The 51598-nt window shown below is 45.9% G+C and overlaps 1 protein-coding gene across 1 annotated transcript; it reads left to right on the forward strand.

Moving 5' to 3' along the window:
• The first annotated feature begins 15946 nt into the window (after positions 1 to 15946).
• On the forward strand, positions 15947 to 34398 carry LOC143941146 (protein huluwa-like). The gene is made up of 3 exons (XM_077463158.1): positions 15947 to 16164; positions 28809 to 29010; positions 30969 to 34398. Exons 1-3 carry the CDS (start codon positions 16003 to 16005, stop codon positions 31139 to 31141), a joined length of 537 nt encoding a protein of 178 aa, XP_077319284.1. The 5' UTR covers positions 15947 to 16002; the 3' UTR covers positions 31142 to 34398.
• Positions 34399 to 51598: the final 17200 nt, after the last annotated feature.

Below are 51598 nucleotides of genomic sequence, written 5' to 3' on the forward strand. Positions count from 1 at the left end.
ATGAGATGCGTAATTTTTGCTCGTAGAACGTCTGAAGGTGCTACATCAATGTTGGTGCTCTGTATGTGGCCGGGCTGTGTAAAAGTCTCACACATGTGGTATCGCCGTACTCGGGAAGAGTAGCAGAATGTATTTTGGGGTGTAATTTGTTGTATGCATATGCTGTATGTGAGAAATAACCTGATAATATGACAATTTTGTAAAAAATAATAATAATAAAAAAAATCTTCATTTTGAAAAGAATTGTGGGAAAAAAATGACAACTTAAAAAAACTCACCATGCTACTTACTTAATACCTTGGAATGTCTACTTTGTAAAAAGGGGTCATTTGGGGGGTATTTGTACTTTTCTGACTTGTTAGTGTCTCAAGAAATGAGATACACCTGATGTACTGAAGGCCTGATCAGATGTGATCAATTTTCAGTGATTGGCACCATAGTTTGTAGACTCTATAACTTTCACAAAGACCAAATAATATATATTAATGTGGGTTATTTTTACCAAATATATGGAACAGTATAAATTTTGGCCAAAATTTATGAAGAAAAATTACAAATTAGCAAAAATTTATGACAGAAACAAAGAAAAAGGCATTTTTTTCACAAAATTTACGTTTTATTTTATTTTATTTATAGCACAAAAAATAAAAAACCCACTAGTGATTAAATACCACTAAAAGAAAGCTCTATTTGTGTGGAAAAAAGGACGCAAGTTTCATATGGATACAGTGTTGGATGACTGAGTAATTGTCATTCAAACTGTGAGAGCGCTGAAAGCTGAAAATTGGTCTGGTCCGGAAGGGGGTGTAACTGCACTGCATTGAGGTGGTTAAATGATAATTGCACAGTCATGCAACGCTGTACCCAAACAGAATTTTTATCAATTTGTTCCCACAAATAGAGATTTCTTTTGGTGGTATTTGATCACCTCTGCTTTTTTTTTTTGCTAAACAATTTTGCCCTAAAATTTTGAGAAAAAAAAAAAAGTTTTTCTTTTGTTTCTGTTATAAAATTTAGTAAATAAGTAAGTTTTCTGCTTCGCTGATGGGCACTGATAAGGCGGCACCAATGAGGTGGCACTGATGGGCATTGATAGGCAGCACTCATGGGTGGCACTGGTAGGCTGCACTGATGGGTACTTATGGGTGGCACTGCTGGCCACTGATAGATGGCATTGATAGGCATCATTGATGGCACTGGCAGGCATTGGGGATGGGTACTGATTGGCAGCTGCCTGGTGGTCTAGGGTGGCAGACCTGGTGGTCCTCAGTGGGCAGCCGCGCGGGGGGGCTGCACTGATAAACAATCAACACAGACCCCCATCAGGAGAGCCGCCAATCGGCTCTGCTCCACTCACGAGTGAGGAAACGCCGATCAATGGCTCTTCCCGTTTACATTGTGATCAGCTGCGATTGGACACGACTGATCACATGGTAAAGAGCCTCCGTCACAGGCTCTTTACCGAGATATTTGTAGCAGTGTGTCAGACTGACACACCACCGATCGCCACAATGCACGCCCCCACGGGCACATGAGAGCGATCATTCTGGAGGGCCGTCATATGACATCCACCCAGGACGAGAGCCGCGCTGCCCAGCTGTCATTTGATGGCCGTCAGGAAGTGGTTAACCACTTGCCGACCGCGCTCTAGCCAAATGACGGATACTTCTGGGAGGCTGTCATATGACGTCCTCCAGTGATTGTGCCCGGGACACAGCTGATCACAGATTGAGGCAACAAGCCAATCGGGGCCTCTTTACCTCGTGCCCAATCACAGCTGAGCATGGATATAAACAGAAGCCAGTTATCGGCCCTCCTTTCCTCGCGCTGACAACATGAGAGGAGAAGAGAGCCGGTAACTGGCTTGTACACGATTATCAGTGCAGTCCCAACAGTGCCCACCAGTGATGCCAATCAGTGCCCACCAGTACAACCTCATCAATGCCGCCTCATCAGTGCATATCAGTGAAGGAGAAAAATGGCCCCTTTGCAAAATTTTATAACAAGCTATGAAAATGGTTTTTTTTTTGTTTTTTAAATATTTGTTTATTTAGTAAAAAAAAAAAAAATCCAGTGTGAATAAATACCATCAAAAGAATTCTCTAGATGTGTCAATAAAAAATTATAAAAATGTTATACGAGTACAGTGTAGCATGACCGCGCAATTGTCATTCACATTACTGAAAGCTGAAAGCTGAAAATTGGCCTGGGCAGGAAGGGGGTGACAGTGCCCGGTAGGCAAGCTGCTAGCAGGCTTTCAACAAGAAGCTTCAGGCTCGGTTCACACCAGTGCGTTGTACGAGACCGCACTGCAGTGCAAATCACATGCGATGTCCGTGTGATGCGATTTCAGCCACACAGATAGTATGTCTGAATCCACATCGCATTCGGACCAAACTCACATGGGACCCTTTTTTTTGGTCCGCAACACAATCCGATCGCATGGATGTTCACACTCCTGTGATCCGATTCATGTCCAGACTGTCAGTTTGCAGTACGATATGCGAGCTGAAATGGGGGTGTCATTAACCACTTGCCCCCCGCCCTATAGGCAATTGATGGCGGCAAAGTGGTTTCATAATCCTGATCGGACGTCATATGACGTGATCAGGATTATGAGCCGCTGCGCGCCCCCGTGGGCGCGCATCGCGGCGATCGTTGTTGCGGGGTGTCAGTCTGACACCCGGCAACTACGATCTCGGTAAAGAGTCTCCGACGGAGACTCTTTACCACGTGATCAGCCGTGTCCAATCACGGCTGATCACAATGTAAATAGGAAGAGCCGGTGATCGGCTTTTCCTCACTCTCGTCTGTCAGACGTGAGTAGAGGAGAGCCGATCGGCTGCTCCTCTGACAGGGGGGGTCTGTGCTGATCGATTATCAGCACAGCCCCCCCGAGGATGCCCACACTGGACCACCAGGGACGCCACCAGACCACCAGGGAAAAGGTAATCCTCCCTAGACCACCAGGGATGCCAGTCAGCACAATGGATGCCAATCAGTGCCCATAATGGATGCCAATCAGTGCCCACAATGGGCATCACTGATTGGCATGCATTATTGTTTGGCACTGATTGGCATCCATTAGTACAGTATAACACCAATGCCGCCTATGAGTGCCCACCTGTGCCGCCTATGAGTGCCCACCTGTGCCGCCTATGAGTGCCCACCCATGCCCATCTGTGCCGCCTATCCATGCCCATCTGTGCCGCCTATCCATGCCCATCTGTGCCGCCTATCCATGCCCATCTGTGCCGCCCATACATGCCAATCCGTGCCAGCTATCAGTGCCAATTTGTGCCACCTATCAGTGTCCATCCGTGTCGCCCATCCGTGCCGCCTATCAGTGCCACATATCAGTGTCCATCAATGCCACCTCATCGGTGCCACTTCATTGGTGCCACATCATTGGTGCCCATCAGTGCCGCCTTATCAGTGCCCATCAGTGTAGCCCCATCAGTGAAGGAGAAAACGTACTTATTTGCAAAGTTTTGAAACTCAAACAAAAAAAAACATTTTTTTTTTCAAAATTTTCGGTATTTTTTTATTTGTAGCGCAAAAAATAAAAACCATAGAGGTGATCAAATACCACCAAAAGAAAGCTCTAGTTGTGGGAAAAAAATGATAAAAATTTCATTTGGGTACAGTGTAGCATGACCGCGCAATTGTCATTCAAAGTGCGACAGCGCTGAAAGCTCAAAATTGGTCTGGGCAGGAAGGTGTTTCAGTGCCCGGTATTGAAGTGGTTAACATTGTATTGACACTCCCAGCAGTTCGCATACAGCAGCGTGAACTGCCTTGTGAGTTAGGTGCGATGCGGGAACCCGCAGTGGATTTGCAGGGTTCTCGCATCGCACGAGCGTGAACCCAGGCCTTCAAAAGTTCTGAAGCCTGCAAGCTGCTTGTTTAACCACTTGCTTACTGGGCACTTAAACCCCCCTCCTGCCCAGACCAATTTTCAGCTTTCGGTGCTCTCACACTTTGAATGACAATTACTCAGTCATGCAACACTGTACCCAAATTAATTTTTTGTCCTTTTTTTCCCACAAATAGAGCTTTCTTTTGGTGGTATTTGATCACCTCTGGGGTTTTTATTTTTTGCGCTATAAATGAAAAAAGACCGAAAATTTTGGAAAAAAAACGCATATTTTTTTGTTCCTGTGACAGAATTATGCAAATTATAAATTTTTCTTCATAAATTTTGGCCACAATTTATACTGCTACATATCTTTGGTAAAAATAACCCAAATTAGTGGATATTATTTGGTCTTTGTGAAAGTTAGAGAGTCTACAAGCTGTGGTGCGAATCGCACAAAATTGATCACATCTGATGTACTGGTGGCCGATCTCGCTTCTTGTGACCCGAACAAGCCAGGAAAGTACAAATACCTCCCAAATGACCCCTTTTTGGAAAGTAGACATTCCAAGGTATTTAGTAAGAGGCATGGTGAGCTTTTTGATGTTGTCATTTTTTTCCCACAATTCTTTGCAAAATTAAGATTCTTCATTTTTTTCCACAAAATTGTCATTGTAATAGGTTATTTCTCTCACGTGGCATGTGTATACCACAAATGACACCCCCAAAAAAATTCTGCTACTCCTCCTGAGTATTACAATACCACGTGTGGGACTTTTTCACAGCCTGGCCACATAGAGAGGCCCAACATGCAGGGAGCGCCATCACGTGTTCTAGGAACATAAATTACACATCTAACTTGTTGACTACCTATTACACTTTTGAAGGCCCTGGAGCACCAGGACAATGACATGTGACACTGATGACAGATGGCACTGATACGTGGCAATGATGACACTTATACGTGGCACTGATGACAGATGGCACTAATATGTGGCACTGATGACAGATGGCACTTATATGTGGCACTGATGACACGGGGCACTAATACGTGGCACTGATGACACGTGGCACTCAGGGGCGTAACTAGAAATCACAGGGCCCCATAGCAAAACGTTGTATGGGCCCCCCCCCCCAAAAAAAATTAACTAATGCCATTGAACAACAGATTACCACACCCATGTGGCACAGTACCCAGGCAACAGCTTATATTCATTTCGAACAACAAAGTATGCAGTATACTGTATGCAGCCCCTGAAGGACACAGATTGCTGACCTCCATCAGTACAGTGCAGACCCCCCAGCAGTACAGACACCCCCTACCTCAGTGCAGAACCCCAGCAGTACAGACACCCCCCCAGTGCAGACCCTCCCAGTGCAGACACCCCCCTCAGTGCAGGACCCCCCAGCAGTATAGACCCCCCTCAGTAGTACAGACCCCCCAGCAGTGCAGACACCCCCCTAGTGCAGACACCCCACTTAGTACAGACACTCCCCCATTACAGACCCCCCCTCAGAGCAGGACCACCCCAGCAGTACAAATACCTCCCAGTGCAGACACCCCCCAGGCCAGACCACCCCCTCAGTACAGACCGACCCCAGTGCAGACACCCCGCTCAGTGCAGGACCCCCCTCAGTGCAGACACCCACCCTCAGTAGTGCAGACTCCCCCTCAGTGAAGACCCCCCTCAGTAGTGCAGACACCCCTCCATTACAGACCCCCACTCAGTGCAGGACCCCCCAGAAGTACAGACACCCCCCAGTGCAGACACCCCCTTATTACAGACACCCCCAGCATTGGAGACACCCCCCAGCATTGCAGACACCCCCCCTGAGTAGTGCAGACCCCCCTCAGTGCAGACACCCCTCAGTAGTGCAGACAACCCCCCCATTACAGACCCCCCTCTGTGCAGGACCCCCCAGCCGTGCAGACACTCCCCTCAGTGCAGACACCCCCCCAGCAGTGCAGGCTCCCCCCTCAGTAGTGCAGACTCCCCACCTCAGTGCAGACCCCTTCAGTAGTGCAGACCCCCCTCAGTAGTGCAGACCCCCCTCAGTAGTGCAGACCCCCCTCAGTAGTGCAGACCCCCCTCAGTAGTGCAGACCCCCAAAGTAGTGCAGGACCCCCCTCAGTAGTGCAGGACCCCCCTCAGTAGTGCAGGACCCCCCTCAGTAGTGCAGACTTACCCCTCAGTAGGGCAGGCGCCCCCCACAGTAGTGCAGACCCCCCCTCAGCGCAGACCCTCCCCCTCAGTAGTGCAGACCCCCCCACAGTAATGTAGACCCCCCTCAGTGCAGATCCCCCTCAGTAGTGCAGACCCCCCTCAGTAGTGCAGACCCCCCTCAGTGCAGGACCCCTCTCAGTAGTGCAGACCCCCCTAGTAGTGCAGGACCCCCCCTCAGTAGTGCAGGCTCCCCCCACAGTAGTGCAGACCCCCCCTCAGCACAGACCCTCCCCCTCAGTAGTGCAGACCCCCCCACAATAATGTAGACCCCCCTCAGTGCAGATCCCCCTCAGTAGTGCAGACCCCCCTAGTAGTGCAGGACCCCCCCTCAGTAGTGCAAGCTCCCCCCACATTAGTGCAGACCCTCCCCCTCAGTAGTGCAGACCCTCACCCTCAGTAGTGCAGACCCCCCTCCACAGAAATGTAGACTCCCCCTCAGTGCAGACCCCCCTATGTAGTGTAGACCCCCCTAGTAGTGCAGACCCCCCTCAGTAGTGCAGGACCCCCCTCAGTAGTGCAGGACCCCCCTCAGTAGTGCAGGACCCCCCTCAGTAGTGCAGGACCCCCCTCAGTGCAGCAGACCCCCCCTCAGTAGTGCAGACCCCCCCTCAGTAGTGCAGACCCCCCCAGTGCAGCAGACCCCCCTCAGTAGTGCAGACCCCCCTCAGTAGTGCAGACCCCCCTCAGTGCAGCAGACCCCCCCTCAGTAGTGCAGACCCCCCTCAGTAGTGCAGACCCCCTCAGTGCAGCAGACCCCCCCTCAATAGTGCAGACCCTCCTCAGTGCAGCAGACCCCCCTCAGTAGTGCAGACCCCCCTCAATGCAGGTCCCCCCCTCAGTAGTGCAGACCCCCCTCAGTGCAGCAGACCCCCCTCAGTAGTGCAGAACCCCTAGTAGTGCAGACCCCCCTCAGTGCAGGACCCCCCCTCAGTGCTGCAGATCCCCCCAGTGCAGACCCCCCTCAGTGCAGCAGACCCCCCCAGTAGTGCAGAAGACCCCCTCAGTGCAGCAGACCCCCCCTCAATAGTGCAGACCCCCCCAGTAGTGTAGACCCCCCTCAGTGCAGCAGACCCCCACTCAATGCAGACCCCCTCAGTAGTGCAGACCCCCCCCTACATACCTCAGAACAGCGCTGAATCTGATACACAGTGCAGTGTGTGTCCCTCGAGCATAGGCTCCTCCTCCTCTGTGGATGTAAACAGAGAGGAGGGGGAGGCGGCTGAGGTCCGTGCTGCTGTGTCCCTGTCCCGGCACGAGGTACAGCGGAGAGCAGTGTTAGTGATGCGGGCGGCTGCCGCTACCCCAGTGTGTCACCCCTCTGGCGGGTGTCACCCGGAGCGGCCAGCACCCGCCCGCTAACACCACTCCCCAGGCCCCAACTCGGCTGCGGGCCCCATAGCGCCCGCGTGGGTCGCTATGGCGGTAGTTCCGCCACTGGTGGCACTAATACGTGCCACCGATGACAGATGGCACTAATACATGCCACCGATGACAGATGGCACTAATACGTGCCACCGATGACGCGTGACACTGATGACAGATGGCACAAGTGGCATTGATGACATGTGACACTGACAACAGATGGCACGTGACACTGACAGGTGGCACTATGTGGCACTGATGACACGTGGCACTGACAGATGGCACTGATACGTGGCACTGATGACAGATGGCACTGGGGACAAATGGCACTGGGGACAGATAACACTAACAGGTGGCACTGGGGTGGATGGCACTGGGGGAGTATGGCACTTTTTTTAACTTTTTTTTTATTTTTTTTTACACTTACGGCCGCTGCAGCCGTTCAGTTCATCTCTCCCCTCTCACACGCTGTCTGTGTGAGGAGGGAGAGCAGCGCTGAGAGATGATCTCATATGTTTACATATGAGATCATCTCACATTGGACACGCCGATCGCGCTGTAAACGGCCGCTGTGATTGCCCATTTACAGCGATCTATGTTTGCCTGTCTCCGGGGGACACGGCAAACACAGAACTTCCCCGATGCGTGCACGCGGCGGCGCACATTGCGGAAGTAAACAACAGGATGTCCAGGGACGGCCTCCCGGACGAAAACGCTCGCTCTACGGCCGTCATTCGGCTATAGGGCGGGCGGGAAGAGGTTAAAGTGGCAATCAGTCCCATTAGGATCTGTGTTCAACATTTACAAACTGGAGCTGAATGGTACTTTCAAGCCCACGTTCACATTGGGCCGATTTGGCATGTGGTTTTCGACACATCAAATCGCATGCCAAATCGGCGACTATTGCCAGCAATGGCACTGCACCGATTCCCAAAAGTAGTTCCTGCACTACTTTTGGCAACTTAGGCGGGCGATTTGAATAGATATCTGTGCATAAACCCGTACAGATGTCTGTCAAAGCGACCCTCACGCGCCCCCCCCCCATGAAGTCGGACGGCATTGGCGGTTTGAAGTTGCGTGAGTTCTGCTGAAAGCTTCACCAAAGCTTGCGGCTCACACTGCTCTTATACAAGGTGAAGGAGGCTGCCTATTTGAACATTATTGGGCACCAGGAGTCTAAATGGGTATAAGGAAATAAAATTGGAAATTAATAAAATTGGGACCACTGATGGCCTCTCCGCCTATCAGACTGGAAAGTTACGTAAACTTTACTCAATGCGACATTTTTTTCCCTTTACGGTGGAGCTGAAGAACCCGAGAGGTTCCGTGGTTTGGCTTGGATTTCATGGCAGCTATTTGGGTCTTCAAGCGCTCCCCACCAACGATGCCCAAATTAAACGTCCTGACAGGCACGGAAACGAAGTCTGTATTTAGTCGGTGTGGGCAGAGAAGCTACAAGTCATAAATTAGTCATTGTATGATCCCTCTATACATAGCGCCCACCTGGGCCATCTCCTCTGCTGGAGTCCTCCTCCTCCCCCGCACATCACAGAGAGTACCACCAGATACTCATTAAAGGTGTTTTTCCTGTGCTGGAGATTAGAAATGAACGAGCTGTTTACTCCGAGACTTCCAAGGAAAAGACAGTAATGCGCGTTTTCATCTTCCAACGAACAGGACTGGACTCTCGGAATATGGCTGCCAAAGATCATCTGCCAATACATGAAGTGTTTGTGCACAGAGCTTACACTTTAATGTCCCCCCCACAGTCACACACACTATTATTATACATTTATATAGCTCTGACATATACCGCAGTGCTGTACAGAGAACACTGAGCCATTCAAATCAGTCTCTGTACCAGAGAAGCTTACACTCTAATGTCCCACCACAGTCACACACTATTATTATTATTATTATTAATAAATCCACTTGGGCCTGTCCCTGCAGTTGCCTTGCCTCGGGCCAGCCGGCCCCGAGACTCGGAATGCATGGTTCCACGCCCCAGGCCATGGGCTGGGTCAGGAATACCACCAGAAAACCGAACAGACAGAAAAATCAAACATGGAACCCCCGAACCACGTGGTGTCGGTACCTTACATACCACCCCCCAGAATGCACAGCAGGAGAACACTCCCACTGGGCTGGTTCCGAGAGAACAGTGACATTCAATACACCCAGCTAAACTGCGTTTCTACTCTTGCCGGGGGTGACAGCGACACCTGCGGTCAAGGAGAACCCAGTGCAACCCAGCTGGACTGGTACTGAAACCAGAAATTTAGAGAATAGTCCTGAAACCCAACTGTGGTTTCAGGCAAATTAACTTTAGAAAAAAAAAAAAAACATAGCGCTTCCTCTTCAGAAGCCAGCGTTACATATTATTATAATATTATTACAAAATTATATAGCACTGACATATACAACAGCGTTTGGCAAATAACATGGACATACAAGTCTCTGTACCAGAGGAGCTTACACTCTAATGTTTCACCAGTCACACAGACTATTATTATATATTTATATAGCTCTGACATACCACAGTGCTGTACAGAGAACACTGAGCCAGTCACAAAAGTCTCTGTACCAGAGGAGCTTACACTCTAATGTCCCATCACAGTCACACATTGTTGTCATTATACATGTAGCGCCGGCTCCTGAAGAGCACGTGCTATGTGTTTTTGAAATTTAATGTTACACCTAAACTGCAGTTTGGTTTGGGTATAATTATTCCAAATGTTGACCTCAGCATCAGTCTGACTGGACTATAGGATGTTCGGCCTGGCCATAGGGGGGCACTGTCACTTCTGGCAGGCATGGAAACACAGTCTGGTTGGGTGCTTTAAGGTTACTTTCTCTCAGAGTCAGCCCAGTGGGAGTGTCACTCTTGCTGTGCTTTCTGGGAGAGGGTACTTAAGATGCGGATGTCACGTGTTTCTGGGTTTTCCGGTCCAGAAGTATGTTCTTACTCAAGGGTCCTGGTCCTGTGGCCTGGGATGCGGATCCACCCGACGTTACGTCTCAGGGCTGGCTAGCCTGGAGGCAAGGAAACTAAGGCAAGGATTCAGAGGTGGTCCGATGCCGTCTCAGGTTGTGGTGAGGCCCACCAACTTTGTAGTTATCCAGGGGAGGACTCTTCAGAAGAAGGCCACGCAAGGGTTGGCTTCTTAGCAAGAGCCTGGTAAAGCTGAAGGACCAAGGTGAATCCAATCTCGTGCGGTATCGCCGGACCGGCTGCAAGATACTGGTACCACAGGAGTGTTCTGTATGTTTTCTAGTTTCCTGTTCATGTTCTACAACAAAGTCTGTGGCAGAGACTTGTTCCTGATTTGGGCACCCTGCTGGCTGCTGGGCGGGCCTGGTGAGAGAGGGACTGTCCAACTAGGGTGAGGATCCAGCTGTGAATGGCTATTCTCTGGATTTTATTCAAAGTAAGAAAAGATCTTATATACTGACTTTGACATTAAGAGTACCTGGACTTTTCACCTAAACTAAGGTGACCAGATTTTTAAAATGAAATCTGAGGACATATTTTTATACTTTTTTTTTTACTAGTATTGGCAGCAATTGGCGACTCATAGTGGGACTGCGATATTGCGATGGACAAATCGGACACTAATGCCGCGTAGACACGACCGGTTTTCCCATCGGAAATAAACTCTGAAGGTTTTTTCCGATGGAGTTCCACTGAAACTGTCTTGCATACACACGATCACACCAAAGTCCGATCGTCTAGAACGCGATGACGTACAGCATGTACGACGGGACTAGAAAGAGGAAGTTCAATAGCCAATAGCTGCCGCCTCGTACTTGCTTCAGAGCATGCGTCGTTTTTGGTGTCGGAACAGCATACAGACAGCTATAATCTCAAAAGGATGTCGGTAAGGGACATTTCAGAGGCAGATGTAAAAAAATAAAATAAAAAAATAAAAAACACAAATTTTTACATACTGTCCCTGGTTTTACTGAGGCTGGCAACCCTGATGGGGCCCCCTAGTGGCCCTCGGGCAGTGCCCAAGTGGCTGAATGGTCAGTCCGCCTCTGCAGACAAGTGGTTTTCCCAATAGGAATTGGTTCCGTCGGAAATATTTAAAACATGTTCTATTTCTAGGTCCGTCAGAATTTAAAAAAAAAAAAAAAAAAAAGAAAGTCAGATGAGGCCCACACACGATCGGAATATCCGATGAAAAGATTCCGTCTGATTTTTTTCTGTCTGACATTCCGCTCGTGTGTATGCGCCATTAGTGACACTTTTGACACTTTGTGGGAACCAGTGACACGAATACAGTGATCAGTGCTAAAAATATGTACTGTCACTGTACTAATGACACTGGCTGGGAAGGGGATAACATCTAGGGCAATCATTGGGTTAAATGTGTGCCCAACAAGTGTTTTCTCACTGTGGGGGAGGTGTTTTTACTAAGGGAAGACATGGATCCCTGTACTTGCTTTGCAGGAACACAGGATCAATGTCTTCCCCACTGACAGAATGGTGAACTGCCTTATTTACTTAGGCAGACCACTAGGCGAGTCTGCCGGATCCGCTGATTGGCTCCGATTCCCAGAAATGCAGGATCACGTTTATAAGTCATCCTACGCAGCCAAGGCCGTCTTTAATATTGATTGGGCCCCAGGCAAAAAATTATTTGGGGGGCCCCCCCATGCAATTTCACTCTCCACCTGCTCTGAGACATATAATAAATAGAAGCAAGACTTAAAATCAGTTTACTGTACCAGGTCAGGCAGCAATTGTGATTGGTTGTTAGCGATTACAGGATATCATTATTGCTTACTGACTGGTTTCTAGAGGTTACAGCACATGTTACGGCTCACTGATTAGTTGCTAGAGGTTACAGCAAATGATTTCTGCTTGTTAGTTGCTAGAGTTTACTGTACAGTAATACTGCTCACTGATTGGTTGCTAGAGATTACAGCACACCTTCTTCTTCTCACTGCAGGGAAGCATGATATACATATGAATGCCGCCTTTATTTACATATCAATGCCGCTGGCCATATCTATTTGCTTAGTAATGCCGCCTCTATTTACATATGAATGCCAGTTATTTACATGTAAACACAGGGTCTGCAGGCGAGTCATCTGTACACAACAGGGCAGAGCTGTACAGCATTAGTAGCAGCACTTCACACTGAGATAGCAGGACAAAGAACAGGACTAAAACTTCAAGGGAGAAGGGAATTTAAACTGGGATAGTTGGCAAGTATGAGGCAGCTGCTTTGGGCCCCACAACAATGACAGGACCCAGGGCAGCTGCCCCTTTTGCCCTGCCTTAAAGACGGCCCTGTGCACAGCACGACTGCCCTGTAGCAGTAAATCTGCTATCAGGTGATCAGAAACTGGTTAAGATCATCAGCATTATGATAACTCACAGGCAGGGGGCGCTCTATCATGGCTCTGGCTGGTTCTGTCACAGTGTGTCACATAACATGGCTGCTGGGTGCTGATTGTGTTAACTTCTGACCAATAAGTGCCCCCCGCTGCCTGTGAGTTCTGATATCATCCATTATGCCAGAGAGACAGACACAGTGCAATGTGGTCTATTCACAGACACCCCCAAAGCACACCTGTGTTGAAGCCTTGAAGGCACTGGCAGCCCCCCGATTGGATCCCCTCCCCCTCTATTCCTGCTGCTGAACATCATCAGCTGAGCTCAGCTGCCTCTCTCTACCCGGTGCCGCCGCCGGCCTCACAGCCTCTCAGGTCTCACTCTCCGGCCCCGGCTACTACTGGGTGGGGAGCGGAAGAAAATCACTCTGCCAGGGAAGGAGATAATCAGGCAGGTGGCTGAGCAAGGCAGAAAAAGATGTGAGCGGAGCTGAATGGGCATGTGTCCCGGAAACTAAAGAAATAGTCCATCCGCTCTGACCAGCACATCATCATCAGAAAGGGACACAGATAATGGAAAAAATACACCCCCTAAGCTAGTAGGAGCGGGGGAGGGGGTGTAATTCAGAATTCGTTTTTTTTTATTCTGCACTGACTGTCTTTGAAAATTGCCCCGGCTCCTGTTGAAGTCAAATCCGGGGACAAAACCGGGGATAGACTCGGTCAGTGTCCTCAATCCGGGGACTGTCCCCTGAAACCGGGGATATCTGGTCACCCTAACCTAAACCCTCTGATCCTATACTGAGAGACCATTGTTAATTATGCTTTTGCAAATAAAAATCCCTTTAAAGCGGATCTGTCAGTCTCTATAGTTTATGGGCCATCTACCACAGGAAACCCCTAGACGCAAACGGAGGTGAAGAAGGTAACGGTAAGCCCATTAAAACCAGCCGCTCCTTCGGGGGCCATACATTTATACAGTTCTGACATATACACTGCAGTGCTGTACAAAGAACACTGAGCCAGGCACATTAGTCTCTGCACCACAGGAGCTTACACTCTAACTGTTCCATACTATTATTATACATTTATATAGTGCTGACATATACCACAGTGTTGTACAGAGAACACTGAGCCAGTCGCATCAGTCTCTGTGCCAGAGAAGTTTATACTCTAATGTTCCCCAACAGTCACACATTATTATTATAATAATAATAATAATTATTAGGGATGAGCTCAGGCATGTTCGCATGGAACACGTGCAGAGCCCGCTAGGAAGTCGGCGCAGCGCTAATCACAGGCAGTGAGACATTGCCCAATCTCTGCAGCTGCACATCGAGGCAATGTCTCACTGCCTGTGATTAGCGCAGCGCCGACCTCGATTTGCACTGTGCCGACTTCCTGGCGGGCTCTGCACGTGTTCCATGCAAACATACCTGAGCTCATCCCTAATAATAATAAAATTATATAGCACTGACATATACAGCAGTGTTTGACAAAGAACACAGGCATACAAGTCTCTGTACCAGAGGAGCTTACACTCTAATGTTCCACCAGTCATTAGGGATGAGCGCAGGCGTGTTCGCATGGTCCACGTGCAGAGCCTGCCAGGAAGTCGGCGCAGCACTGCGCTAATTACAGGCAGTGAGACATTTCCCGATCTCTGCTGCCTGTGATTAGCGCAGTGCTGCGCCAGATTCCTGGCGGGCTCTGCACGTGGACCATGCCAACACGCCTGAGCTCATCCTTATCAATCACACACACACTATTACTATACATTTATATAGCTCTGACATATACCACAGTGTTGTACAGAGAACACCGAGCCATTTACATCAGTCATGGCACCAAAGGAGCTTACACTCTAACATCCCACCACAGTCACAAACTATTATTATACATTTATATAGCTCTGACAAATACTGCAGTGCTGTACAGAGAACACTGAGCCATTCACATCAGTCTGTGTACCAGAGGAGCTTACACTCTAATGTTCCCCTAGAGTCATTCTGAGGTATGATAAGCCTTCTATCAGGAATTGTGGGAGATGAATCCAAGCTCTCCTCACCACCACTGACATTGGCAGGAATTGTATTCTGGCCTCTCCACCACCTGAAGGCCGGGGATGGGATTTCCTCCTCACCAGGGTCATGCAGCCATCCATCATCCTCACTAATTGTGCATCAAAATCTGTGCCCTGCTGACAAAAGAGAAAGAGAAAGACATGGGAAAAAAAACTGCAGATGCTCCTCTATAACCCAACACAAACAAAATCCAAAATGGAGCCACAGTTTAGAAAGGAACCTGTACTGGAAAATATGGTGGCATCAATTGCAGGCCTTCTGAAAATGCTAGCTGTCTGGTCGTCAAGTCCATCCTCTGGCTTCAACGCATTTTGAGTTGCCCTCCCAGAACATGCGTGTCAGAGCGAACGTGTACTTTATACCTTTCAGTCCCGGACTCTAAAAGTCCCAGGACCAGCGTGACAGCCAGCCATCTGGCATTTTCAGAATGAGATGTCTGTAAGATGGAGTGTAAAACCACTATGCTCTTGCGCTTCATTGAGCATGGACAGGTCCATGCCAGCTAATCCAAGTCCAGAGGGCATGAAATGTTTTCCAGCTTCATCGTCTGCCTGCTGGCTGACCCAGATCCTGAAGGTGTTTTCCAAGTTTTTGGATTGACTTTGGTTTTCCACTCTCCCCTCCCCCCTTTATCCAATTCCAAATAGCCAAGTATCCTCCAAATGCAATGATGTCTGTTCATACTTCTGTGTTTCCTTCAGCTGGAGGGGTTCCTGCCTCACAGGTGGCTCCATCTGTAGAAGAAAAGTGGGTTCTACAGCCATCTCTGACGCTCCTTGTTTTTATCCTCATCCCCTGTGTGGTGCTGCTGTTTTTTCTCAATTGCTTCCTCCTATTTCACCGTCTTCCTCCCCTATCCCTGAGAAAGAGGAGCAAACGGAGAGGTGGGCCAAGGGGCAACGATCCTTGTGTTAGAGCTGCCCACTGCAGGGTACTGCCCAGCTGCTTGAACGCCTCCAATAAGTCCTTGTGCGATGGGCGATGTGCTATCATCAGCCATGGCTTGGAGCCCACCCTGGCCCTTGGCGAGAGTGCCCATGTGTCACTGGGCACCCAGTCCAGAGAATGGTGTCATAAGTTGGAAGAGACACCAGGATTATCCTATTCGCCCCGCCCATCTAGGGTGGCCATCATGCCTTTCTCCTCATCGAGGTCCTGTGGCATGCCCCAGGAGGGGGATAGAAGCTGGAATGAAGTGGAAGATGACAGAGGAGGTACAAGGTCATCGAGTGAGCAGGAGACCACGTATAACGCAGCTCCCCCAAACACGCCGGCGGCAGCCATGGCTCCAGGGGTAAGTGCACGCTCTGTCCTACCAAACTAGGCCACTAACGTGGCGACAAAGTTGCAAGTGCTTGAAACGCTTTAACTAAGGCACCAAAATGTATATTTATTCACCTTAACGAGATTTTCACCTGCAGTTAAAGCCCCAGCCGCAGGCTTGACTTTTATTATTTTGGATCCGATAGAGAGAGCTAAAGTTTTTTTTTTTTTTTTATTTTTTTATTTTTTTTTTTCTAGGAGGGGAGGCCGCTTTGGAAACAAGAGCAAACTAGTAGGGTACCAGGCTAGAAACCTGCAGGCCACAGTGCACTTCGTTCACTGTTCTATGTATAGAGTGCAATAGAATAGTATTACGATCATGGCCAGTGGTCGGTCATGTTGGAGGAAGAATGTAGTAGAATTGTAGTATGATCGTGGCCACTGGTTGGTCAGGTTGGAGGAAGAGTGTGCGGTAGAATTGTAGTACGGTCGCGGCCACTGGTCGGTCAGGTTGGAGCAAGAGTGTGCGGTAGAATTGTAGCACGGTCGCGGCCACTGGTCGGTCAGGTTGGAGGAAGAGTGTGCGGTAGAATTGTAGCATGGTCGCGGCTACTGGTCGGTCAGGTTGGAGGAAGAGTGTGCGGTAGAATTGTAGTACGGTCGTGGCCACTGGTCGGTCAGGTTGGAGGAAGAGTGTGAGGTAGAATTGTAGTACGGTCGCGGCCACTGGTCGGTCAGGTTGGAGGAAGAGTGTGCGGTAGAATTGTAGTACGATCGTGGTCGGTCATGTTGGAGGAAGAGTGTGCGGTAGAATTGTAGTACGGTCACGGCCACTGGTCGGTCATGTTGGAGGAAGAGTGTGCGGTAGAATTGTAGTACGGTCGCGGCCACTGGCCGGTCATGTTGGAGGAAGAGTGTGCGGTAGAATTGTAGTACGGTCGCGGCCACTGGCCGGTCATGTTGGAGGAAGAGTGTGCGGTAGAATTGTAGTACGGTCGCGGCCACTGGTCGGTCATGTTGGAGGAAGCGTGTGCGGTAGAATTGTAGTACGGTCGCGGCCACTGGCCGGTCATGTTGGAGGAAGAGTGTGCGGTAGAATTGTAGTACGGTCGCGGCCACTGGCCGGTCATGTTGGAGGAAGAGTGTGCGGTAAAATTGTAGTACGGTCGCGGCCACTGGTCGGTCATGTTGGAGGAAGAGTGTGCGGTAGAATTGTAGTACGGTCGCGGCCACTGGTCGGTCAGGTTGGAGGAAGAGTGTGAGGTAGAATTGTAGTACGGTCGCGGCCACTGGTCGGTCAGGTTGGAGGAAGAGTGTGCGGTAGAATTGTAGTACGGTCGCGGCCACTGGTCGGTCAGGTTGGAGGAAGAGTGTGCGGTAGAATTGTAGTACGATCGTGGTCGGTCATGTTGGAGGAAGAGTGTGCGGTAGAATTGTAGTACGGTCGCGGCCACTGGTCGGTCATGTTGGAGGAAGAGTGTGCGGTAGAATTGTAGTACGGTCGCGGCCACTGGCCGGTCATGTTGGAGGAAGAGTGTGCGGTAGAATTGTAGTACGGTCGCGGCCACTGGCCGGTCATGTTGGAGGAAGAGTGTGCGGTAGAATTGTAGTACGGTCGCGGCCACTGGCCGGTCATGTTGGAGGAAGAGTGTGCGGTAGAATTGTAGTACGGTTGCGGCCACTGGTCGGTCATGTTGGAGGAAGAGTGTGCGGTAGAATTGTAGTACGGTCGCGGCCACTGGCCGGTCATGTTGGAGGAAGAGTGTGCGGTAGAATTGTAGTACGGTCGCGGCCACTGGCCGGTCATGTTGGAGGAAGAGTGTGCGGTAAAATTTGTAGTACGGTCGTGGCCACTGGTCGGTCATGTTGGAGGAAGAGTGTGCGGTAGAATTGTAGTACGGTCGCGGTCACTGGTCGGTCATGTTGGAGGAAGAATGTAGTAGAATTGCAGTATGATCGTGGCCACTGGTCGGTCATGTTGGAGGAAGAGTGTGCGGTAGAATTGTAGTACGATCGTGGTCAGTCATGTTGGAGGAAGAGGAGAATTGTAGTACGGTCGCGGCCACTGGTCGGTCATGTTGGAGGAAGAGAGTGCGGTAGAATTGTAGTACGATCGTGGCCACTGGTCGGTCATGTTGGAGGAAGAGTGTGCGGTAGAATTGTAGTACGATCGTGGCCACTGGTCGGTCATGTTGGAGGAAGAATGTAGTAGAATTGCAGTATGATCGTAGCCACTGGTCGGTCATGTTGGAGGAAGAATGTAGTAGAATTGTAGTACGATCGTAGCCACTGGTCGGTCATGTTGGAGGAAGAATGTAATATGATCGTAGCCACTGGTCGGTCATGTTGGAGGAAGAATGTAATATGATCGTGGCCACTGGTCGGTCATGTTGGAGGAAGAGTGTGCGGTAGAATTGTAGTACGATCGTGGTCGGTCATGTTGGAGGAAGAGTGTGCGGTAGAATTGTAGTACGGTCGCGGCCACTGGTCGGTCATGTTGGAGGAAGAGTGTGCGGTAGAATTGTAGTACGGTCGCGGCCACTGGCCGGTCATGTTGGAGGAAGAGTGTGCGGTAGAATTGTAGTACGGTCGCGGCCACTGGCCGGTCATGTTGGAGGAAGAGTGTGCGGTAGAATTGTAGTACGGTCGCGGCCACTGGTCGGTCAGGTTGGAGGAAGAGTGTGAGGTAGAATTGTAGTACGGTCGCGGCCACTGGTCGGTCAGGTTGGAGGAAGAGTGTGAGGTAGAATTGTAGTACGGTCGCGGCCACTGGTCGGTCAGGTTGGAGGAAGAGTGTGCGGTAGAATTGTAGTACGGTCGCGGCCACTGGTCGGTCAGGTTGGAGGAAGAGTGTGCGGTAGAATTGTAGTACGATCGTGGTCGGTCATGTTGGAGGAAGAGTGTGCGGTAGAATTGTAGTACGGTCGCGGCCACTGGTCGGTCATGTTGGAGGAAGAGTGTGCGGTAGAATTGTAGTACGGTCGCGGCCACTGGCCGGTCATGTTGGAGGAAGAGTGTGCGGTAGAATTGTAGTACGGTCGCGGCCACTGGCCGGTCATGTTGGAGGAAGAGTGTGCGGTAGAATTGTAGTACGGTCGCGGCCACTGGCCGGTCATGTTGGAGGAAGAGTGTGCGGTAGAATTGTAGTACGGTTGCGGCCACTGGTCGGTCATGTTGGAGGAAGAGTGTGCGGTAGAATTGTAGTACGGTCGCGGCCACTGGCCGGTCATGTTGGAGGAAGAGTGTGCGGTAGAATTGTAGTACGGTCGCGGCCACTGGCCGGTCATGTTGGAGGAAGAGTGTGCGGTAAAATTTGTAGTACGGTCGTGGCCACTGGTCGGTCATGTTGGAGGAAGAGTGTGCGGTAGAATTGTAGTACGGTCGCGGTCACTGGTCGATCATGTTGGAGGAAGAATGTAGTAGAATTGCAGTATGATCGTGGCCACTGGTCGGTCATGTTGGAGGAAGAGTGTGCGGTAGAATTGTAGTACGATCGTGGTCAGTCATGTTGGAGGAAGAGGAGAATTGTAGTACGGTCGCGGCCACTGGTCGGTCATGTTGGAGGAAGAGAGTGCGGTAGAATTGTAGTACGATCGTGGCCACTGGTCGGTCATGTTGGAGGAAGAGTGTGCGGTAGAATTGTAGTACGATCGTGGCCACTGGTCGGTCATGTTGGAGGAAGAATGTAGTAGAATTGCAGTACGATCGTAGCCACTGGTCGGTCATGTTGGAGGAAGAATGTAATATGATCGTAGCCACTGGTCGGTCATGTTGGAGGAAGAATGTAATATGATCGTGGCCACTGGTCGGTCATGTTGGAGGAAGAGTGTGCGGTAGAATTGTAGTACGATCGTGGTCGGTCATGTTGGAGGAAGAGTGTGCGGTAGAATTGTAGTACGGTCGCGGCCACTGGTCGGTCATGTTGGAGGAAGAGTGTGCGGTAGAATTGTAGTACGGTCGCGGCCACTGGCCGGTCATGTTGGAGGAAGAGTGTGCGGTAGAATTGTAGTACGGTCGCGGCCACTGGCCGGTCATGTTGGAGGAAGAGTGTGCGGTAGAATTGTAGTACGGTCGCGGCCACTGGCCGGTCATGTTGGAGGAAGAGTGTGCGGTAGAATTGTAGTACGGTCGCGGCCACTGGTCGGTCATGTTGGAGGAAGAGTGTGCGGTAGAATTGTAGTACGGTCGCGGTCACTGGTCGGTCATGTTGGAGGAAGAATGTAGTAGAATTGCAGTATGATCGTGGCCACTGGTCGGTCATGTTGGAGGAAGAGTGTGCGGTAGAATTGTAGTACGATCGTGGCCACTGGTCGGTCATGTTGGAGGAAGAGGAGAATTGTAGTACGGTCGCGGCCACTGGTCGGTCATGTTGGAGGAAGAGAGTGTGGTAGAATTGTAGTACGATCGTGGCCACTGGTCGGTCATGTTGGAGGAAGAATGTAGTAGAATTGTAGTACGATCGTGGCCACTGGTCGGTCATGTTGGAGGAAGAATGTAATATGATCGTAGCCACTGGTCGGTCATGTTGGAGGAAGAATGTAATATGATCGTGGCCACTGGTCGGTCATGTTGGAGGAAGAGTGTGCGGTAGAATTGTAGTACGATCGTGGTCGGTCATGTTGGAGGAAGAGTGTGCGGTAGAATTGTAGTACGATCGTGGTCGGTCATGTTGGAGGAAGAGTGTGCGGTAGAATTGTAGTACGATCGTGGTCGGTCATGTTGGAGGAAGAGTGTGCGGTAGAATTGTAGTACGATCGTGGTCGGTCATGTTGGAGGAAGAGTGTGCGGTAGAATTGTAGTACGATCGTGGTCGGTCATGTTGGAGGAAGAGTGTGCGGTAGAATTGTAGTACGATCGTGGTCGGTCATGTTGGAGGAAGAGTGTGCGGTAGAATTGTAGTACGATCGTGGTCGGTCATGTTGGAGGAAGAGTGTGCGGTAGAATTGTAGTACGATCGTGGTCGGTCATGTTGGAGGAAGAGTGTGCGGTAGAATTGTAGTACGATCGTGGTCGGTCATGTTGGAGGAAGAGTGTGCGGTAGAATTGTAGTACGATCGTGGCCACTGGTCGGTCATGTTGGAGGAAGAATGTAGTAGAATTGTAGTACGATCGTGGCCACTGGTCGGTCATGTTGGAGGAAGAATGTAATATGATCGTAGCCACTGGTCGGTCATGTTGGAGGAAGAATGTAGTAGAATTGTAGTACGATCGTAGCCACTGGTCGGTCATGTTGGAGGAAGAATGTAATATGATCGTAGCCACTGGTCGGTCATGTTGGAGGAAGAATGTAATATGATCGTGGCCACTGGTCGGTCATGTTGGAGGAAGAGTGTGCGGTAGAATTGTAGTACGATCGTGGTCGGTCATGTTGGAGGAAGAGTGTGCGGTAGAATTGTAGTACGATCGTGGTCGGTCATGTTGGAGGAAGAGTGTGCGGTAGAATTGTAGTACGATCGTGGTCGGTCATGTTGGAGGAAGAGTGTGCGGTAGAATTGTAGTACGATCGTGGTCGGTCATGTTGGAGGAAGAGTGTGCGGTAGAATTGTAGTACGATCGTGGTCGGTCATGTTGGAGGAAGAGTGTGCGGTAGAATTGTAGTACGATCGTGGTCGGTCATGTTGGAGGAAGAGTGTGCGGTAGAATTGTAGTACGATCGTGGTCGGTCATGTTGGAGGAAGAGTGTGCGGTAGAATTGTAGTACGATCGTGGCCACTGGTCGGTCATGTTGGAGGAAGAATGTAGTAGAATTGTAGTACGATCGTGGCCACTGGTCGGTCATGTTGGAGGAAGAATGTAATATGATCGTAGCCACTGGTCGGTCATGTTGGAGGAAGAATGTAATATGATCGTGGCCACTGGTCGGTCATGTTGGAGGAAGAGTGTGCGGTAGAATTGTAGTACGATCGTGGTCGGTCATGTTGGAGGAAGAGTGTGCGGTAGAATTGTAGTACGATCGTGGTCGGTCATGTTGGAGGAAGAGTGTGCGGTAGAATTGTAGTACGATCGTGGTCGGTCATGTTGGAGGAAGAGTGTGCGGTAGAATTGTAGTACGATCGTGGTCGGTCATGTTGGAGGAAGAGTGTGCGGTAGAATTGTAGTACGATCGTGGCCACTGGTCGGTCATGTTGGAGGAAGAGTGTGCGGTAGAATTGTAGTACGGTCGCGGTCACTGGTCGGTCATGTTGGAGGAAGAATGTAGTAGAATTGCAGTATGATCGTGGCCACTGGTCGGTCATGTTGGAGGAAGAGTGTGCGGTAGAATTGTAGTACGATCGTGGTCAGTCATGTTGGAGGAAGAGGAGAATTGTAGTACGGTCGCGGCCACTGGTCGGTCATGTTGGAGGAAGAGTGTGCGGTAGAATTGTAGTACGATCGTGGCCACTGGTCGGTCATGTTGGAGGAAGAATGTAGTAGAATTGCAGTATGATCGTAGCCACTGGTCGGTCATGTTGGAGGAAGAATGTAATATGATCGTGGCCACTGGTCGGTCATGTTGGAGGAAGAGTGTGCGGTAGAATTGTAGTACGATCGTGGTCGGTCAGGTTGGAGGAAGAGTGTGCGGTAGAATTGTAGTACGATCGTGGCCACTGGTCGGTCATGTTGGAGGAAGAGAACGGTGTCTTAGGAAATTCCTACAAACAAAACAGTGCAAGCAAATTGCCTAATTATACATAAAGGTAAATAGTGAAACAATCCTCTACCAAAAATTTACATTTAACAATCCAAACACGATTGTGTATTTATAATGGATGTAAAATATATTTCCCAAGTGTTCTTCCAGGACAGCCCTTGAGAGATGGAGCTCCTCCCATCGACACAGGAAACACATTGCCACAGTTCAAAAGGCGGTCCCTCAGGTCCCTGGTCAGTCATTTGTGTTTCCTCCGTCGGAGGAACATGTTGCCAGGAACCTGGAGGCCCCTCTCAGGGGCTGCCTGAGAACCTGCAAGCCTAAGGGACCGGGTCCTGGTTTATGGCTGCAGTTTGGGTCCATACCTTTTTTTTTTTTTCTTTGGCTCGGGTACCGTCCAGCTGAACCGGAGCAGACCCGTTACCCTCCTCCTTCCAGTGCCGAGGTGGCCAGGGGCAGAATGACGCCGGTTTCCCCCAGGAGTGGTGAGTGGAACCTTCCATCTTCCCTCCTCGTTGCAGGGGGTCGGAGACGCCGAGCGTTCACTTCCGGCGGAACCGCGTCATCACTGCGTGCCGAGACTTCCGGTTCCGGGTCTCTAAGGGTACAAGGAGGAGAGGGAGAGCCAGCGCTGTGCCTGTAAAGCCCGACCAGCGTCCAGCTATACCGGATTAGCGGCGGGATTCGGAGCGTCAGAGGGGGACCATGGAGGCTATTCCCCAGGATACTCCGGCGGAGACAGGCACCAGCCAAACCCAGGTAGGCTGCTGGGCATGCTATTACTCTGGTGGAGTGGTGGTGTTTGTAGGCTGGGCCCTGTAGTACCCCACGGTGGCGGTTTACTCACAGTGAGGTTGTTTGTTAGTGGTGATTCTAAGAGGGACATGGTTCTGACGCTAAGAAATCCTTTGTCTTCTTATTTTCAGGCTAAAGAGAGGCCAAGGGAAGACAAGACAGGCCGCAAAAAGTGTCCTAATTGTGGGAATAGGTTGTCCTCTGGCTCTAACAAAGCCCTATGCAAGCAATGCATTGCAAGCTTGCTTAAATCTGAGGCAGATTCCCCTTTAGCAAAGTTTTTGGGCTCCTTTAAAGAGGAAATGGCGTCGACCTTTAAGTCCCTCCGGGAGTTAATCACTGACGTGGGATCAGCTGCAGCTGCCTCCACGAGTAAAACAACTATAATCTCATCCTCACCATGCCTTACAACACCCAGCTCAGGGGAGCCCCGTATGGTCAGGGAGCCTAGCCCCACGTTGATTAGCCCCGAATCCTCTGACACTGACTCGGGTCAGGAAGAGGATCAAGCAGCATCTAAAGCCTCAAAATATAGATTATCTCTCGAGGAAGTAGATGAGCTAATGGGGGCTATCTATGATACGCTGGAAATTGAGGAGGAAGAAACTCAGTTATCCAGACATGATCAAATGTATGAGGCTCTGGGGAAAAAGAAAGCAAGGGTTTTTCCTATACATAAGGTGCTTTCTGACCTTGTCCTTAAGGAGTGGTCTGAACCAGACAAGAAGGTTTTCTTTCCTAAATCCCTTAAGAGAAGGTTCCCTTTTGATGAGAGCCCAGAGGCGGTCTGGAATAAAAATCCAAAACTAGACGCCCCTCTGTCCAAAATCTCAAAGCAGGCTGATCTGGCCTTTGAGGATATGGGCCACCTGAAAGATCCCATGGACAGGAGAACAGACATCGTCTTAAAGAGGGCCTGGGATGCCTCTATGGCAGGCTTAAAACCAGCTCTAGCCACTTCCTGTGTAGCTAGAAACCTGGAGTTCTGGTTATCGCAACTACAAGAACACTTAAAAGCAGGCACTCCTAGGGGGGAGCTTTTGAAATCTTTCCCTATGCTTTTTAAGGCCACCAGTTTCATCTCTGACGCCTCCACGGACTCCGTTAAATTTACGGCTAAATCTGCAGCACTTTCAGTGGCAGCAAGGAGGTCAGTATGGATGAAAACCTGGGGGGGAGACACGGCGTCTAAAACCCGCCTGTGCAGCGTCCCTTTTACAGGAGACTTAGTCTTCGGGCCTGAATTAGACTCCGCCTTAGAAAGGACGGCGGACAAAAAGAAAACCTTTCCTGCAAAAAAGAAAAATTTTCAAAGAAAAATTTTTCGTCCCTTTAAGAAACCCTCTAAATCAGAGAAGAGTTCAACCCCCAAAAAACATTGGTCGGGACATAAAGGGAAAGGAAAAGGGGGCATACTGTTTAGCCGCCCCAATCAGGATCCCAAACCCCAGTGACGTCAGGGTTCCTGTGGGAGGAAGATTAAGCAAATTTCTTCCTCAATGGGAAGAGACAACCTCGAACGAGTTTGTCTTAAACATAATAAAAAGGGGTCATGCGCTGGAATTTCACAGCAACCCTCCTTCCAAGTTTCTGGTGACAAAGCTTCCAAGTCACTCAGAAAAGGCCAGGGCCTTACCTTTACTAATAGGGGAAATGGTAGATCAAGAAGTATTGACACCAGTCCCTATTCAGGAACAAGGGGACGGTTTTTACTCGCACATCTTTGTGGTAAGAAAGCCGTCAGGGAGATTCAGACTAATTATGAACCTCCGTCCACTGAATCGCTCCATCCGTTACAAGAGATTTCGGATGGAGTCCATTTATTCCATAAAGAATCTCCTGCAGAAAGAGACATTTATGGCAACCCTGGACCTAAGGGATGCTTATCTGCACATTCCAATAAGGGAGGAATGCCAGAAATTCCTTCGGATGGCAGTGCAGATAGACACAAAGGTTTACCACTTTCAGTGCAGAGCACTTCCCTTCGGTCTATCATCCTCTCCGAGAATCTTTACCAAGGTTCTCGGAGAGGCTTTAGTTCCTCTGAGGCTTCAATCAGTCTCAATTATCCCCTACCTAGACGATCTGCTCCTAACAGCCCACTCAGAGAGTCGTCTTTCTCAGGACCTAGAATTGACTCAACTCAGTCTGAGTCGATTAGGGTGGATTGTCAGTCAGGAGAAATCCAAGACAACCCCAACACAGGAGATCCTGTATCTGGGGTACTGGATCAAGTCTGTAGATCAGAAAATTATACTGCCGGAAGAAAAGATTTTGAATCTGTGGCAGAGAATATCTTTTCTTCAATGCAGCCCCAAGTGTACGGTGAGGGAAGTAATGTCGGTCTTAGGTCTTATGACGGCAGCCATTCCAGCCGTACAATGGGCCAGGTTCCATCAAAGAGAACTTCAGGGTTTTCTGTTAGAACAATTAAAAGGCAGAGATCTGGAGGAGGAGGTATCGATCCCCTCAAGGGTAAAACGCTCCCTCTGGTGGTGGAAGGACAGGGAGAACCTAAACAAAGGGGTTCATTGGGTCCTTCCTATCACTTCAACACTAACAACGGATGCGAGCAGTTGGGGCTGGGGAGCCCACCTAGGCTCAAGCTGGGTCCAGGACAAGTGGACCCCGGAGGAGAAATGTTTCTCTTCCAATTGGAAAGAACTAACAGCAATCCTGAGAGCTGTTCTAGCTTTCCACCCCGCAATACAGGGTCACCATCTACAAGTCCGTTCAGACAATACGACGGCTGTAGCATACATAAACAAACAAGGAGGAACCAGAAGTCCTCGTTTGATGTTGGTAGCCAGACGCATTCTCCAGTGGGCAGAAGCCAATCTGGAATCCATTTCTGCAGTTCACCTGAAAGGGGAGCTGAACAACAAGGCGGACTTCTTGAGTCGACAGAGGATTTCGAACCAAGAATGGTCCTTACACCCAGAGGCATTCAATCTCATAACAGCTCACTGGGGAGAACCAGAGGTAGACCTTTTTGCGAGCAAGAAAAATGCAAAGGTTCCCAATTTTTTCTCGCTAAACCCAGGAGATCAACCCCTGGCGGTAGATGCCTTGCAAACTCCATGGACTTTCAGTCTGGCGTATGCATTTCCCCCTCTTCATCTCATTCCGAGGGTCCTAGCAAGATTCCTCAAGGAAAAAACCTGTTTGATTCTAGTAGCACCTTTTTGGCCCAGGAGACCGTGGTTCACAACGTTGCTACAATTGACAGACTGTCCGCCTCTAAGACTTCCCTACAGACAGGACCTCCTGTCGCAGGGACCTCTTTACCATCCGCAGGTCGCCACACTGAAGCTGTCAGCGTGGTTACTGAGGAGGAAATCTTAAGGAGTAAGGGCCTGTCAGACGAGGTAATTGCGACCTTACTACAGAGTCGCAAACCAGTCACGAGAGCTATTTACAAAAAAGTCTGGAAAAAATTCAATAGCTGGCTGAATGGCCGGGACATAAATACGGCTAATATTCTACAGTTTTTACAGGAAGGTGTAAACAAGGGTTTAACCCTAAGTACTATTAAAGTACAGATAGCTGCCTTAAGTGTATACCTAGATGAACGCTTACAGGAAAATCCTTTTGTCGCTAGATTCTGTAAGGCAGTCGCTAGACGCAAGCCAGTCAGAATCACAAAAGTCCCATCCTGGGATTTAGCAGTTGTGCTAAAAGCTTTCTTGGGGTCACCCTTTGAGCCTATCTCAGAGGCCTCCCTAAGGCTTATTACCTTTAAGACAGTTCTCCTGGTGGCAATCACTTCAGCCCGTAGGGTCAGTGAAATCCAAGCACTTTCCATCAGGGAACCATTCCTACAGATCCTAGAAGACAGAGTCATTCTAAAGACAGACCCTGGGTTCTTACCAAAGGTAGCATCTAGCTTCCATAGGTCCCAAGATATTGTCCTCCCTTCATTTTGTCAAAATGCAGCAAATGAGAAAGAGGAACATTTTCATTTATTGGATGTGAGGAGGTGTATTCTAGAATATCTTAAAATAACAAATCCATTCAGAATCTCAGACTCCCTTTTTGTCCTTTTTTCCGGACAGCGTAGGGGACAGAAAGCTTCAAAAGTAACCATAGCTAGATGGATTAGGCTAGCTATAGCAGAGGGGTATAAGGCCTTGAATAGAGATCCTCCTGAGGGTGTTAAAGCTCACTCAACAAGAGCGTTGTCTGCATCCTGGGCAGAAAGAGCTGGTGCCACCCCGGAGCAGGTATGTAAAGCAGCCACATGGTCAAGCTTTTCCACCTTTACAAGGCATTACCGACTGGACTTAATGTCTAGTCAGGATCAGGCCTTTGGGAGGAAAGTCCTCCAGGCCGTGGTCCCCCCCCTAATCTGGTAAGTACTTGGGGATCCTCTCAAGGGCTGTCCTGGAAGAACACTTGGGAAAACTGGAGTTAGTACTTACCGGTAACTCCTTTTCCGGTGGTCTTCCAGGACAGCACGATCCCACCCTTTATTTGATTGTAGTGATGTACTAATGTTATTACCTGTTATGGTTTTATATGTTTTTCAGTTCCATCCTTCGGTTCTTGGTGAATGACTGACCAGGGACCTGAGGGACCGCCTTTTGAACTGTGGCAATGTGTTTCCTGTGTCGATGGGAGGAGCTCCATCTCTCAAGGGCTGTCCTGGAAGACCACCGGAAAAGGAGTTACCGGTAAGTACTAACTCCAGTTATCCAGTGAAAAAAAGCCTAGCAAAAAGGGGAAGTAAACATCCTTGCTCAAATATGAACGTGCTGTATATCCCACAGTGAAAGGTACAACAAAGGTAGGTACTCCCAGCCGATCCATAAACATGTGAAATTCCTACTCGCCAAATGGAGTTGACCCTCGTTACCACTATAAATTATTTTTTTTTTTTTTTATTACAGCAAAAAGAAAAATTGTGCTTTGGATTTGTTTGTTTTTTTTTTCCTTGTAGAGGATTGTTTCACTATTTACCTTTTTTATATGCTATTAGGCACCTTGCCAGCGCTGTGTTTTTTTTTTTATTTATTTTTTTTTTTTTGGTAGGATTTTCCTAAGATCCCATTTTCCCCTTTTTATCACTAGATTAAAACAGCTGCTGCATAGAGTTTTATGTTAGCTCAATGTTTATCCTAGACACGCTCCTCCCTATTTTTATTTTTTCTTCCATGTTGGAGGAAGAGCGTGCGGTAGAATTGTAGTATGATCCTGGCCACTGGTCGGTCACGTTGGAGGTATAATTTTATTTTGTTTTTTTTTCCTAGACGGTGACTCCAAAGGTAAAATTTTGCCGCAAGACGAGTACACAGAGGAAACGTCTCAAAGGCGTTGCATCCTTCACCCCGCTGGGCTCGGCGTTGTTTGACAATGCTAGTAGCATTCCTCCAGAAGACGCGCCCTCCTACCTCTACCGTAACAGCAGCTCCACTGGCCCAGGACTGGACAGTGACTTTGGGGTCAGTGCCGGTCAGTATACTGAGGCGACACCTATCTTTGTTGCTCTTCAGATGGTAATGCCTGGCTTCAACACTCCAGCTAAATTATTTTGTGCGTGGGGAAGAGTTGGAACCTTTGTTAGGCCGGTTCTGTTGTCTATGTCCCCATTGAGGAAAATTCCACTTATTCCCTATGTTGGTGACACCTCTGTTTGACAGGGTATCACTGAGACGAAAAGTGAGGGAAAATCTCCTTGACGCTGTCACCGATGGGGAAAGAATATAACAAAAGTTCTAACCTTTCCTCTAGCGAAATTTAAATAGCTTTTAGCTGAAGTTGGGCTCAAATATCATCCCAAAAGCAACAAGGGTTCAGAATGTGATGTACAGAACCAAATCTCATTAACTGCAAATAGATCATTGTCTTTTACATGGTAACAGTATATACCAGAGTCCTGGCACTGGACTGGGGCAGGGTCATCTAGAGATGGCGCTGGACTGGGGCAGGGTCATCTAGAGATGGCGCTGGACTGGGGCAGGGTCATCTAGAGATGGCGCTGGACTGGGGCAGGGTCATCTAGAGATGGCGCTGGGCTGGGGCAGGGTCATCTAGAGATGGCGCTGGGCTGGGGCAGGGTCATCTAGAGATGGCGCTGGGCTGGGGCAGGGTCATCTAGAGATGGCGCTGGGCTGGGGCAGGGTCACCCGGAGATGGCGCTGGGCTGGGGCAGGGTCACCCGGAGATGGCGCTGGGCTGGGGCAGGGTCACTCGGAGATGGCGCTGGGGTCACCCGGAGATGGCGCTGGGGTCAACCAGAGACTGGTGGTGGATTGGGGTTGGCGTCACAAAGAAACTGGTGCTAGACTGGTTATGGGGTTATCCACAGGCTGGTGCTGGACTGGGGGCCAGGGACACCCACAGGCTGGTGCTGGACTGGGGGTCAGAGACACCCAGAGGCAGGGTCAACCACAGACTGGCACCCTACTGAAGTGGCATCAATGGACTGGGGGGGGAGAGTAGCATCCAAAAACAGAATAGCATTAGACTGCAGGTGGGTTTAACAAAAGGCTGACACTGGAATGGGGGGGATGAGGTTATCCAGGGACTGGTGCTGCACTGGAAGGGTCATCTAGAGACTATGCCGGACTGCAAAGTATATGATGTTCATACTGATGATGGTGTTGAACAAATAATAACAGGGTGCTTGATGTTGTGATGCAGATGATGTACTAATTGCAACATGTTATTGGGTGATGCTGATCATGGCCACTGATAAGGCAGTACAGCTGGCCCTTCTGTATCGGACCCAGGTTCTATCAGTTCTAAAGGGGGGACCCGGGTACCTGCAAAACAGGAGAGACGACTGTACTGCCTTATTGCTCCTCTTGCGGTTCCCCCTGCAGTGCCGCCAGATTCTCCCCCCTTTTTCCCTCTGGCTGTACTGCAGGAGGATTGGTATCTGTGCCACAACCCCCCGGCTGCCTGGGAACCCCTGTGAGCCCCCTTACACCGCAGCGCTGCTGGCTTCCCTCCTCTCCCACCAGCAGCTGCTGCAGGCACATGGGGATCGATTTCAGGATGGAGAGCAGGGGCCGGTAAATATGTCCTATATACTGTCCCCTCTTTTCTGAATCAACACAGTGAGCGATTGTTGCCAATTACTTCTGTGTTCATTCATAATTGAGGCATAGTAAACTGTTTAATCTTCTTCAGTTTGTGAATGAACCAGAAGCTGCTCAGCACAGAGCACTTCCCATTCATTCATTCACTGTCCAGTGCAGCTGAGGCTGCAGAGAAAAGGACTGGGGAATTTCTGTCCTTAGTCCCTTTCTCTGTCTCAAAAGTGGGACATCAGGGGTCTGTTTTGGAGCCCTGATATTTCACCAAAGCCCCCCAGTGGGGCTGTTTAAAAAATGTAACAAAATGTAAAAAATTACTTTTTTAAATTTTTAATCCCTATTTTTATTTATTTTTTTCTTTCCAATCAGGTGTCTCTTTGCACATTCTGTCATCAGACAGTGACTCCGGCTCACACTCCTGGGCTTCAGGAATGGAGTGGGATTACTACGACACCTGCTTCATGCGGAAGAACCGGCTTCGGAACGAAAACAGACAAATCCACAACCTCCCAGTCATATGCAGCAAGCAGTACTGGGTCTAACTGCTGGCACTGGGTCTAACTGCAGGAACTCTTGACATGCGGAGCCTTGCGGAACTCAACCTCCCCCGCAGATTGACTTCTCCCACCTTTCCTGAATTTCACATCCCTCTTCACCTTTCCGCAATGATTTCATTTTACCTATTATTTTTTTTTTTCCAAGATAGCTATACAGAAAACTCCTTGTAACACAACATTCTTCACCAGACATAAGGACAATAAATCTAACTGTTCTCCACCACAATCCCAACACTCCGTCCTCTCTATTCATCCTTTACACTCTTTATCCTGGCCCACCCTCTGTTAGCGTAATTGTTCTCACTTGTGCTTCCTAACTATGTCCCAACTCTTCCCCCTTGCCAAAAGATGGCCATTGAACTTTTCCCCTTGACAAAAGATGGCCATTGAACTTTTCCCCTTGACAAAAGATGGCCATTGAACTTTTCCCCTTGACAAAAGATGGCCATTGAACTTTTCCCCTTGACAAAAGATGGCCATTGAACTTTTCCCCTTGACAAAAGATGGCCATTGAACTTTTCCCCTTGACAAAAGATGGCCATTGAACTTTTCCCCTTGACAAAAGATGGCCATTGAACTTTTCCCCTTGACAAAAGATGGCCATTGAACTTTTCCCCTTGACAAAAGATGGCCATTGAACTTTTCCCCTTGACAAAAGATGGCCATTGAACTTTTCCCCTTGACAAAAGATGGCCATTGAACTTTTCCCCTTGACAAAAGATGGCCATTGAACTTTTCCCCTTGACAAAAGATGGCCATTGAACTTTTCCCCTTGCCAAAAGATGGCCATTGAACTTTTCCCCCTTAGCAAAAGATGGCCATTGAACTGGTATATACTGTTAGCAAAAGATGGCCATTGAACTCTTCCCCCTTAGCAAAAGATGGCCATTGAACTCTTTCCCCCTTAGCAAAAGATGGCCATTGAACTCTTTCCCCCTTAGCAAAAGATGGCCATTGAACTCTTTCCCCCTTAGCAAAAGATGGCCATTGAACTCTTTCCCCCTTAGCAAAAGATGGCCATTGAACTCTTTCCCCCTTAGCAAAAGATGGCCATTGAACTCTTTCCCCCTTAGCAAAAGATGGCCATTGAACTCTTTCCCCCTTAGCAAAAGATGGCCATTGAACTCTTTCCCCCTTAGCAAAAGATGGCCATTGAACTCTTTCCCCCTTAGCAAAAGATGGCCATTGACGTCTTCTCCAGTCTCACCAAATGTGGTCCTTGAATTCTCCCCAGTCCCACCAAAGAAGGTGAACACTGAATTTTGTTTTTCCTTTGAATTGCCCTCATTCACGTTTGCATAGTTTAATTTTCCTGGTCCCGTTGTCCTCACCAAATGGACACTTTATAAGAAGGTGGCGAAATCCTGACTTGTATCCCTATAGCCTACTGTAATTGAGCACTTATCGCACGTCTTTACCCCCTAAGTTCACTAACCAGCTCCCTCTACTAATGATCACACCTAGAACCCTCACTTGCCCCATCCAGGCACAGCCCACATGGTTTATGTTTATTACTTGTTCCCACCAAGAAAGCTGTATAGGTGACACTCACTCTATTTATTTTATTTATTTATTTTGCCTTTACTCACTATACCATGCCTTTATTATTACTATATTATTATACCCACATCTTGGCCAAAATTATAATCTGCCCCCCCCCCCCACCCCACCCCCACATGTTTAATATAAAGTCCCTTTACCTTGTTAGAAGCACATGGCCCATCCACTCGTTCTCATAATGGCCCCATTACCCCAAAGTATGTCCTGCACCCTTTTACTCTACACTATACCCTTCCAACCTCCACCCCACTCTGCACTGAGGCCTCCTCTGTCATTACAGTCCACATCAGTTACCATTTTTTTAATCAACAAATTGTCATATTTTAATTTATGAAATCATTTTTTGTAGTGTTTGTTAAGATACTGGGAGAAGAATAATGGCTTTTGAGGATATTGACAGATCATCTGTGTATAGCAAGCAACAAGGTGGCCTTTTGGATTGTGTGATGGTTTTCGACAGAAAGAACGAGCCATAAAAAAAAAAAAAAAAACACTCTCTATAGGCAATCTGTCTGCCGACTGTAGGCTGCCATTGTTGGGTTCCTGCTAGAAAAAAAAAAAAATTATCCAGTAGCTGAATCCTGAATTGGCTGGTGGCATCTGATCTAAGGTTGGTTAGTAGCCATAACTCATGATAACCAGCCAACAATTTATTTTTTATTTTTTTCATTGCATGGGGAAGGATTAGAACCCCTGTCTGGTTTTATATGGGACTCCATTAGAAAGATTTCCCCTCGCTTCATGTCCCAGGGTCCCTGTCTCCACCAATGGTATAGACCAGAGGGCCGTAGTTTGGAGATCCCTGGTATAGACAGCAATACAGACAAGTAAAACTGTTTTTTGTTGTGTGGTGTGTGTATTTATTTTTATTTAATTTTTTTAATACAAGTTAAGGGGAAAGCTAGAAACCCTGTTAGCTTTTAATTGTCTGTTTTCCTGCTGTAGATTTTCACTCACTTCCTGTCTTTTAAAGCATTGTCCTCCAAAACAGGAAGTGAGGATAAAACTCGGTGAAGGAGCCCCACATAGAAGTAAAATCTGATATGGGTTCTGAACCCCCCCCCCCCCCCCCCCCATACCCAAAACAAAGGTCTCTCTGCCATCTGTAAAACTCGTCTCTTGAAACAGTGCAAGTTGTCCCTTGCACATTTTTATGGCTCAACTGACATGGCGCCTACCTACTTTTTTAGGTTTTCGGTTTGCCATAGGCTTTAATATTCTCTCCAGTTTGGGCAGTTCATGAATAAAACTGGAGTCAGTTGGCCCATAAAAATGATGAAAGGACAACTTCTACTGTTTTCGAGAGAGAAGTGTAATTCAGAAGAGAACTCTGCATGGTAGAGACACTCAAATTACAAAGTATCACTTGATACGTTGTGCTGGACATTTGCCAATTTTTTTTTTTATTTTTTTTTTTCCCAACATGCCCGTCATTTCTTCCCCTGACCCGTCTCTGTTTATATGTTGCATTGTTCTTTTGTATGTTTTTATTTATGTCTATGTGTGTGTGTGTGTGTGTGTGTGTGTGTGTGTGTGTGTGTGTTTTTGGCCATTTTTATATGTTTTTCAGGAGTATAAATGTCATTGTACTTGTGTGACCTCATTCATACTGTCAAAAGGAAATTATTTTAATTTGTGTTTATAGGACGTCTAATTTATTTAAAAAGTTTTATTTATTAAAGTTTCCAGAGATTTTTTTATTTTTTTTCTTATTTGGATTGTAGTTTTAATAATGAAATGCATTGGTGGGAACATGTCCTGGAAAGGATGGCAGTGCTGAATCGTGCCAAGTAGCTAATGGAGATGAGGGGAGGTGTTTTGGAACTTTATATGAACAGATACGTTATATTGTCAAAAATATTAGGACACCTGCCTTTACACGCACATGAGCTTTACTGGCACCCCAGTCTTAGTCCGTAGGGTTCAATACTGAGTTGGCCCACCCTTTGCAGCTACAACAGCTTCAACTCTTCTGGGAAGGCCATCCACAAGGTTTAGGAGTGTCTATGGGACAGGTCCCAGAAGACTGCCTGTCCACTGGGAGAGCGCAGTGCGTGCCCGGCTGTGAAGCCGCAAGCTGTCACGGCCGGGTACCCACAGTTTCAATGGAGGTGCAGAGGAGAGGAGCGGGGCTCCGTGCAGCCGCATCGCTGGACCGCGGAACCGGTAAGTGTCTGTTTATTAAAAGTCAGCAGCTACACTTCTTGTAGCTGCTGACTGACTTTTAATAAACAAAAAAAGCCTGGGACTCTGCTTTAAGACTATTTTTCTCTTCTGGTTGAATGTTCTTAGGCTATAGTCAAAAGGTATGTTTCTTCTCTTCTGGGTGAATATATTTAGGTTATGGCTGAATGTTATCATGCTATTGTGTTAACTGATTTATTTATTTTAATTTTTTTTTCTCTTTTGGTTGAATGTTTTCAGGCCATTTGCTTATGGCTATTTTCTCTTCTGGTCAAATGTTAATGGGGGTAATGCTAAGTTAAGGCTATTTTAGTTTTAGGCTATTTTCTCTTCTGGTTGAACAGGCTATGGTTAAAAGGTATTTTCTCTTCTAGGTGAATATGCATAGGGTTTGGCTGAATGTTCTCATGCTATTGTTTTAGCCAACTTTTTTTCTTCTGGTTAAATGTTATTAGGCTATTTCTTTTTGGCTATTTTATCTTTTGGTTGAATATTATTAGTTTTCACACATTAGAACAACAACAATAAGCCTATTTGTTTTGGGCTCCTTCTTCTTTTGGTTTGCATGTTTTTTAGGATAATTTTTTTTTTCTTCTTTTGCTAGAACTCTTAACCACTTGCAGACCGGAAGATTTTTCCCCCTTAATGACCAGGCTATTTTTATAAATTTTTTTGCTATACGGCACTGCGTCGCTTTAACTGACAATTGAGCAGTCGTGCAACGTTCTACCCAAACAAAATTGACTTCCCTTTTTCCTTTTTCTCCACCTGCAGTTTTTATTTTTTGCGCTATAAACAAAAAAAACACCAACAATTTTGATTAAAAAAAATCTTTTTGCTGTAAGGCTCCCGCCGTCCCTGTGCTGTGCTCATTAGGAGGGGCTCCCGCCGTCCCGGTGCTGTGCTCATTAGGAGGGGCTCCCGCCGTCCCTGTGCTGTGCTCATTAGGAGGGGCTCCCGCCGTCCCTGTGCTGTGATGACTTCCTGGGTTTTTAACTTCATCATAACGAACAATCGTAATTAACGAACATTCTTATTCTGTCCGATTCTGAATCTCCCATCGACTACCAGTACCAGTCTCTCACTCCCATATTAAAAAAGGTAATTTTCCCAGCCCTCACTCAGATGTAAAAGGGGAACTCTGCGGATTCAGATGTAAAAGGGGAACTCTAATGTAAAGGGGGACTCTTGTGATTAACTTTATATGATTAGAAATGTTATTTAATTGCAAAATATATGTATAGATTATACTGTAAAAAAAAATGTAACAATTGCCGTGTTTTACTAAAGTGTTTCGGGTTTGACTTGAAGAAAAGGTGGTAACCCTAGTTCGAGGTCCTCTGTGCAGATGACTTTTCCTATGTCGGGGCCGTTGTCGTCTTTTGGTACGAGGCGTCTGATAAGAAGCTGATTGGAGGACACGTTGCTGAATGTTATTTGGCTTCAATAGTGACGGGTAGAAGAACACATGTGCACATCCCTAAGAATAGTTTCTGCTATTGGACGACCTTGTGTCACGGGTGACATTATTGGGTGGAGGTCAGTGCAGAAGTCAATGGGTGTAATGTTTAGGGGAAAAAAAATCGTAGCGATCGGCAGAATATTTTGATAGCATGGCTTATGTGAAAACGTGCTAAAGAATTGCCAGTTATTTTCGGATGGATTTAAAGGCTCTCTAAACCCAAGGAATAAAAATGTTCTCTATTGGTCCCTTTTTTTTTTTTTTCTTGATGTGGTGGCTGCATTTGTTTTCTTTTTTCCGTTTGAACCTGTTGATCTTGGGCAGAAATCCAGTGTCTTTGTAACTTCCTGTGCACTGAAACTAACTTTCAAACAAGGTTTTCAGTCCTGGTTCTCTGTGGACTACAGGACACCTCCCCCCCCCCCCCTCCTTCCCCCGCAGCCTTCTGGGATACTTCACAAGTCCCAGAAGACTGCGGTCCATTCACAAAGCACAGCGCACTTTGCTCATGCACAGTAGGAAGCCAGCCGCAAGGCGTTGCTGCCGGTTTCCCATAGTCAGGATGGCGGCACCAGCACCCGATAACTGAAGAATCGTCTCGGGTGAGGACACCGTTGGATGCTTGGACAGGAAAGTGCCCTAATAATAGTCAGCAGCTACAGCATTTTAACTGCTTGCCGACTGCCTCACGCCGATATACGTCGGCAGAAGGGCTTGTGCAGGCAAACTAACGTACCTGTACATTGCATATTAAGAAGTGGCCAGCACGCCTGTGGCAAGCTCCATGGGTCGGGTACCATGGACTCAATCGCCATGGGGATAACCCACAATCGCCTAACAGGGAGGAAGAACGGGGAGATGCTAAAGTAAACAAGCATCTCCCTGTTCTGCCTAGTGATACTGTCACTGATCACCGCTCCCTGTGATCGGGAGCAGAGATCAGTGACGTGTCATACACAGCCACGCCCACCCACAGTTAGAAACACTCCCCAGTTCACACTTAACCCCTTCGCTGCTCCCCTAATGGTTAACCTCTTCACTGCCAGTGCCATTTACACAGGAATCGGTGCATTTGTATAGCACTGATTTGCTGTATAAATGACAATGGTCCCAAAAATGTCCGATGTGTCTGCCGTAATGTCGCAGTCACGATAAAAATCACTGATTGCCACCATTACTAGTAAAAAAAAAAAGACAATAAAAATGCCATAAAACTATCCCCTATTTTGTAGACGCTATAATTTTTTTGCGCAAACCAATCAAACGTGATTTTTACCATAAATACGTAGAAGAAAAAGTATTTGCCTAAATTGAGGGAAAATAATTTTTTTTTATATATATATATATTTTTGGGGAATATATATTATAATAAAATGTAAAAAAAAAAATATATATATATATATATAATTATTTATTTTTTTTTCAAAATTGTCGCACCTTTTTTGTTTATAGCGCAAAAAAAATAACTGCAGAGATGATCAAATACCACCAAAAGAAAGCTCTATTTGTGGGGAAAAAAGGACGTCCATTTTGTTTGGGAGCCACGTTGCACGACCGCGCAATTGTCAGTTAAAACGACGCAGTGCCAAATCGCAAAAAGTGCTCTGGTCAGGAAGGGGGTAAAATCTTCTGGGGCTGGAGCTCCTCTTTAAGTCCAATAAAGTATGCTAAAAGCAAGCATTTGGAATTTTGTACTGTAAATAACAAAAATACAAATAGCAAAAACATGTATTTTATGGAAAATTACACTATATAAAGTGCCTCAGCAAATGGGATTTGATTCTGCATTCAAGTGCACCTCTTCTAGTCAAAAGAACAAGTTGGTTGGCACAATAAGCTACGTCTATGAACTTTCTGCATAGGACTCAGCAAGCCCTCCCCGCTAGACACGTGCGGTTTGTTTTGTTCCGAATTGAAATTCGGACGGATTTTCTAGTTTTTCAAATCATTTTTGAATTTTCCAAAGAGAATAGAATAGAAAATAAAGGAATAGAATAGAAAAAAAAAAGAATAGAAACGAATATAACAGAAAATAAAAGAATGACCTATAATAGAATAGAATATAACCATCTTCTGAAATCTGAAATTTGAATTTCAAATAAAATACATTTGAATTTTAATACATAAGAAATTTATAGAATAGACAAAATAAATATATATATAAAAATAGAATAGAAACATTTCCCAAAATTCAAATAGAATAGAAAAGATTTTGAATTTTGAATAGAAAATAATAGAATACATATATAGGAAAAGAATACAATTATAAAAAAAAACAATAAAATAGAATTGAAAGAAAATAACCATTTCCCTAAATTCAAATAGAATCACTTTGAATGGAATAGAAAATAACAATAGTATAGGAAAAAAAAGAATATAACCATCTACAATAATTTTTAATTTTGAATAGAATAAAAAATAACAAAAGAATAGAATAAATAAATAGAAAAAGAATACAATTATAAAAAACAATAAAATAGAATTGAAAGAATATAACCATTTCCCAAAATTAAAATAGAATAAATTTGAATGGAATAGAAAATAATAGATTAGAAAACAACAATAGTACAGGAAAACAACTGAATAGAATAGAAAGAATATAACCATGTTTCACAATTTGAAATTTGAATAGAATACATTTTGAATAGAATAGAAAATAGAAAAACAATACAATTATAAAAAAAAAAACAATAAAATAGAAGTGAAAGAAAATAACCATTTCCCTAAATTCAAATAGAATCAATTTGAATAGAATAGAAAATAACAGATTAGAATGGAATAGAAAATAACAATAGTATAAGAAAAAAATTAGAATAGAATATAACCATCTACAACAAAATAGAATTTTGAATAGAATAGAAAATAACAAAAGAATAGGATAAACAAATAGAAAAACAATACAATTATAAAAAAAACTATAAAATAGAATTGAAAGAATATAACCATTTCCCAAAATTAAAATAGAATCAATTTTAATAGAATAGAAAATAAAAGATTAGAATGGAATAGAAAATAACAATAGTATAGGAAAAAAAACAGAATAGAAAGAATATAACCATCTTCCAAAATTAAAATTTTGAATAGAGTAAATTTGAATAAAAAAGAAAATCACATTATAGAATATAATAAGCAAATAGAAAAAGAATACAATTATAAAAAAAAAAACATTGAAAGACTATAACCATTTCCCAAAATTCAAATAGAATCAATTTGATTTTGAACAGAATAGAAAATAATAGTTTAGAATAGGAAGATGGCTATATTCATTCTGCTATTGTGTTTTTTTTTTTTTTTTCTATACTATTGTGTTAGTTTCTATTCTACTCTATTCTTTTCTAATCTATTCAAATTGATTCTATTTGAATTTTGGAAAATGGTTATATTATTTCTATTCTATTGTTTTTTTTTTTCTGATTTTTTTTTTCTATTCGAATTTCAGAAGATGGTTATCTTTCTATTTTATCTAATTCTATTCATTTCTATTCTATTATTGTCTATCCTATTGTGTTCGGGTTTACTCTATTATATTCTATTCTTTTTTTTTCTGTTATATTCTTTTCTATTCTATTTTATTCTCTTTTGGAAATTGGAAAACATTTTGAATACGAATAAACAAAACAAATTAAACAAATTTACTCCCCGCCCCCCATATGACAATGGTTTGCTGCTTGGCCCTGACATGTGAGGCTGAGTGCCATGTGTTCCTACCCCCGTACCCGGAAGTACCGCGTGGGGAATTGCAGGAAAGTACATTCCCCCCAGCTGCTGGTACCAGCTTTGCATCAAATGTATTTTATATGAGCAACGCACAAGTTTGCACGAAACGACCGGCGAATTCCCTGCCGAGTACAGCGTGTGGGTCGTGACTTGGCGTTTGGAAGAATTGTTGCATTTAAATTTGGAAAACCAGCAGTGTTCTATAATCAAAAATCCATTAGGAGATCCTAGCATGATGGATATTTACTAAACAAGTCCGCCCCGCTCACCCCCGGCTATGCCCAAGACTATGGGCGATTTCTACATAACCACACTGCCCTCTGGTGGAGCTCAGAGGGTTGGCTCTTCCAAGGTGTTCTATAAACAACCAGAAACATTTAGCAGTGTATACAGGGAGGAGGGGAAAAGTATTTGATCCCCTGCTTATTTTGTACGTTTCCCGCTGACAAAGAAATGATCAGTCTGTAATTTTAATGGTAGGTTTATTTTAACAGTGAGAGACAGAATAACAACAAAAATATCCAGAAAAACAAATTTCAAAAAAGTTATAAATTGATTTGCATTTTAATGAGTGAAATAAGTATTTGATTCCCTATCACTCAGCAAGATTTCTGGCTCCTCGTTGTCTTATATACAGGTAACGAGCTGAGATTAGGAGCACTCTCTTTAAGGGAGTGCTCCTAATCTCAGCTTGTTACCTGTATAAAAGACACCTGTCCACAGAAGCAATCAGATTACAATCTCTCCACCACGGCCAAGACCAAAGAGCTGTCCAAGGAGGCCAGGGACAGGATTGTAGATCTACACAAGGCTGGAATGGGCTACAAGACCATCGCCAAGCAGCTTGGTGAGAGGGTGACAACAGTTGGTACGATTATTTGCATATGGAAGAAAAACAAAATATCTGTCGATCTCCCTCGGTCTGGGGCTCCATGCAAGATCTCGCCTCGTGCCATCACTGCATGAACATACTCCCCTTTGGTTTAACCCTTTCATGACCAAGCCTATTTTTGACATTTGGTGTTTACAAGTTAAAATACATATTTTTTGCTTGAAAATTACTTGGAACCCCCAAACATTATATATATATATATATATATATATATATATATATATATATATATATATATATATATTTTAGCAGAGACTCTAGAGAATAAAACGGTGATTGTTGCAATATTTTATGTCACACGGTATTTGCGCAGCGGTGTTTAAAAAGCAACTTTTTGGAAAAAGGGACACTTTCATGAATTTTAAAAAAATGAAACAGTAAAATTAGCCCAACTTTTTTGCATAATGTGAAAGATGATGTTACGCCGAGTAAATAGATACCAAACATGTCACGCTTTATAATTCCACGCACTCGTGGAATCACGACAAACTACGGTACCTAAAAATCTCAATAGGCGACGCTTTACATTTTTTTTTCCGGTTACCAGGTTAGAGTTACAGAGGAGATCTAGTGCTAGAATTATTGCTCTCGCTCTGACGATCGCAGCGATACCTCACATGTGTGATTTGAACACCGTTTACATATGTGTGCACGACTTCCGTATGCGTTTTCTTTGCTGCGCGAGCTCGCGGCAACGGGGGCGCTTTAAAAAATAAATTTTTTCTTATTTATTTTAAAATTAATAAATTGTTTTTAAAAAAAAATATATAATTTGATCCCTTTTATTGCTGTCACAAGGAATGTAAACATAACGTAATAGGTGGTGACAGGTACTCTTTATAGAGGGATCGGGGGTCTAAAAGACCCTCGATCCCTCCTTTACACTTCAAAGTATTCGGATCGCCGTTTTCGGCGACTCTGAATACTGTATATATTTTTAAATCCCGCGCCATTGGCAGCCGAGTAAACCGGAAGTGACGTCATGACGTCGCTTCCGTGTTTACAATTAGGAGACTGGAATGAAGCCACTTACGCCAGAAGCGGCGGATCGTGCATCGGTGCTCCCGATTGAACGGGAGCCCTGGTAAGATGGGCGGGAGGGGGACGTGCCCTCCCGCTCCTCCGGCATAACACCCGAGCGGCTTTTAGCCGCATCGGTTGTTATGGCCGGAAAGCCAATCGCCCACTCTGAAAAATGGTACCGGGATGATGCCTGCAGGTGCGGGCATCATCCCGCTATAACCCCCGGAAGCCGAGTACGCACATCTGCGTACGCTCGGCGGCAAGGGGTTTAACCTTGACCTGCCGGAGTTTCGCTCCCTACCAGACTCAGAACTATGGAGATCTAGGGGCGTATACTACCTATGTCACTTGATCTCTAATGGCGAGCTAAAACAATTCGATATGCTAAGAGAAGAATGGGGACTCCCGGCCTCGCTATTTTTCCGTTATGATCAGATTCGTCACGCTTTTAGAACGCAATTCTCAGCAGGTTTTACCCCACTTGAAGTGAACCCCTTTTGTGGCCATAATATGTAGCTCGGATCCCAAAAAACAGATTTCTACATTTTATAATAAGTTAATCACACCCTCGAGCGGGGTCAGCTTACGCACTGAAGGGTAGGTGGGAGGAAAATGTTGGGGCACTCGAAGAGGAGGAATGGAGTGAAGCCCTAGACCAGTGATGGCGAACCTTGGCACCCCAGATGTTTTGGAACTACATTTCCCATGATGCCCATGCACTCTGCAGTGTAGGTGAGCATCATGGGAAATGTAGTTCCAAAACATCTGGGGTGCCAAGGTTCGCCATCACTGCCCTAGACCATTGCACACTGGTATCCCCCAAATTGTCAGATCGCCTCACACAGATATACATCCCCCATCGGGCATACAGTGGTGTGAAAAAGTGTTTGCCCCCTTCCTCATTTCCTGTTCCTTTGCATGTTTGTCACACTTAAGTGTTTCGGAACATCAAACCAATTTAAACAATAGTCAAGGACAACACAAGTAAACACAAAATGCAATTTGTAAATGAAGGTGTTTATTATTAAAGGTGAAAAAAAATCCAAACCATCATGGCCCTGTGTGAAAAAGTGATTGCCCCCTAAACCTAATAACTGGTTGGGCCACCCTTAGCAGCAACAACTGCAACCAAGCGTTTGCGATAACATGCAATGAGGCTTTTACAGCGTCCTGGAGGAATTTTGGCCCACTCATCTTTGCAGAATTGTCCTAATTCAGTTACATTAGAGGGTTTTCGAGCATGAACGGCCTTTTTAAGGTCATACCACAACATCTCAATAGGATTCAGGTCAGGACTTTGGCTAGGCCACTCCAAAGTCTTCATTTTGTTTTTCTTCAGCCATTCGGTGGTGGACTTGCTGGTGTGTTTAGGATCATTGTCCTGCTGCAGAACCCAAGTTCGTTTCAGCTTGAGTACACGAACAGATGGTCGGACATTCTCCTTCAGGATCTCTTGGTAGACAGCAGAATTCATAGTTCCTTTTATCACGGCAAGTCTTCCAGGTCCTGAAGCAGCAAAACAGCCCCAGACCATCACACTACCACCACCATATTTTACTGTTGGTATAATGTTCTTTTTATGAAATGCAGTGTTCCTTCTACGCCAGATATACTTGGACACACACCTTCCAAAGAGTTCCACTTTTGTCTCATCGGTCCACAGAATGTTGTCCCAAAAGTCTTGGGGATCATCAAGATGTGTTGTGGAGAAATTGAGACGAGCTTTGATGTTCTTTTTGCTCAGCAGTGGTTTTCTCCTTGGAACTCTGCCATGCAGGCCATTTTTGCCCAGTCTTTTCCTGATGGTGGAGGCATGAACGCTGACCTTAACTGAGGCAAGTGAGGCCTGCAGTTCCTTGGACGTTGTTGTGGGGTCTTTTGTGACCTCTTGGATGAGTCGGCGCTGCCCTCTTGGGGTAATTTTGGGCGGCCGGCCACTCCTGGGAAGGTTCACCACTGTTCCATGTCTTCGCCATTTGTGGATAATGGCTCTCACTGTGGTTCGCTGGATTCCCAAAGCTTTGGAAATGGCTTTATAACCCTTTCCAGACTGATAGATCTCAATTACTTTCTTTCTCAATTGTGCCTGAATTTCTTTGGGTCTCGGCATGATGTGTAGCTTTTAAGGATCTTCTGGTGGACCTTACTGTGTCAAGCAGCTCCTATTTAAGTGATGCCTTGATTGTGAACAGGTGTGGCAATAATCAGGCCTGGGTGTGGCTAGAGAAATTGAACTCAGGTGTGGACAACCACAGTTATAGTATGTTTTAACAAGGGGGGCAATCACTTTTTCACACAGGGCCATGATGGTTTGGATTTTTTTTTACCTTTAATAATAAACACCTTCAATTACAAATTGCATTTTGTGTTTACTTGTGTTGTCCTTGACTATTGTTTAAATTGGTTTGATTTTCCGAAACACTTAAGTGTGACAAACATGCAAAGGAACGGGAAATGAGGAAGGGGGCAAACACTTTTTCACACCACTGTACCTTACCCCCAACTAGAGTGTCCAGGTACAGACAAGACCAAACCGCCAACTGTCCCATGTGCACCCAGGCTTTGGGCACATTCTACCATCTGATGTGGGATTGTCCTAAGATGCAGGGCTTTTGGGCACAAGTAGTCCAATTCCTGCACGACACCATAGGCTCTCCCATCACATTGAACCCCAAATCGTGCCTACTGGGCATATATACCCAGAACCAGACATCAACAAATTCATCAAGATTTTCCTAAATGAAACGCTGTTCTCTGCTAGAAAAACCACAGCGAAACAGTGGATGAGGCCTACCCCACCTGGAGTTTAAAATGTGGCTAATGGAAGTAAATAATGGTCTAAAATACAATATGGTAAAATTTGTGATAAGTGGTTATAAGCCCCGGAGACTACACAATGAAGCCCCCTCCATATACTTGTTTTTTTCTATACAAATTGTCAAGTTCCTAATATCACTCTCAGTGGAGTGGGAACCATGAGAAGTATGAATATTTGCTGTACCATACAAGCCATGTTTCTATATTTTCAGGGCCGGATTAACATAGGGGCTATTGGAGCTGCAGCTCCAGGCCCCTTTCTCAAGATAGGCCCATTTGCCCAAAAAAAAATTGAAAAAAAAAAAAAAAAAAGATTGACTTCGAGGATTGTAGCTCGGCGATCAGGAGTCACGGAGACCCCACATTTGGAGGGTAGGTAGCTAAAGACCCACTCCAGCACTGGTTAGAATATGGGGCTGCTATCATCTATGGTTCTGGAGATACGGGGCTCCTTGCACAGCCTGTCAGAAGCTACATACAGAGCGGCAGTATAAATACAAGCTGGAACACTCTGCAGCAGACGGAGAGGATGACCTCACAGAGCTTATAATAATTATTTGTATATTACTCATGATGATTAACCCCTTGCCACCCAGGCCCATTCGGAGACTTCTCTCCTACATGTAAAAATCATCATTTTTTTATGCTAGAAAATTACTCAGAACCCTCAAGCATTATATATTGTTTTAGCAGACACCCTATGGAATAAAATGGTGGTCTTTGCAACTTTTTATGTTACATGATATTTGCGCAGCAATTTTTCAAACTTTTTTTTGGAAAGAAACTGTTTCATTCATAAAAAAAACCCCTCTAAAGTTAGCATGTTTTTTTATTGTGTACTAAGCGATGCTTTACATTTTTTTTACAGGTTTCATGTTTAGAGTTACAGAGGAGGTCTAGTGCTAGAATTATTGCTCTCGCTCTAACGATCGTGGCGTATGTAACTTGTGTGTATCTGGCTCTGAGCCTACCCAGGGACTGACTAGTATCTCTCCCCAGTCTGTCCCCACACACCCTCTCACCTGCTGACCTGTGAATGGGGCAATCACTCCCGCAGTGTTATTGTGTTCTGCCAGTCAATACAATGATTAGTGTTGCTAACTATAGCTGGCAGCACTGATTGTTTTGAGGAAAACCTGACAGGCTGGTTGTACTCAAGTCGGTTAATAGGATGACTTGTGTAAAACCAGCTAGCCCATACATAGATCGACTATGGCTGGTCTTTGCTTAATTGGTTTCAATCCATGTCTGGCCCGCTTAACCACTACACAGCCCCTAAACATCCTTCCACAAACCTTTACATTTTTCCTTCCCAGATTACTTCATCATCCTCTCCTATTCATAGTGCCCACTGTCATACCCTCCACACTTCTCTCCTATACATAGTGCCCACTGTCATACTCTCCACACTTCTCTTCTATACATAGTGCCCACTGTCATACTCTCCACACTTCTCTCCTATACATAGTGCCCACTGTCATACTCTCCACACTTCTCTCCTGTACATATTGCCCACTGTCATACTCTCCACACTTCTCTCCTGTACATATTGCCCACTGTCATACTCTCCACACTTCTCTCCTGTACATATTGCTCACTGTCATACCCTCCGCACTTCTGTGCATATCGCTCACTGTCATACCCTCCACACTCTTCTCTTATACATAGTGCCCAATGTCATACCCTCTACACTCCTCTGCTGTGCATACTGCCCACTGTCATACCCTTCACACTCCTCTCCTGCACATAATGCCTTCTGCCATACCCTCCACACTCCTCTCATGTACATAGTGCCCACTGTTAGACCCTCCACATTCCTCTCCCTCACCTGCACATACTTCCCACTTTTATACCATCCATACTCCTCCCCTATGCCTCTTACCCACAAAAACTCTTCTTTAAAATTATACTGAATATCCTCAATGTTACCAGCTCTAGAATGGGCACTTTTGTCAGTTCAACTAAAGGAAATCTCACAGTCCTCATATTTGTTCTGCCCCATTATTAGTACTTATTTAATTTTGTAATTACTATTGTGATGTATAGAGGAACACTGGGGATGTCAGCTACTCTAAATATAGCACTTGTAAAAAAAAAAGCGTCCCTGAAAATATTTTTTAAATGTTGACAACTATTGCCCAAGGGCCACAGGGTCAGTAGGGGGCCCCACGAGAGGCTCCTGTGATATGAATGCGGTAGTAAACGTTTCTAACATTACTACTTTTTAGAGGCCCTGGGGTAGGTTATGCCATAATGTACAAGTGTGCACAGCATATTAGCACATTCGGGTACACTTAAATTGTCAGACTGAGCCCTCCAGTGCTGTGCTGTGATCAATCCGGCGGGGCCCGGGCCCTTCCATCTTCACCCGGACTTCCTTCTGGGTTCTGTGCCTTCCTTCACTTGCCTTGGTCAGGCTGCGTTGATGTCATTCCCACACATGCTCATGTGCATCCTCTCTCTCATCCCCCCCTTTCTCTCTCATCCTCCCTCCCTTACCCCTCACACCTCTATCATCCCCTTTCTCTCTCTCTCTCTCATCCTCCCTCTCTCTCTTTAATTTAATTTGTTATAACAAAAATAGTTTGCATTTTTATTTATTTATTGTTTATAAAAGGCCCCACCAAAATCCTCAGCACCAGGCCCATGATGTTCTTAATCTGGCCCTGGATATTTTCTGTCGTTATTACCCTGTACAGTAAACCCCCTATTATTTCTAAATGCAATCTCCTCTCTACATGGGATGTCTTCTTCTTCTATGCCTTACCATGTAATTATTGTTACCCTCACTGACGTTTACTGTGATAATGTTCTTACTGTATACTTTATTGAATGTACCGATAAAAAGCCTGTTTTTTTTGAATTGGAAGATCTCACCTCGTGGAGTTTCAATGATCACGAGAACGGTGAGGAATCAGCCCAGAACTACACGGGGGAATCTTGTTGATGATCTTAAGGCAGTTGGGACCATAGTCACCAAGAAAACAATTGGTAACACACTACACCGTGAAGGACTGAAATCCTGCAGAGCCTGCAAGGTCCCCTTACTCAAGAAAGCACATGTACAGGCCCGTCTGAAGTTTTGCTAATGAACATCTGAATGATTCAGAGGAGAACTGGGTGAAAGTGTTGTGGTCAGATGAGAGAAAAATCGAGCTCTTTGGCATCAACTCAACGTGTTTGGAGGAGGAGGAGGAATGCTGCCTTTGACACCAAGAACGCCATCCCCACCGTCACACATGGAGGTGGAAACATTATGCTTTGGTGGTGGTTTTCTGCTAAGGGGACAGGACAACTTCACCGCATCAAAGGGAATGATGGACGGGGCCATGTGCTGCCAAATCTTGGGTGAGAACCTCCTTCCCTCAGCCAGGGCATTGAAGATGGGTCATGGATGGGTATTCCAGCATGACAATGACCCAAAACACACGGCCAAGGCAACAAAGGAGTGGCTCAAGAAGAAGGACATTAAGGTCCTAGAGTGGCCTAGCCAGTGTCCAGACCTTAATCCTATAGAACAGGGATATGCAATTAGCAGACCTCCAGCTGTTGCAGAACTCTGACAGCCACAAGCATGACACTCAGAGGCAGAGGCATGATGGGACTTGTAGTTTTACAACAGCTGGAGGTCCACTAATTGCATATCCCTGCTATAGAAAATATCTGGAGGGAGCTGAAGGTTGGAGTTACCAAATGTCGGCCTCAAAACCTTAATGACTTGGAGAGGATCTGCAAAGAGGAGTGGGACAAAATCCCTCCTGAGATGTGTGCCAACTACAAGAAACCTCTGACCACCTCTGTGAATGCCAACAAGTGTTTTGCCACCAACTCCTAAGTCATGTTTTGCGAAGGGGTCAAATAAATACTTATTTCACTCATTAATATGAAAATCGATTTATTTTTATTTTTTTAAATGCCTTTTTCTGGATATTTTTGTTGCTATTCTATCTCTCGATGTTAAAATCAAACGACCATTAAAATGATAAACCGATCATTTCTTTGTCAGTGGGAAAACGTATGAAATCAGCAGGGGGTCTAATACTTTTTCCCCTCACTGTACATGTATGATGTAGTTGGGGTTTCCCTTTTTATATTCTTCCAATAAAGCTGCTTCTTCTTTATAAAATGAAGGAAGAATTCTAAGAGGGTGACGTCACATAGTGCGCATCCCACAGAGTTTATTTCAGGATGGTCTGTTTGGGTGTTGGTCCGTGAGAATGTGGGCACATACCGAACGGTGCCCGGCGGTGACTCCACAGGAACTGGGCCGGGGGGGGGGGGGGGGGGGGCATAGACCTCCACTCCCTTACGAAATGCCCCAGATGCCAATATTTCAGCATGGTCAAAGTGCACTTCCCTCCTAATTCTATCCAGATTCCACCCACACGGAAGAGCAGCAGTATCATATTTAGACAGTTGGGGCCCGTGCACACACCAGCCTGTAGGCATTATGCTTTGTATATTGTGCATGCGCTGTTATGTGTTGTGTAGGGGCTCTGTTTGCTTTTTTCTAAAATCCATAAAACACTTTAGTGTAGGTTCTGCACCATGGTGTGTTGACATGCATTGCCCAAAAATGCAGACATGCAACATTTTTATGTAGCACACCTCAATGCACATGTATGGTCTGACCAGAGCCCATAGCAATTGTTTTCTCAGACATGAAATATGAACAAAGCATATCTCTCTACAGTGTGTGCTTGTCTCTATCCAGAGCACTGAGGCTGCCTTCACACCTGAGCGTAGCGTCTTTTCGCTCGTTTTTGTGTGTTTGCATGCAGCGTTCTTGGGCTTTTGCTTTTTTTTTTATTATCGAATAGAAAAAAACTATTATCTGTTGCATCACTTGTTGCTAGGCATTTTAGCTTTTTTTTTTAGTTTTTCCATTAGCTTTTATTTCTTCTTTTATTATTTATTTATTATATTGTTTTTTTTTCCATTACGGATAATTATTAATGTATTATTACATATTATTTATTTTACTTATTCATGATGATTTTTAGTTCTTTGTGTATCTATTTTACATTTATTTATTCATATATTATTACGATTTTATTTTTAAAATTTTTCTTTTGAGCAGAAAATCAGCGCAAAAACGCGCAAACAAAGCGTGTGAATATGCACAAAAACCCACAAATGGCGCGTTTCCATTAATTTCTACGGGAATACAAACGAGCCAAAAACGCCCAAATCTGCCCGATTCGAGCGACAAAAAAAAAGCTCCGGAACTTGTTTGAGCTTCAGGCGTCTTGGAGTGAAGATGTGAACCATCTCCATAGAGAATCATTGATCTTTCCCCCCCTCCAGGGCTTTGGAGCTTCAAGCTTCAACGTACAAAACACTCAAGGGTGAATGGGGCCTAAGTGTCATTTCTTTCCCCTGCTTTGTTCCTCTGCTATCAGCATGAATCACCTCTGACAAGTTTTCCTGACACCAAGAGAAAAATGGTGACAGTAAAGGAATCTCTATAATTAACAGCCTCAGCTCTGTTCCTGTGTGAAGGGGGGAGGGGTGGGTGGGGTGTGTCCCTTCCCTCCAATCATCTCTCAGAGCTCTCCTCACTGAGTTCTGCAGTGTGTCACTTCAGCTCTCCGCCCCCCTTTTTCTGAACTCCCAGATGAGCTTTATAAATTCTGGACTTTGAACAGACGAAGAGAAGGGAAGACTGCACATAGACAGGTGAAACCTGAAGAAAAGCCACAAATCGCTACTGCCATCCTAAGAGATGCCATCTTACTAGTAAATTTCCTAAGGTAACCACGCACAATCAGAACCACGGCAATCCATGCAACCATCCCCACCCCCCCCCCCCCCCCCCACCACAGCGACCGTTACGGTGCTTCATTTCCTGCCAGATAGCAGCCGCCCACCACTGACTTCACAATGAAACCCATTTGCCTGCCACTTAAAAGAGACCCAATACTCTCCTTAGTGTCAAGTCACCATCCTATTACTTGAGGATGACCCCCCCATCAGATTCCAGCATTGAAGTACATAGAGACTGGAGACCACCACAGAAGCTGGCCATGCACTTTGCAAAGTGTTTATATATATATATATATATTTTTTTTTTTAGACAGTATTTGCATTTTTATTTCATTAATAGGTCGAGTATTTATGATCATTTGGTGTAAATTATGTCATATTCTCCCTTTGCAGGATTAGGTATATAATGATGTATATTTTTAAATTTTTATTTTTTATCTTGCTACTACTCTTGAAATGAATTGTATATATTGATTAGCGGGCCATTACACATGCAGTGAGATTTAATAGAATATCATTTTGTTTAATTCCCCCTTATTAATAGTGAATACACGGCCCCCCTACGTGTGCCGTCCAGTTCTGGGCACCAGTCCTCAGGAAGGATGTACTGGAAATGGAGCGACTACAAAGAAGGGCAACAAAGCTGATAAAGGGTCTGGAGGATATTAGTTATGAGGAAAGGTTGTGAGCACTGAACTTATTCTCTCTGGAGAAGAGACGCTTGAGAGGGGATATGATTTCAATTTATAAATACCGTACTGGTGACTAGACATGTGCAGTTTGTTTAGTTCCCAATTAGTTTAACAAATTTTGACAAATTCGTTAGTTCTGAAATTTCGGAAATTGTAAATGTCAGAAATTCGAAAATTAGAAATTTCAGAAATTTGAAAATTCTAAAGTTTGGAAATTTCAAAATCCAAAAATAAGAATGAAAATCTGAAAATTCAAAAGAATGAAAATCTGAAATAACTATTAAATGATAGGTATTGGAATTTCCTTTAAAATTTGGCTGTTTGTGAAG

The sequence above is a fragment of the Lithobates pipiens genome, unplaced genomic scaffold (genome assembly GCF_037356315.1).
Source record: "Lithobates pipiens isolate NorthernLeopardFrog02 unplaced genomic scaffold, aLitPip1_a1.2 Scaffold_3, whole genome shotgun sequence".
Classification (NCBI taxonomy): Eukaryota; Metazoa; Chordata; class Amphibia; order Anura; family Ranidae; genus Lithobates; species Lithobates pipiens.

Coding starts and splice junctions, on each gene's coding strand:
- LOC143941146 (XM_077463158.1), top strand. CDS start 16,003: ATGCCTTTCTCCTCATCGAGGTCCTGTGGCATGCCCCAGGAGGGGGAT. Junction 16,165..28,808: donor CGGCAGCCATGGCTCCAGGG/GTAAGTGCACGC, acceptor TTTTTTTCCTAG/ACGGTGACTCCAAAGGTAAA. Junction 29,011..30,968: donor TGACTTTGGGGTCAGTGCCG/GTCAGTATACTG, acceptor CTTTCCAATCAG/GTGTCTCTTTGCACATTCTG.